Raw genomic sequence first — 72089 nt, 5'->3', positions numbered from 1 at the left:
CCCAGCTTCCAGGCCCTGTAGCTGCCTGGGAGCCACTAGGTCACCTGGGCCTGGATTCAGACATGAGATGTGAGAAGCTGCAGGATTTCTGAGAAAGAGGTGTCCTTGTGATCCCAAAGTTCCAATTTTCTAGTCCATAACTTGGAAAGCAGAACAAAAGCCGTGAACCAAAACTCCAAGGAGGTTGTGAATAGTGATGGTGCCACTGAGCCAGAGCCCAGTACAGGACGGGACTCCCAGGCCACCTTCCACTTTGAGGCGCAAAGCTGAGGCATAGGGTGTTCAGGTTGTGCACTGCACAACGTGCCTGGCCAAGGGGTTGTTCTCCTCCAGCTCTCCAAGCCTGCAAGCACGGGCTCTTTGCAGAGCTGTACTTGCCTCATGGAAGGGCGACCTTGGGACCTTGCTGTTCCGTAACTTGCCATGCTGTTGGGTCTGGGGTACATCTGCTTAGAGGGAACTCCTTTTTTAAAAATTTTACAGAGGCTATATATGTCAACTCTGATTAGGGGAAGAACAAATGATAAATGGACTGACTTTTAAAAAATGCCTTTAGAAATCATTACTTTCCATTTTAGAATTCTCATAAATTTACTGCCATCTCCTACCTTTCCTGTTGGATACTACAATGACAATAGCTCACATTTATGGGAGCCTTCTAGGTATTGGAGCTGGACTGGGCATCTGTACGTATTATTAATGAGCCTTCCCTACTTGTCTTTGCTGAGGTCCACTATGGACAGTGTAAGCCTCCTGCCCCCTCGACTTTGGCCTGGCCACTCGTTGTTTGGTTAACTAGACTGTGGGCGGAAGTAACAGTGTGCTAGTTATGAGCTAGGCTATAGAGGCATGGGAAGTTCCTGCCAGCACTCCTGAGGTCTGCCTTGTGCCATGAGAAAAGTATGTCCCCAGGTAATTGCTGCCCTTTGACCTCAAGTCAAGACCCCTGGAGCAGACCCGAACCTGACTCAAAGTTCAGGACAGATCAGCTGAGTGCCACCAAATCACAGTGCACAGACACAGGAGTGTGTCAAAGTTTCTTGGTTCAAGTCACAGAGAACTGAGGATCGATTACTATGCAGCATTAGTAGAGTCGTAGCAACGCCTACATGGCCTGCTTTTCTTAAACCATTTGTCACAAAACCTCTTGAAGGTATGTGTCTCTATTTTACATAAAGAAAAACCAAACTCTGAGAGCTTGCTTGAATTAATAACTTCTTTAGCCACTATTGACATCCAGTCTGCCTAATTCCAAAGCCTGTTCTCTTCCACCTCCTTCATATTGAGTTCAGAATATGGTGGCATCTGTCTCCTAGAGATCCTTAACTACCAAAAATGATGCTATGGTGGGTAATAAGTTTGAGTTTTACTTACTAAAGCAGTGAAAGGAACTCATGGATTTTTGTTCTTTAGGACCACAAAGTGTGTCCTGCTCAACTGTTGGTTTCCTAGGACATTCTATCCAACATGGTCCCTTCCCTTCCCCTGTACCCACTCCATGCTTCTTGTTATTGAAAGTGCTGAGGTTCTGAATATGACTCTATTTCTCTGGGCTGGGAGTACCTGGGACTGAGGCAGAGTTTGACTTGGCACCTTTTTTGTTGTCAGTGCTATAAGCCAGGACCAGATGCGGATCATTGAACTGAAGAACAGCTTTTGTCTCCTGATAGCTCTGTGGGCAGAAAAAAAGACCTTTGTCTGACACATTGTTCAGTGAAAAAAGCAAAGTGCAGAACAATGTGTGTTGTACGTTATTGTCATTTGTGTATCTAAGAAGCATACACATGTGCCAATGTTTATATTTACATGGGATGACTCCCAAAGAATACTCCAGAAATGTGATACCAGTGGCCTCTTTTATAGGAACCTGGTGGCTGATAGTGGGTGGGGATGGGAGAAAGAATTATTTTTCTTTGAATACTGCTTCAAGTTTTCTAAATTGGTGTGTGTTTTCATATTATTACTCCAAAAAAAAAAAAAGTAAACATTTTAGAGAAGGAACCGGAAGTACATCTTCTCTGACCTGCCCCCATTTACTTTAGTTGACTCTGTTTCTTAGGTTTCAAATTTCCAGGAGTTTTGAAAGGATTTGGGAGGAGGAGTTAGCATAGGAGGAGGTCCTTTCTGGAACATTCTCTTCCTCTCTGTAGCTGAAGTGCCCTATGAACATCCTCAAAGTCTCCACAGACAGCAGAGACAAAATGAAGGGATGTGAACGGCAGCCCACCCGCTTCCACAAGAGAAAGTGATTTTCTTCATTCATGAATCAAAGGCTGTAGAGTAATAAACAAGAATCGATCGACTTCTTTTTAAAGACTGAAAACATCTTCTGACTCTCCTCTGAGTTAGACAATTGCATCATGAACATTCCAAAAGTCAAAGTCCTTACATTTCCATCTGTAGCCCAAGGATGTTTTTCTATTAAGTTCTAGTCATATCACTAGAGTTCATTAATTGTTTCAAAAAACAGACATCATCCATTCATTAAAAAAAAAAAAAAAAGAAAGGGTAAATAAATCAACTTCCAAATCATGTTCTCCTGCAAACACCAGCTGCACAGGAAAAGGAAGGCCGCCTGTTAGCCGTCTCTCACCCAAGTGCAGGCTTGGGCTGCCCGTGAACAAACTCAGAGCTGGGCTGTCTGTTAATGGGTCCTGCAGCCCACAGGAAAGAACCTCAGCGGAAAGAGAGAAGGCAGAACAATTGTGTGAACTTAGCTCCCTTTCTTACTCTCCAAACATCTGGCCACTGCATGTGTCATTTCTTTGATTCAAACCCGCTCTGGGGTTCTGGAGAGGGAAGGTGTCTACCTTGGGGGCTGGGAGGGCCGACTTCATTAAACAGGAGTCAGCACAGACTCACTTTCAGTAGCCAAGGAAGGGAGCAGGTTGGTCCCCGAGCCACGTTTCTGATATTGTCCAGCTCTGTCTCTGTCAACTCCTTTTTGGAGAAAGTAAAAGCTGAAAGCAAAAGGATAGTAAGGACAGCCCTTAGGATGGGGGCTAAAGGAAAAGTTAAAAAATGCAAGACGCCATCTTGGTATTGGCTAGCCACAGGGAAAATCTCTGCTGCTTAACATAACGCATTTGTAAACACAGATGTCAGGGACAGCACGTTTATTTCTGTAGTTCCGTATCTTACATTGCCCCAACTGATTCTTTTTTTTCTTCTCTTCTACGTCAGAACAGCCAAACAGGATTCAAGTGATGTATTTGGATGGCTTGTTTCCCTGAATTGTGTCTGTGTCCATTAACAGGACAGACACTTAATTCCACCTGTGGACACTCACAGCAGTTTAATCTTCACGACTGCCCCCATTGTTCGGACCCTTACTTCATTTTACTGGGTACTTTGGACAACAACCTCCTGAGCTTATTTCTGGCAGTTAAAAATCAGTTTGGTAGTCATTTTGCCTGCAGATCAGCTATGAAGTTTATGTGCTTGTCAAATTTTAACTGTATGCTCCATTTAAAAGTAATGAGAGCCACTTAAATTTGGTTGGGTGCCAATGTTAAGATGCAGGTGAATCTCGATGGAGGAAGACTGCATGGTTGGGTGCAGGGGACTTCTTTCTCTTCTCTTTTCCACCTCTCTTGTTCACACCTACGGGACAGGACGGGTGGGTGGGGTGCAGAGAGTGAAGGGAAATGAAAGTGGTGCTGAGTCAGCATCACCAGAGAGAAACTTGACAAGGTTAAATGCAAAGTCCTATATGTAGTCTGAGAAAAAAAAAAAAAACTGATGGCACAATTTTAGATTGAGAGAGACTGGACCAGCAGCCACATATGGATGACATAAGAGCTGAGTTAATTGCAAGTTAATATCTTTTCTTTAAAAAATAAAATTCATGTAGGATTATAATGTGCTAACATACAATGTTTAAAAATGTTTTATGACTATTATCATTTTTCATTCTCACAGCAACATTATGAGGTGAATACTATCATTCTATCCAATTATCGGGTGGAAAATTGATGCATAAAGAGAATAACTTGTGTATAATTACATAGCTGGAATGTTCCAGGGTCAGAATTCAAATTCATGCAATCTGCTCCCAGGATCCAAGCCCTTAATTCTGTATCTTAACCTAAGCCAGCAGTGGTGTGTAGCCACTAGAAGATAAATATGGACTATGTTCTTGTTTTATGTCACTGACTGAAGCTCATTGCAATGAACATCATGGAGTTCAAAGTCTCAAGGAAAAGAAAAACGGATGTCCAAAGTTATGTCAATTGTTCCGAATCACAGCAAACAAAATAAAATTCTAAAAACTCAAAAATGATTCATATCATCCTACAAATTTGTTGTGACGATGTTATGCCCATAATTTTTGTGATAGTTTTGATGCAAACAATATCAACTAGAAACACAGGGTAAGTTTCAGGCTGAATTGACTTTCCTGGGTCTTTAGCCTTTCATTTTTCCAGCACATAGAATGAGCGAGATAACTTTCTAATCCTTTCACATTTTAAACTTGTAATATTTCCTCAATTGATTCTTAAGCCAAGTCATGAGTTTATTCAGTCATGCGTGGGATTGGTGGTGTTTGTTTACTTTTTTACAAGGCACTCTGCTGACAGCATAGGGGACAGTCTGTAAGAAGATAAGAAATAAGCGAAGGGAACTATAATGCAAGCTTGTACAGTGGATGCTATGGGATTTGGGGGACAGTGTGTCATTGTATTTGTAGACATATCTATCATTGTACTTGCTTTATGTAAGATAGGATTTGTTAAGGAGTTGTTAAGCCCTTATAGGATCTTTGGAAGAGGTAGGGGAATCTTTTCTGGGCTGGTAGATCTGAAGCAATGTGTAAAGCCACCCAGAGATCAGAGTGATGTCTCACACTTTCCAAAGAACTGTATGGCTCCACGAAAAAAGATGCTCCATGCCTCTCTTGTTTCTTTAACTCTCTTCCAAATCAAAGACTCTCATAGGTAAGAGGAATGAAAGAAATTGAATGGTCGTGATTGGGGGGTGGGTAAATTTTGGGGGGATTTTGTTTGGGGTAGTTAGGGCTATCAAATAGAATGAGGAAAATATCAAAATGTCCAAAGAGTGCTCAGGAGGATTTTGGCGGCTATAAATGAGAAATCTCTGCCCTTGGTAATATTTTCTTTCAGTTGAGCACTGGGCAGGCTCTTCTGTAAGAAGCGTGTTTGAGATATTCGCAGCTGAAACTTAATGCTATGATAATGGCCACAGTGACGACGATGATGGACATCATTCATGGAACACTTGCCATGTTACCCATGGTGACAGGTGCTTCACATACTGCTCTGGACATAGTATTTTAGGCCACTACATTTTTTCCTGTTAAAATTGTTGTTTTAGTTAGCCTTTTCACTGCCGTGACTTAAGGACCCAACCAGAACAATGATAGCTGAAGAAAAGTCTATTTGAAGGCTTATGGTTTCAGAGTTGTTCATCCATGGAAGGCTGGCTCCATTCCTCGGGGCTCAAGGTGAGACAGAACATTACGGCAGAAGAGTGTGACAGAGGGGAGCAGCTCACATGGTGATTAGAAAGCAGAGAAAGACTCCACTCTCCAGATACAAATATACACCCCATAGCCACGCCCACAACGAACCACCTCTTCCAGCCACACCCACCAGCCTTCACTTAGCACTCACTTAATCCCTATCAGGGGATTAATTCACTGATTGTGTTAAGGCTCTCACAACACAATCCTTTCTCCTTTGAACCTTCTTGCACTGTCTCACACATGAACTTTTGGGGGACACCTCACATCCAAACCATAACAATAGCACATTCAAATTTTATTCTAGGGACTTCCTCTCTTCCACTCTTAGAACTTGATATTTGGGTGACATTGACACACCTCCTTATCTTCAAAGGGGGGCTCACAACACAGGCTCAACCCAATTAGCATATTCCATTCCCTGGTCATAGACATAAGTTTGGGATGGGCATCTTCAACTAGTAAATACCAGGCCCAAGATTTTCATTTGAATATTGGGCTGGAACATGGGAGAATGGGATCTGGCTTTTTGTCTTCCTTTTTTTGCCAGAATGTGGATCCTTAAAAAGACCCAGAAAACAAGGAGATAGAGGAAGATCACATCCTGGTAGCTGCATGTGAGCCCTTGGATCAAGCTATTTGGAATACTCCTTGGATTTTTCCATCATCCAAATTAACAAATTCCATTTTATCCTTAAATCGCATTTTTGTGTAACGTTTGCTATGACCTATTTCCAAAGTTGACTTGAACTTCTACAAATGCATTAATTCTTAATCCTCAAAAATGCTGCATAATATTAATAACATCACAATTCACAGATGAGGACATGAAGGCTTAAAAAATGAGACATGTGCCCATGTCACATAATTTGTCTGTGTGACTTCAGAACAGATCCTTAACTCCTGGGTCATACAGGGGCACTGGAGAATGTGGAAAGGGCAGCTGTGCTGTGATTTGAGGCTCACAAAGCAGGCCCTACAGAGCAGTGGTGCACAGCCTCTGGAAGGCAGGGAAATACTTAGGTTCATGGGTATCCCCTGCCTCCTCTGTTCCATGCCCAGAAGGGCTTTCAATATGCGATTCTTCCCTGTGCTAAGAGAGGGAGCTGAAAGCCTCCAGTGTGAGAAGGAAGGAGAGTCAGATTCACAATCCCCACCTGGATGAAGGGATACCAGGCAAATGACAAGAATGAGTCTGTGTTTACCTTGGATAGAGAACTGTCTGTGTGTGTGGTTGTCTGAATTGCTGAAAGATACACAAAGTTTCAATGTCAAGCACAACCTTCAACTCACAAAGGGGATGAGGCAATGCAATACAAGGTAGCGGACACATTTACTGGAAATACTAAAGAAAGAAAAACATGATGATTCTCCCAGCATATTTGAGGTTTCCTTAGTCTCAAGAAGCTTTTTTATTCTTCCACTGAATACGTTATTCCATCTTCCCAAGTGCCCTCCCAATCCTCGTCTGTCTGACTTGTGCATTTAGCTCAAATGCTACCTCCTCTGGGAAGCCCTCACTGAGCTATTGACCTTGGCTTGATTGCTGCTTCCTCTATCTTCCTGCAGCACCTTTGTACATTCATGTTAGCTCTAGATGTTTTGTTTTAATGACTTGCTTGACTTTCCTGACTCTAAGTCAAGGATCATGTCTTATTTCTCTTTGGATTGCCTGGTCCTAGCAGAATGCCTGTTAAGTCAGCAGGCGATCTTGTGAATCTGCCAAGAATTCCTTCCTCAGCTTCTTCATCGGATATTCCCATCTGTCCTTTATGACTCAGCTTAGAAATCACCTTCTTTGGAAGCCGTCCTTCATCCCTCTAGTTGGGTTATGGTGCTTCTCCAGTGTCATCTCTAAATCATTCGGTGCCTAAGTGATGATTGCGAGAGGGGGCACCAAGTCCTGGCCAACTGAATCCCAGCTCTGACTTTTCACAGATGATCTTTTCTTTCCCTGTGTGTATGTATGTGTGTGGGGGGTGCTTACTGGGGACTTAGCCCAGGGGTACTTTACTATTGAGCCACATCACCAGCTCTTTTTATTTTAAACCAGGGTCTCCCCAAGTTGCTGAGATCCTCGCTAAATTTCTGAGGTTGCCCTTGAGCTTGCGATCCTCTTGTCTCAGCCTCCTAAATTGTTGGGATTATAGGCGTGGCCACTAGACCTAGCTTCATAGAGGTTCTTATTGTGCCTCAGTTTACTCACCTGCAAAACAGGAATAATAAAGATTTCTAAAACAAAGATAGTTTATATAAAGTATAAAAATAGGGCCTATCAAAAATTAACAATACATCTAGCCATTATAAATATTATCTACTATTAATATTGTTAATTTGTCAAACATTTGCTAAAGCACATATATGTCAGAAAGTATTCTAAAAATAGATATGCAATATAAAATTCCCATTTTCATAATCTAAATATTAAATAAATTAATGAAGAGAAAATGCAATAAGGTTAAGTGGTTTGAGCAGTTAAATTGATGCATTTTTCAATTGTCATACACTCATTGGTCAATGGCATCTGGGCTTTGCAGAGATGAGACAATGCCATCTAGGCAGAGTAAGTGACCTTCAAATTGGAATGTTCTTGAGAATGAATTCTGATACAGTTTTAAAGCCAAATGTGCTGAGACAGAGGAGGGTTCTCTAAATTCTAAAAACACAAACTTGAAAACAAATGCCCAGCCTCTACTTGCTTTGCCCCAGCTGATGCCACATACTGCACAGGAAGAGTGTCCCCATGGAGCCCTGCTTCAAGTGCAGATTCGTGAGCACAATAGTACACGACTGTCATATTACACCTTCAAAAATTTGGGGTGCTTTTTACGCTGCAATAGATAACCAAAGCACCTTGTTCACTCTGCTCTTGTTCGTTGATGAAATTTTACAACGTTTTGCTAGCAAACACAAAGCTTGGAGCTCTGAGTTCCAGAATAACCCCTGGTATGGAGTGAGCACAGGATACGATATAAAGGCATTTCCTGCCAGCGGGAAGGAGGAAGTCTTTCCAGCATAGGGAACAACTTGCCAAGGTCTCTGATCATCTGAGAGTTGATGCTGCGCTAGCCCAGTAGGAAGGCGGACAGCAGGAGAAAGACGGAGACCCAGTGACGCAGAGGGTGGGGGCAAGGGTGATTCGAGACGGAGCAGTCTCCTAAGGTCACTGTATTTCTAAAACAGAACCACAAATATCAGTTGAGGTGGCACCATGCGGGAGATGTTGTTCTAGGCACAAAGGGCCTGGCAGGAAATGAAGCAGACCAAATGCCTGTCACTGCGGGGCTTACCTTCTGTGGCCCTAACACACCATGAACAGTCCAAGTGAGTAAATCATGCAGTGTGAGAGACAGCGAGGACTGCTCTGGGGAAAGTAAAGTGGAAAGGGGGAAGCGGGAGCTCATGTGGTTTTGCCAGTTTAGGCGGGAAGGCCTTACTGAAAAGATAACCAGTGATTAACGGCCTACAGGGCCTGAGTGAGGCGGCCATGGGTGTCTATGTACTCTAGTTGGGGACAGCCAGTGCACAGACCTCGAGACATGAGCATCTGTGAGTGTTCAGGGAACACAGAGAGGGCAGAGTGGCCAAGGGAGGGAGGGAGGGTGCTGCATGGTGTGTGTGTGGGTGGGGGGGGTCCTCTGTGGCTGAGTGACAGAGTGCCACAAAACTTAATGGCTAAAACAAATAATCATCTTTTTGTCCACAAATCTTCAGTTCAGGCAGGACCTGATGGGGGCAGCTTACCTTAGTTCCACGTGACATCACCTGGGGAACCCAATTTCCATTAGGTTCACTCATGTGGCTAGCAAGTGGGTGCTGGCGGGGAGCTGAGCAGGTGGTGGGGACTGTCAGCTGGGACCTTGGTTCCTGTTCACAGGCCTGCTTCACAGACTGGGAGCCTGCTCCATCCACGATGGCTGCATTCAAAGAGTGAGTGTCCCATAAGCCGAAAAATGGGAGTTGCCATAACCTAGTGGTCAAACAGTCACAGAGGCCAGATCCGGAGGCAGGAAACAGTGACCCCTGGCCTCTCAATGGGAGGAGTGTCAAAGAATTTGAAGGCTGTGTTTTAAAACTGCCATGGAGAGGAAGAAGAAAGACATGAGGTTAGAGAGGACAGCCCAATCATGCAGAGCTTCCTGCACAGTGTAATGGGTCTGACTTTCTCTCAGAGAGCCACGAGGAGCTACGGGAGGATTTTAATAAGGGCAGGATCCTGACTTGACTAATGGTTAGCAAGATCATTCTGGTTGTTCAATTTAAGAACAGACTTTGCACAAATGAAGCAGGCAGTTAGGAGTTTGCAAGTATCCAGTCAAGGAGTCTAAGTGGCTTGTCCCAGGTATAGCAATGCAGGGGATAAAAAATGGCCAGATCAGAATATATTTTCAAGGAAGAGCCACAAGGGATCCTTCATGGATTTGGACATGGAGCATGAGAGAAAAAGAGCAATTGGTAATGGCTCTGAGGTTTTTGTACTGAGCAATTAAAAGAATGGAGTGGCCATTATCTGAGGTTGAGAAGACCAAGAAGAAGCCGATTTGGTGCTAAAAGCAAGAACTTGCTTTTTGACATGTAAAGATAGACACCTAAGTACAGATGTTGAGAAGGTAGTTAGATATATGAGACCTCAAGGGGAGGTGCCAGGGATGGAGGCATAAATTTGGAGAAAATCATCACAGACAAGGTATCTAAAACCATGAGATTCAATGGGACCACCGGCAAAGTGAGGATGGACAGAAAAGAGAAGCAGTCCAAGGACTGGGCCATGGGATTCTCCAGTATTAAAAGGGAGGGGGATGAGGAGGATGAGGAGGGACCAGAAAAGGAGGCCAAGAAAGAGAAGCAGATGAGGAAGGAAGAAAACCAGGAGAACGGAGTATCCTGGGGGCCAGATGAAGGAAGGAATCATTTCAAGGACAAGAGAGCCATCAGTCACCTTGGTGAATTTTGCTCCTGGGGCAATGAAAATGAGGGCTTATGTCTCATAGCTGGACTCAGCAAGTAGACACCATTGGGGACCTTAATGGGAAAAGTTTCATAGTGGTCAAAAACAAAAACAAAACAAAACATCAAGAGAGTCCAGTAGAATGTGTCTGTGATGGGTCGAGTGAACAGTTTAAGGGAGGAAAAAACAATGTTCTGATGCTGACGAATAAACCCAGGAGAGAGAAAAGTAATGCCTGAGAGAAGGGAGAACTTCATTAGCAATGACAATGAGTTAGCAAGAAGGGGTGGGATCTAGCGTGGAACTGGGGGTGCTGGCCTTGGCTGGGAGCATAGTCTCTTCATTCATAGCAATTGGATGGTAGAAAGAGGCATGCACTTGGCTGCTAGAAAGCTGGCGGATGTGGTGGTGGAAGTTCTCTTCGGGTTGCTTGCATTTTCTCAGTGAATTAGGGTCAGCAGTTGAGAATGAGGGTAGAGAAGGAGGTTTAAGGAGGGAGTGGACAGTAAAAGCGCACATATGATGTTAGTGACCATGGAATTAAAATGAGACCCTTCAACATGACTGCGGTTTTCTTCAGCCACATTCAGCAGCACACACCTAGGCACAGAGTAGGCAGAGAATTGAGTTTAACCAGGGTTGGGTTTTTTCAGATTAATAAAGTGAAATAAGAGAGAAAGGCAAGGAATTGAGTCTGTTTGAGGAAGTGATTGTAATTATTGACCATGGAATTTAATCTGGGTTAAAAAGGATGTGAGGATGCGAAAAAGGTGAAGGACAGTGCAAACTGGATAGACTCAGAGTACTTAAACTGTGGGTTGGCGGACTGGGGGCAATTATTAGAGGGAAAGAGCTCAAAATATAGAAGTTTTTCTTTTTTTTTTGGGGGGGGTGGTACTGGGGATTAGAACCCAGGGCCTTGTGTATGCGAGGCAAACACTCTACCAACTGAGCTATATCCCCAGCCCCAAAATATAGGAGAGAATAGTAATGGGTTGGAGGACTTGAGATGATAGATGATTTCTGTGACTGTCAATGGTAAGTTCTCAGGTATGACTATGGCAAAGAGCAGATAAGATAGATGGAGGACCATGTCACGGGAGAAGAGGTTAAGAACCTGAGAAGCCAAGGTGCAGAAAGATTCATCCCCTTGAAGGTTGAACCCACACATCATTAGCTCAGGAGTAGTGCTGGAGAGAACGCCTGTGAGCCTGACTTCAGAAGTCCCAAGGAAGGAAAGGTGCCATCCAAGGGTTGGTCCATGAACATGATGAGAAGGGGGAGTGAGTGGGGTGAGCTAAGGACAGAAGCTTTTAATTGGGTTGGCATGGGAGATGGTGATGAGGAACAGAGGAGAATGGTCCAGAACAGCAGCAAGGGGTAACACAGACACTTGGTCAGGAGAAAAGTTGAAGATGGTATCCCGTGTCTTCCCGTCTTGTGGTGGTGTGCAGCAAGTCCAGGTTTATCTGTGCACTCCAGGTGAAGTACTGAGATGCTTTGAAACTGTTGGGAGAGAGAAGGCCTTGTCAGTATGAGAAATCCAGAGGGAAGGTGTGACACATGACACCCCAAAACACCCAATGGGTACCTGGACATGCTGTCCTTGGATGCTATCCCCTGAAGGAGACAGGGGAGTAGAGAGCTACCATAACAGGTTGTTGGAGGAATACCTGGAAGTTCAGAGCCTCTCATAGCAGTATTCATTCTGCATCTTCCCAGCCCAGACCCAGACCTTCATTCCTAGCTCCATATAATTATAAAATAATAACTATCATAATTTTAGAACGTAGTTTTGATCTCAGCTTATTTTTCTCCTCCAAACTCCTCACCTGCACTCCAAAGAATAGGGCAATCAATGGGATTTAATAAGTGACAAAGTTTTCAAGAATAGGTGACTTTAAAAATACTCCTCATAGCCAGGCATGGGGGCGCATGCCCATAATCCCAGCAACTCAGCAGGGGAAGATCACAAGTTCAACTTCAGCCTCAGGAGGTTGGCAAGACCCTCAGTAACTTAGTGAGACACTGTCTCACACTGAAAAATAGAAAGGGCTGGCAATGTAACTCACTGGTAACACACCTCTGGGTTCTAACCCCAGCACCAAAAATAAAATAAAATACAACTATTCAAAAAATTAAAATTACAAATTACTTATTATAGGAAACAGAAAATAAAAATAAATAGAAAAAAGCAAATGAAACTATACATTTCCCTCCATACAGAGATAACAGTTCTCAATATTTAAGTGTATATTTTTGTATATATGCATTGCACAAAAATGGCATCATACCAGGCATGTGAGTTTTAGGACTTTCTTGAATGAATGACACACACGGTTTTCCCCGTTAATTTATATTCTTGCATATCAACTTAATGGTTCCATAAGATTTCCATTTACTTATGTACTAATGATTTGTTCAATCTATTACAGAAAATTTAAACTGTTTCCATTTTTCACTATGAGAAACAAGAGCAGGATGAACCGTTTTAGCTATATCTTTGTTTAACACCATGATTGCTTATTCCCTATGAATAAGATCCTAGATTTATCAGGTCAGGTATCACCCAGATGAATCGAAGGGTATGCAAAATTTTGAGGCTTTTAATATATTTTGCCAAGCTATCCTTCAAAAATATTTTATCCATTTACACTCCTCTTAGTGGGGTACGATAACCACCTTCTCATGTAATTTCTCTTACTATGATGATTAAGAAGATTAGAAGATCTCATGAGATTTTTCTCTTACTTAACTGGACTCATTAACCTCCTGAAGAAGGTTTGGCCCACCATTTTTAGGCCACTAGGAGGCCTGGCCATATAATAGCAGAGGGAGGTGTTAATTAGCTTTTTATTGGTGACAAAACACCTGGAAAATTGAATTAAAGGAAAGATTTATCTTGACTCATGGTTTCAAAGGTTTCAGTCCATGGGGACTTGGCCCATTTCTCTGGGCCTTTGTCAAGGAAGAACATGATGGCGTGGAGCATGGGGTGGAGCAGAGCATCTCACCCCATATGGCCAGGAAGGAGAGAGAGAGAGAGAGAGAGAGAGAGAGAGAGAGAGAGAGAGAGAGAGGGAGGGAGAGAGAGAGAGAGAGAGAGAGGAGGAGAGAGAGAGGGAGAGGGGGGAGAGAGAGAGAGAGAGAGAGAGGGAGAGAAAGGAGAAGGACAGGGGACCAAATATACCTCCGTGTGCATGTCCCCTGTGACCACCTCCTGAAGTCTCTACCACCTCCCGTAGCACTACCATCTAGGGACCAAGCCTTCCACATTCCAGATCAAAATCACAACAGGAGGAAAAATGGATTCAAGTGAAAAGGTATTGGACTGGGGGCCTTTTGTCTTGTCTTGGGACTTACTCATAACTCCCAGGCTCAAGGTATCTCATGGCCTTCCTCCCAGCTCTGAATGTCTGTGAGCCTTTATCTTTCTATTTTAGAGAACATTCTTACCAGCTCCTCTTCAGGAGGAGTCAACCCGAAGGACAGGAAGGTCAACCCAAAGTCAGATGTTTTTGTCATTCTTTCTTTGCAAATGTATACCCTTAATAGAAATGTGAGTTCTATCAGTGACTTTGTTCAGGAGGAGAGACATCTTTCAATTCACCTCAGATAATATTCACTGAGCTGCTCAGTAGCTCATGGTGACACACCAGGCATAACAGGAGCCCATGTCCATTCTTCCTTTCTGGTAAAGTCTTTTTCTTTCCTCTCTCTATGGGACTTTTGTCCACTTACCAACATTTCCTCTTTGGTCTCCTGTCTAGAGGATTCAAACAGTCGTGGCTGTCGTCATCTTCCTGCCAGGGTGGTAGCATGATTCACCAGCGGTTCTAAGGTTGATTGTTTGAGATCGCAGTGAACAGAACACTGATAACCTGGGTGCGAGGCTCCTCCTCTGACAGCTCCAGTTACATAAGATGCATTGTGTTGACCATGAGCTCACCTTGAAAACAATGGCTGTAGTTTAAAAAAAAAAGACTAGAAGAAAGGGGCAACACCTGAATAAATGAAGTGTTGTTTGGGAACTTTCTGGATGACGTGGTATTTTTAGGGAGTCCAAATGTTGAGTCATGTTTTCCTTTTTGTTCAGAGCTCATCTGGGACTCTTGTTAATGGAACTACAATGAGTTTAAGCAGAGAGTAAAAACGTTTTGACTTTCTAGCATATTTTTAGCCTTTCAGATGGGGTTGGGGGACAAAACTCTGAGACTTAATAATGGAAAACTGAGTGTGTTGCTTAATGCAACATTAGGATACAGTTGGTGGGCGGGGGGGACTGGGTATTTTTATATGCTGTTTATCCACATAGATATGCATTTGTGAACACGCTGAGCCATGCACAGATATATGCTCAAATAATGCCACATTATTTTTAAGAGAAACATATGGATATATATATATTTGAAATGTGAATTGCATCTGCAGAAGTTGCATAATCTTATCCTAAGGAGAGGAGCTTGCATGGAGTGTGGATTGTGTTGTAACTCTCTCCTCCCCTTTTGCAAAGCACAAGCTAGTAATTGTCATTAGCACTGAGCAGAGAAATCTGTGCCAAAGGGTGACAGAATAAAATGTAATCCCCCATGTCAGCTGCTGGGTGTGATGCCACGGAGATGCACGTCCCCTGTGTCTGCCAGGCTGTCTCTCTCTGCTCTGGAAAGTGGAAGCCAATGATAAATGTCAATACACTTGTGTCGCCACATGGAAGTGAGCGGTGACTGTCTGGATCACACGCAGAAGATGCAGAGCTCAAGATGTGGGTGCCAGATGGCACTTAGGAGACGGGCACATGGGACGGTGGCTGGGGGGGTGGGTTTATTAGCTGAGACAAGTGGCCTGGCACCACTAGGTGCTACCTCTGGGGCCTCCCTCCGGAGTGCATTATCCAATGTTGCTTTTAAATACCCATTAAGCACACAGCCTTCCCTCAGCCCCTTATAATGGATGTATTGGGATGGCAGGGCCCTTGGCTAAGTGGTGTCACCAAAATCTGTAAAAGGAAGGAGGTTGGTGCGGGAGCAAAGCCCCATTGCTGGGAAACAGAGCACGAGGAACATGGTGAGCTGTTGCTGTCCACGGCATTCTTTCCAAGTGTAGTCAGGCTTCAGTGGAAGGTGAGACCCTGCCTGGGTCACTTTCCTGCTGTGCTGGAAGCAGGACTTTGGGGATGTGTGTGGCAGTCCCACAGCACAACAGAGTCTCACTGTCCTTTTCTCATGGGGCAGGAGGACTAGGAATACCTTCCTGGTATTAAAACCTCTATTTGTTTGGTTAGCTCTACAGTTTACAAAATCCTTTCACATCTACTCATTTCTCTTTCCAGCCACACGGCTGTCATCTCTATTTCTCTGATACAGAAATGGACTCAAAGTGGTAGTGACCCAGTTTCTAGTGACTCTCAGAGCACCATGTCCCTGCCCCTGAGGTCCTGCCTGGACCCAAGCCTTCATCAACTACTGCTGCTTGTTCAACGTCCACTATGTGCAAGTGGCTTACACTTGTCATTCTGACCCTTTCTATTCATGTGTGGCGGAGGCCTTACTGTTGCCCCACACAGATGACAAAACAGCGGCTCAGAGGAGTCCAGTTCCTTGCTCAGTGTCAAACAGTGGTGTGTGGCTAACCTACCCCGTTCACCCTAACAATTATAATAGCTAACAATTAATAAGTGCTTGCTGGTTTACAGGCACCATTCTAGGTGCTTTCTCTGTATCAACTCATTTAATTTTTTTCTTAATGAGACTATGAAGTAGGTGTGTTAATATTCCCATTTTGCAGGTGGAGAAATCGAGGCATCAATCTGTTGAATAACTTGCCAAAGACGATATGTCTGATGATGGTTGGAGTTAGGATCTGAACTCCTACAATTTGACTCCAGAATTCACATTTTAAATCCCCACCGGGCGCTGCTCTAACTGTGCCAGCTCTCATGCTGGAATGCTTCAGGCACTAGTTGTAGCATAAGAAGCCTTTCAGGTAAACTTCATTTCTTTATGATTTTCAGAGCCATCTCACACTCTTTCTAGAGTCAATATAACTCCTGCATTAGTTCAAAACTTCCCCACTCTCCAGGGTCTACATTGGATCTGAGATGACTCGTCTCACTGGTGAAAGTAATTGCACACCAGCCACCCCTGCGTCTACTTGGCAGCTTCCTGGAAACTCAGGCTCTCAGCAGCAGAACTGCAGAATCAAAGGCTATGCCATCCGCAAGCTCCCCAGGTAACTTGTAGGTGCGTTAAAGTCTTGGAAGCGCTGGTTAAGCAGGGTGTGAAGCCTGAAAGCGTCTAGTTCTGAATCCCAGCTACACACTGCAATCTTTGGGAAGCTCTAACAAATGCCCATGCCTGGACCCCACTTCCAGAGATTCTGATTTACTGGAAACCTAGACATCTGGAAATGTCAAAGCTCTCCAGATGATTCTATATTGTAGCCAAGGTTGAGAACCACTGCCCTGGGAATACAGCACAGTCTTCAGCAGTTCCTCAGGGCTCACCTTCTATCTAGACATCCACCTCTAGGGGGGTCAGAGAAATCCCCAAAATACTGTTCACTCCACAGCTTATAGTAGCTACCATCAGTCATTACCCTCATTTCAACAGTAACTAATAGAACTGCCCCCCACAGATGAACTGGTTTGAACTGGACCCATCTTCCTGGCCCTCTCCAATTTCTCTTCCTTTTTAAAAGTCACCCGTGAAATAAGCTCTTGTTTGTTCTGAACGAAGAAGAGGCTTTGGAAGTGGAGACAATCTCCCTGACCTTCCATGTTTGGAGGCCTCCACCCAACTGAAGGCCTAAATGCTGTCCCAACTCAAGAGGCCAGGCTTGTGTGACAAAGGACTTGATGGTGAAGAAGAGCTGGAGTATGAAACAGATACTACTGGGTCCTTGATCAGCTAATCCAGTTCCCTGTGCAAGAACCTCTATTGCCCATGGACTTAGCCTTGCAATAGAACCATGCATGTAGTAAAAATATAGCAATTATATACCCTTAATAGAAATGTGAGTTCTATCAGTGACTAGGGCAGGGGTTTTATTTATGATCTTATTTTCAATCCAGAAACTCAGTTCTGAGAGGCAGGCCTGGAAACGCATCCACCACTTGGTAGGTGCTTTTGCAAACATTTGCTGACTGACAGTGGGAAGGAGCTGTCAGGTGAGAGGGTAATCATCAACACCATTGACTGAGTGCATGGAGTGTGTCAGGGACTTTATAAACATCATCTCATTTAATCCTTATGACATCCTGAAGAGGTAAATTATTTGCTTGTTAGCTTTGAATCGTTTAGAGAAGATTTCTAGTTAATCCGTTCGTGATAACTTTCTAATAAGTGGAAGAGCGTGAATTCATTCATTCCATATATTTATTGAGTGCTAGACACAATTCTAAGTGTTGGGGCTCCATCAATGATCTAAACAAAAAAGATCCCTTACCTTTATGAATTCAAGGAAGAAGAGCATATAATAACTTAAAATAAGCTAATCATAGACTACACTAAAAGGCAATAAGTGTTGTGGCCAAAAACAAATACAAATACAAAAAAAAAAGATTAATGTAGTGGGTAGGAGTGCCAGGAAGGGGTGGGACAAAGGGCAGTTAGGATGGCTGGATTTATGTTGGCTTGGCTAGGACGTGCATCCAGTTATTCATCAAACACTAACCTGGGTATTGCTATGGAGGTACTTTGTAGATGTGGTTAACATCTTACAATGAGCTGGCTCAAAGTAAAGATCATTCTTGATAATGTAGGTGGGCCTTGTCCAACCAGTTGAAGGCCTTAAGAGCAAAAGCTGAGTTTTCTGGAGAAGAAGAAATTCTGCCTTAGGACTGTAGCCCCAACTCCTGCCTGAGATCCCAGCTTCATGGGGTTGTCCTGTGATAGTGGATGTGCAAGTATCTTGCTTTCTTTTTTTTCCCTCCAACTCTAATTTTTAAAAATTTGTTCTTTTTAGTTATACGTGATAGTAGAATGTATTTTGACATCTCCTACATACATAAGTATAACTTCATACAGATTTTAGTACCAAGAACGAGGTGCTACTGTAATAAACCCCTAAAGGTGAAAGGATTTTGGAATTGAGTAATGATAAAGGCTAAAAGAATTTTTTTTAAATATTTATTTTTTAGTTATAGGTGGGCACAATACCTTTATTTTATTATTATTTTATTTCTTTATGTGGCGCTGAGGATCGAACCCAGTGCCTCATGCAGGCTGGGTGAGCGCTCTACCACTGAGCCCCAGCCCCATCCCCAAGGCTAAAAGAATTTTGAAGCACAAAATAGAAAACAAAAACAAAAACAGGCTGTTCCTTGAAGAGATTATTGATGGAAATAGGAATTTTAAAGGCGATTCTAGTTAAGATCCAGAAAGAACTGAGAACTGCAGAGAAAGCTTCTATTGTCTTAGAAAATTTATAAATAAATTCATATACGTTTACATGTTTTTTGGTACTGGGTATTGAACTCAGGGGGCACTGTGCCACTGAGCCACATCCCCAGCCCTATTTTGTATTTTATTTAGAGACAAGGACTTAATGAGTTGCTTAGCGCCTCACTTTTGCTGAGGCTGGCCTTGAGCTTGCCATCCTCCTGCCTCAGCCTCCGGAGCCGCTGGGATTACATGCATGTGCCACCGTGCCCGGCACATTTACATATATTTTTAATTTATATTGACAAACATATTATATATATTTTATCTATCACACATAACAGAACATTGCTGGAGATAGGAACATTGGAGACTTCTAGTGAGATCTCAGATGGGAATGAGCAGCACATTGCTGAGCTCTGGAGGAAAGGCATTTCCTGTTACAAAGTGGCAGAAAACTTGGCTCTATTGTTTCTACTGTAGGGTGAAGAGCAGTACTTGTAAGTGGTGAACTTGGATATTTAGCTGAGGAAATTACCAACCAAAGTGTGGAAGTTCCAGCCTGGCCTAACTTTGCTACTTAGAGTAAATTGTGAAAGAAAAGAAATGAACTGAGAAATGAACCATCAGTCAAAATGGAACCAGAACCTGTGATCTGGAATATTCTCCGTCTATCCGGAATCAATATAAGAGTGTGGCTAAACATCCATCTGCTAAGGAGATTTGTGGATCCAATCAAAAATATCTACATATAACCAAGAATAGAGATGGAATCATCCAGGAAGGATCTGTAGAAAATGCTTGTGTCCAGTGGCATGGATCCCCTCAATATCCACGGATGAGTGACAAGGTTTGGAGAATTTCATACTAGAAAAAACACAGACAGCCTAGACCAAATGGGATAGAGATGGGATGAAAAGAATGACCCTCCTGTCAGAATGACAAATATCAAGAATACAAGCAAAAAATAAACGTTGGTGAGGATGTGGGGGAAAAGGCACACTCATACATTGCTGGTGGGACTGCAAATTGGTGGAAAGCAGTATGGAGATTCCTCAGAAAACTTGGAATGGAACCACCATTTGACCCAGCTATCCCACTCCTTGGTTTACACCCAAAGGACTTAAAATCAGCATACTATAGGGATACAGCCACATGTTTATAGCAGCTTAACTCAACTAAATTGTGGAACCAACCTAAGTGCCCTTCAACAGATGAATGGGTAATGAAAATGTGGTATATATATACACAATGGGATATTACTCAGCCTTAAAGAAAAAGGAGATCATGGCATTTTCAGGCAAATGGATAGAGCTGGAGAATATCATGCTAAGTAAAATAAGCCAATCACAAAGAACAAAAAGCCTAATATTCTCTCTGATTTGGGAATGCTAATTCACAATAAGTGGAAAGGAGAGAAGAAATAGAGTTGCTGTAGATTAGGTAGAGAGTAGTAAAGGGAGGGGAGGGGTGTGGGGATAGGAAGGATAGTCAAATGAATCAGGCATTATTACCCTGGGTAGGTATATGACTACACTTCTGGTGGGATTCCACATCATGTACAACCAAAAGAATGAGAAATTATACTCCATATATGTATGATGCATCAATGTGGATTCTACTATCATGCATAACTAATTAGAACAAATACAAAAAAATCTAAAAAAAAAAAAGAATGACCTTGAGGGCAGAACCAGGGACCCAAAGAGCAATGCGTACACCAAGCGCCCAAAGGGGGTAAGCAGTAAGAGGATCGTTTTTTTTGCCCTGCTGGGTTGGGAACATGTTTCCAATTAGTTTCCCTTTGATTCCTTCTAGTTTCTTCCTTCAGAAATGGGGTGGCTTTTCTATTCCCATCTCACCCTTGTATTTTGGAAGCAGATAACTTGGGTTCTAGGTTTCGCAGTTTCACAGATGGAGAGTGATTTGCCTCAGATTGCAACATACCCAGAGCAGGGGAAACTGGCCAGGTGGTAGGGGGGAACATTCTAGGCTTAGGGAACAGCTAGGGCGAGGACCCTCTAGTGTCCCTCTAGTGGGACTCATTGCCCAACCAAAGTCTGAACACCTCCTCATAATCATAGCTGATTTAATGGTCACTGAGAACACATCAAGCACTAAGCCAAGTAAAAAACTGGGTGTGTGTGTATGTGTGTGTAAGAGACAGAGAGAAAGAGAGAGATGGGGTGGGAGACACCATGTCTACCTTCCTGTACTCATTTCCTTTTAGCCCCAAAACCATGTGGGTCCAGTCCAGGTGGTTCCTTTTAACAGGAGCCCCCCAGAGTTCCTAAGCCTTAAAGAAATGTGTGATGCCAACATCCTTGAGTGCCTTGAAACACGGAAAGCTCTGCCTCAGGAGTTGGGCCTTTATCTAACACAATCCTTGGGCTCCAACCCTGAGTCTGGTTCTGCAGGGTGCTTTTAGGAGTGTGCCAGTCAGTGAGCCTTACTGGGCACTTACCAGGCATCAGGCCACAGCTGGGAACTGGAGCCAAGAGAAGAGGAGGTGGTTTCAGGCACCGGATTTCTGTGTCAGTAATGCACCAGTAACAGATGCAGCAATACTTGAATGCGTCCAGGGGCCCTGCAGATCTCTCAATTATAGTTCCAGATGCCCCAAGGGACCTTGGAGCAGAATATTGATTCAATGTAAAATAGAACTGCTGTAAGCCCAGACCTGTGGGTTCTGTATAACAGATGCTTTTGTTCCTATAATCAATATTTCAGGAACTAAGTGAAGAAGGGATGTAGGATGGGCCAGTGATGAAGCACAAGATGGTTAAATTTTTCATGTATTAACTTGAATGGGCCATGGTGTGCCCAGATATTTGGTTAAACATTATTCATGGGGCTTCTGTGAGGGAGTTTTGTTTTGTTTTTTAATAAGATTGACATTTAAATCGGTAGTCTGAATGAAACAGATTGCCTTTCTTTTTTTTTTATAATAACTTTTTATCCTATTTATTTATTTTATGTGGTGCTGAGGATTGAACCCAGTACCTCACGTGTGCTAGGTAAGTGCTCAACCACGGAGCTACAGCCCCAGCCCCAGATTGCCTTTCTTAATGTGAGTGGGTCTTATCTAATCAGTTGAAAGTCTGAAGAGAACCCAAAAGGCTGACCCTCCTCCATGTAAGAGAGAATATTTCCTGTTCAACTGTCTTCAAAGTGGAGTATCAGCTTTTTATCCTGTCCTTGGGCTCCAACTGAAACATCAGTGCCTCCTGGGCCTTCAGCCTGCCCGCCCTCAGTCTAGAGCTCAGCCATCAGCCCTCCTGGGTCTTGAGTTGGCCAGTCGATGCTGTAGACCTCAGGACTTGCTGCCCAGATTTTCACATGAACTCATTCCTTTATGTATAAAAGAATACCCATTGGTTCTGTTTCTCTGGAGAACACTAAGACAAGCCTGTTTTCTTTCATTAGGGTCAGGCATGTTGGTGGTTTCTAATTTCCACTTCACCACTTAGTTAAGGCTTGAAGCTCTTTAAACCTGAAGTTCCCAACTATAAAATCCCTAAGAAACACTGTCCCTGGCCCAAATCCGGTGCTCAGTAAGTAGTCACAGTTCTCATTGGGGTCAATAAAGCCTATCAGACATGGGTTGGAAGATCTAAGTTTCTATACTGGCTTTCCCATGAATCAGCTATGTCACTTTGGGTGTGTTATTTGTCTGGGCCTGTTTCCTCATCTGTGTGGACTGTTACTGGTCAATGATGAGGAATCTAGAGAGAGAGAGAGGATGCATTTAGAGACATCTATATTATTTGAGACATCTATGTAACTATCTTTGACTCCAATAATAGAAAGTTTGGGTTTGATTTTGTGTGCCTCTTTTTTAAAATTTCATTATTCTAGCAATGCATTTTTGTGGCATTTTCAAAAGTGTCCGTCCATAATAGATTGGTAAACACACAACAAAAAAACACAACTAAGGGGCTGGGGCTGTAGCTCAGTGGTAGAGCGCTTGCCTAGCCCATGTGAGGCCTTGGGTTCCATCCTCAGCACCACATAAAAATAAATAGAATAAAGGTTTTGTGAAAAAAAAATTCTTAAAAAAAACCAAACACACTGACCCTTCAGCATGGGTGCTTTGAAAACTCTTTTAGGCCAGTGTTTCTCTAATTTCAGCCCCTAATAAATTAATGTGCAGATCCTGATCCAGCAGGTCTGGGGGTGGGGCCTGAGAGTCTGCAGTTCTGACTAGCTCCTGGGTATGTTGACAGTGTGGGTCCAGAGGCCACCTGGAGTGGCAAGGTCCTAGATAACTTCTGTTAGCACAGCTTGATTAATTTATACCCTGATGTCTTACAAGATGCAAGTTAGGAGAGTAAGGCCTTCTGAACCTGTCATTCTTCAAGACTTTTATATACTCACTCAGTTTTTTTAAAGCTAGGGATGGCCACCATGCGGTTTTCTGTTTTTATCTAGAATCTTTGAGTCTATATACTTTACTGGGATAACTAAGTCTTCTGTACTCGGATGTTATGAATATATATTTTATGTGGTTAGATTCAGGCCAATGGGTATGTATTTATTTATTTATTTGGTACTGGGGATTGAACCCAGGGGTGCTTAACCTCTGAGCTACATCCCCAGGCCTTTTAAATTTTTTATTTAGAGACACAGTGTTGCTAAGTGGCTTAGGGTATTGCTAAATTGCTGAGGCTGACCTCAAAGTTGAGATCCTCCTGCCTCAGGCATCTGAGTCACTGGGATTACAGATGTGCTATTGCACCTGGCCAGGCAATGGGTTTTTAGAAAAACAAAATCTCTGGACCAGATGAGCCCTCCTCCAGTTGGGACATCTGATCTTTGGGATGCAGGGGTCCATTTGAGCCATAAAGGGGCCTTGAGGTAGACTCTTAACACAATTAGCCAATTTGACCATAAAGAGGAAAATACAAGGACCCAAGGGGAAAAGATGAAAAATGACCCACAAGTGTCCTAAAGTATATATGTGTACGGTGGGAGTGGGTGAAACTGGCCTTCTTTCCTGCGGGTTCTAGTTACGGAATTTGCAGTTTAATAGAATATGACCTTGCTTAAGAGAGTGGCACTTGGAGTTTGAGCAGTGAAAGAGGGATTGCCCCATGAGAGCTCTGTCCACAGCACCTGGCCGCTGCTGGAATCCGAGCAGGGAGGAAAGTGGAGAACCTAATTACCACTGCCTTCTTTCTGCCTGCCAGTCTTCACACTAGTAGCTTTGGCCAAACCCATCTGCAGCCAGATGGCAAGGGGTCCTGAGTTATGCGTCTATAGACGTCTGGGACATAGAGCAAGGCAGTGAATGGTGGAGAACAGATTCAGAGGGGCGCTGGGCAGAAGCCAGCTCAGAGCATGTGTTCTCTAACTGACCCCTGACCCCGGGCTTCTCATGGAGATACACATACACATTGGAAATCACCACCAGACGTTTACACAGCTCGCTGTCTCGGGACCAAATAATATGGGGCACACTGGGCAGCAGAGGGGTTCGCTAGGGTTGAGTGGGTTTCATCCACGCTCTCTTTCTGGAGGGGGTGATGTTGAGGAGGGCTTATAAGGAGCTGATAGACAGGAACTGGGGAGAGGGGTGAAGAGAAGAAGGTCACTTGGATGGAGAGGACGGTATGAGTGGTCTTGTAGGTGTAGAGAGATGGAAGAAAATGACTGCTGAGCAAAGCCCTCGTTAGGTGGCCTCAGGTCCTGAGTTGGGTGCAAGAGAGGAAGCGGTGGCTCTTGAATATGGGAGGGACATAAAAAGCAATGTGTGTGACAATAAAATGTGTGAGGATAATAAAAGCAATCACAATAAACTGCATTGGCAAATTAAGGATAAAATAATGATCACATCTTCCATAGCAAAGTTTCACAGACATCATATCATTCATGCCTCGTGACATCTTTTTTTTTGAGAGTGAGAGAGAGAGAGAGAGAGAGAGAATTTTTTAAATATTTATTTTTAAGTTTTCGGCGGACACAACATCTTTGTATGTGGTGCTGAGGATCGAATCCAGGCCGCACGCATGCCAGGCGAGCGCGCTACCGCTTGAGCCACATCCCCAGCCCTCGTGACATCTTGATAGGGCTGGTACTTGAGTCATCTTCACATCTTCATCATCTCATAGAAGAAAAAACTGAGGGTCAGGGAGGATCTGTTTGCCAAGTATGGCAGGCTGCACTAATGCTCAGAAGTATTTTCTGTCTCTCCCCACGGGGCTTCTCTTTATCAGTTCCTTTCTTGTCCAGTTAACATCAAGACAGATGCCATGACTTCGTTTGGTCCGCAAAATGTGAGGGGAAGTAACATTTGCCACTCCTGAGCAGAAGCTTTAATATTCGTTACATGGCTCCCCCTCTTCATCTTCTCCTTCAAAGTGGAGACTATCCCGTCAGCCTCGGTCTTAGAGTGAAGAGGACCTGCATGGATCTGTAGCCAATAATCCACAGTGCACATGTAATAAGTGCAAAGAAAAACAAGCAAACAAACAAACAAAAAAACAACAACAACAAACCTCTGACATCATAAGCCATTGAGATGTGGAGTAATTTGTTAATGCAACGTAATGTAGCTTATCCTGACTGATAAACCAAGAATACTAGTTTTCTTCTGGTTGCTTAATTGGAAATATTTTTTTTTTTAGTTCTTATTGTGCTTGACTTCCTTTTTTGTATTTAATTCTTGCTTTAAAAATTAATTTTGGGGCTGGGGTTGTGGCTCAGTGGTAGGGTGCTCACCTAACACAAGTGAGGCACTGGGTTTGATCATCAGCACCATGTAAAATAAATAAATAAATAAAAATAAAGCCATCTTGTTCACCTACGACTAAAAAAAATATTTAAAAAAATTTTTCATTTGTAGATGTATAAAATACCATCTATCTATCTATCTTCTATTTATTTATTTACTTACTTATGGTGCTGAGGATCGAACCCAGTGCCTCATATGTGCAAGGCAAGTGCTCCACCACGGAGCTACAACCCCAGCCCTGATTTAATCCTTGATTAATTAATTAAATTAATCCTTGATTCTTCCCTTTGAATTCTGGCTCTCATGGAGTATTTGGAAATGTTTGTGTGGGCAAGGGGGCGGGGTGGGATTTGGGGGATGTTGCAATGATTAGGCAATACTCTTGGCATTTACTGGATTGCGGCCAAAAATGCCAAACATTTCTAAATGCATGTGAGTCACACACACACAAAGACTTTTCCTGTACAAATGCTACAAGCACTTCTATTAAGCAACACTGTACGAATGTCATCCTTGGATATCCAACTGCCCGAGTTAGAAACCTGAAAGTCATCCAAAATCCCTTCCTCTTCCTTTCTCCCCACCCCCAGCTAAGCTGTCACTGGCTCTCATTAATTCTGCCTCCTAAATATTTCTCAAATCAATGTTCTCTTCATTCCCAAATCTTCTTCTTGCCTCTTAACTAGGCTGCAAACTCTGGCTGACAGAAACTTTGCCTGCTGAATGTGTGCCAGGCACACAGAAGTTGCCACAAAATATTTGTTGGATGAATGCATTTTAACTTCCTCTTCTGCCATCTTTTTTTTTTTTTTCTGGTTGAACCCAGGGACACTGAGCCACATCTCCAGCCCTTTTTTAATTTTTTATTTTCAGACAAGGTCTTGCTAATTTGCTTAGGACCTCACTAAGTTGCTGAGGCTGGCTTTGAACTTGTAATCCTCCTGCCTCAGCCTCTGGAGCTGCTAGGATTACAGGTGTGTGTGCCACTGCTCCTGGCCTTCTCTCCCTTCTTTAGTTAGGATGAGTATTCAGAATGCACATAGTATCAGGCTATTCTCGTTTTTAAATCCTTCACCTGTTCCCCTCCACATATAGGAAAAATGTCAAATACTTTATTTTAGAGGGTTCTGGCCCCTTGACTCACATTCAGCATCATCTCTAACCATTCTTCCATGAGAACCCTTAGCTTCAACTTTTTCAAACTTTCACTGAGCCCTCCGACCTTTTGTGGCTTTGTGTACTCTGTTCCTTGCACCAGAAGGACCCTTTCTCCTCCTCTTTGAAAGCCTAATCCATAGCTCCAGACCTAGCCAAAGTGTCCTCTCCTTTGGAAAACCTTCCGGGGCGCCTGTTCCACCAACCACTGGACCCAGACCCTTTGCTGCATTTGCATGGCATCTCCATCACATGCTTGTATCCACTGGATGGGCCAATAGCTGTTTTCTATGCCCTCCAGCCTCATGGGACAGTGGGGAGTCAGCTTGTGGGCAGCACTGTCTTTCATTTCTCCACCTCCTATATCTTGCAGACAATCCTTAACCCATAGCCACTTTATAAGTACTTGTTTGTATGTTTGCAGAAACTGTTGAAGACCACATAGGAAGGGAGGGAGAAACTGATCTCAACCCGACCTTCAGACTCCCGAGCACCTGTTGTCTCTAGAACTTAAATATAAGGAAAATGGATGGATGCATTCATTCTAGAAAGAGGAGATGTCAGTGAAACTGGAAAAGAATGAGTAGAGTTCATTCAACATTCAAAAATATCTACTGATACTTACTATGTCCAGGAACAAAGGTAAGAAATGTTTTGATGGAAGGTGTCACAGGTCCAAGAGATGGATTTTCCTGGCTGTGGCAGATGAGGGCACATCATTAGGGAATCCCAGAGTCATATGGGAACCATCCTAAGGCCAGGCACTCAATGGGGTGAAAGCTGGCCGCCACCAGAATCAGCTCCAGGGACTCCTGCACAGATAGCTTCTCTTGTCACACTTTGGGAACTGGAGATGAGCTACCAAAGGAAAAATGTCTAGAAGGTGTAGCCAAGTTTCTTCCCATCTCGGTCATCAGCCAGGAAATGGAGCCTGAGTTCCCAGGAGGAAATCTGGTATCAGAACTTGTTGTTTATCAACAGCACCACCTGGCACATTTTTGTCACTGGTTTCTGTTAAAAATGGGAAAGGGAGATAAATACACAGCAGCTTGTCATTTCAGACACCTGGATAGTAGAGGGGCAGGGAGAGTCAGCAAGCTAGGGACCCAGGGGTCACTGAAAATCCAAGAACTGGAGTCTTGATAGTTTCTGAGTTGTGGAAACTGTATTCTCCAGGCCACGTCCCTCGGGGACTCCTTCAAGGACAAACAGCAGGCAGGAAATGGGAGCACAGAAGCCAAGACACAGAGGATACTCTGATCTGAAAACATCACAGGGCCTTCCTGCCTCCGCACTGCATTGCCACAAGTGACCTTAGCAGTTTTAAAGCCCACTGCAGGGTTTTGACAGGTGCTGGGAAATGGCAGGATAATGACAAACCCGTGTGGGTATGAAGTCCTAGTTATGAACTGGATTTAGGAAAAGAGTGGATGGTTTTGCCGGCGGTGACTAATAGTGATCACAGAACCTTGTGGAAATATGCAAAGCGAGAGTAAATGAGGGGCTGGGACGAAGCTTGAGTGTCAGAGCTCTTGCCTGCCATGCCGGGTTTTGATCCCTGCCACTAGAAAAAGAGGGGGAAAAGCCACATCAGCAAAATGTCATATCCCTATTTTAACATTCAGTTTGATTTCCTCACTAAAGTTTTACTAGGGCAACAGGGACCCACATACAATGAACTTCAGCAGAGAAAATAAGCTTCATTAGTTACTAAATGTGTTGTTTTCGAAAAGTGAGTGTTTACATAATCTTTTTTCCCTTAGTGTTTCGTGATCTCAGATCAGTTTGGTTTCTCAAATTTGGCTTTTAACAATGTTTCTTTCTTTTTTTTTTTTTTTTTTTGTGAGTGTGTGAAAAAGAAAACTGCTTATTTTACCAAACCTATAAAGTCTTTAACATAAAAAATATTTTTAATGAGTTTATGCTTTATCATTTGTTCTGTAAATTTCAAAATATTTTATTCCCAGTGGAATGAATTGGAACTCATACCTGATGCTTGGGTTCAGCTTAGTCTGGCCATGGGACATTGATTTCTATAGACTATGTGTCTGTGCACTCATGTTACAATGGGTTCAACTCCCGTGGTCAAAACCCAAGTTGCAGGCTCAGGTTGTGGCTCCGTGGTAGAGTGCATGCTTACCATGTGTGAAGCACTGGGTTCGATTCTCAGCACTGCATATAAATAAATGAATAAAATAAAGGTCCATCAAGGTGTAAATAAAATATCTACAAGCAAATTGCTGAAAGTCCTTTTCTAGAGTCATAGAGCCAGAATAAAATAAAACATAACAACAACAACAACAAAATCCCAACTTCCTTAACATAAAAGTAGGACAGGAAGGGTAGTTATTATGTAAGATCTTTAAAAGTCAGGGAACAAATGAGAGTTCAGTGGCTTTTTACTAAGAGTGTTCTTGTTCTTGTACTGTCAATAGTAAGCGAATAAGGTCTTAAGTATTCTCAAGTGGAAGCTCAATTAAAAAGACAAACTTTAGAAGAGACTTTGTGGAAGGTCAAGAGACGTAGATTCTGCCAGTCCAGGAAGGAAGAGGATTCCGAAGATAAAGGGCATCCATAGAAAACATCTTGTTTCCAACTGCCAGGAGTGCTCCATGATCAGGATTGCTGCCTCACTTCTATGTATAGAGGAGAGAGAGTGGGGGGAGAGAGGACCCCCAGAGTGACTGACTATTAGCCCCGGCCCCTGGTTGGGGAATGACTTCCCCCATGTACTGTCTAGGCATCCTGGTTTTCAATGCCCCCAGAGACAATCTGTGTTTCCCAAATGCTAAATGCACTGAAGGGTTGAGAAGCTAATATTCACCTCCCCTGTCCCCAATGCAAACTTGTTAAAACTAAGCTCAATGTCACTCTTTGTTCTAGACTCTGATATAGAAGACTATTCCTTGTGTGTATGCCAGAAAACTTAATTGCTGGTGAAATATAAACTCCAAGGTGAAGGGCCAGATCTACGGCATCTGCTTCCCGGCATGGCGGCTGTATTTGAACAGGTCTGATGACGTAATCTGAGGAATGCCTGGCAGTGAGCATGGTTTGCATGTGACCTTCGCCCCGATGTTTGCTGGAGGTACAGATGGGCTCCTGTGCCTGGACTCGCCTTGAGTGGAAAGTTGAGAAAGTTGAATACTTGAAACTGTTTATTTGGGAGCCACCTCACAAAGGAACAGGCACCGTGACCTTGGTGGTGGCAGTTGTGGTGATGATGGGGAAAAGCCTTCAACTGAGAGCCCAAACAGGAAACTTAGTAGAGATAAAGCATAGCACAAGGCTAGAAGTGTCTATTTACTTATTTTTTTAATCTTTTATTTATTTTATTTTTTTAAATACACAACTGCTGTGGAATGCATTACAATTCTTATTACACATAAGAGCACAATTTTTCATATCTCTCTATATAAAGAATGTTCATGCCAATGCCAATTTATGCCTTTATACATGTACATTGGTGTTTTTTTTTTGCATTACAATTCTCAATACATATATATTCCACAAGTTTTCATATCTCTGTTTGTATCTAAAGTATGTTGACACCCAATTCAAGTCTTCATACATGTACTTTGTGTAATGATGTCCATCACATTCCACCATCCTTGTTAATCCCCTGCCCCCTACTTATTTGTTTTTATTAGTGCATTATAGTTACACATAATTGTGAGGTTCATTTGGACATATTCATAAACGTGTGAAACACAATTTGTTCCTTTTCAAACCTCAGTACTGCCCCTTCCCTTTCCTCCCCCTCCCCCATCACCTTCCTCTATTCCATTGTTCTTCCTTCTAATAATTTAGTTTTTGAGAGTTATATATAAAAGTGGAATTCATTGTAATATACTCATACATGCACACAGCATAGTTTGTCAATTTCATTCTACATTTCCTCTCCCCTTATCCCTCTTTCTTGACTTCACTGTTCTCCCTTCTGTTTTCATGAGATTCTCCCCTATTTTAAAATCCTTATTTCCCTCTAGTTTCCACATATGAAACAAACAAACAACAACAACAACAAAATTTGTCCCTTGACTTTCTGAGCCTGGTTTATTTCACTTAGCATGATATTCTCCAGTTCCATTCATTTACCAGCAAAAGATATAATTTTATTCTTCTTTATAGCTGAGTAGATCTCCATTGTATATATAAACCACATTTCCTTTATCCATTAGTCTATTGAGGGACATCTAGCTTGGTTCCATAACTTGGCTATTATTGTGAATTGTGCTGCTATAAACTTTGGTGTGCATGTATCATTATAGTATGCTTCAAATTGAAAAGCTTCTGCACAGCAAAGGAAACCATTAAAAGTGTGAAGAGAGAACCTACAGAATGAGAGGAAATCTTTGCCAGCTGCTCCTCTGACAGGGGATTAAAATCCAGAATATATTTAATATATTTTTAATATAATACTATCAAAATACAAAATAACCCACCCAATCGATTAATGGACAAGTGAACTAAACAGACATTTCTTAAAAGAAGAAATGCCAATAGTCAACAAATAGATGAAAAAATGTTCACCATCCTTAGTATTCAGGGAAATGCAAATCCAAACCACACTAAGATTTTATCTCACTTTCATTAGAATGGCCATTATCAAGAATACAAATAAGATTAAATGCTGGCAAGGATGGGGGAAAGAAGATACTGTCGTGTATTGGAGGGACAGAAACTTAGTATAACCACTTTGAAAAGCAGTATGGAGATACCTCAAAAGACTAGGAATGGAACTACCATATGACCTAGCTACCCTGTTCCTATATATTTATCCAATAGATCTCTCTCATATAGTCTTCTGGGGTAGAATCCCAGGTATTATTTGTGTGGCTATGGACAACTTATTTAGCTTTAGTCTTCATTCTTTTTTTGTTGCTGTTCTAATTAGTTATACATGACAGTAAAGTGCACTTTGATACACCATATATAAATGGTGTATAATTTCTCACTCTTTGATTGTACGTGATATAGAATCTCACCAGTCATATAGTTACATATGTATATAGGGTAATAATGCTGATTCATTCTACTATCTTTACTACCCCCATACTCCCTCCCCTCCCTTCACTCCCCCTAGAGTAACTATTCTTCCCTAGTCGCCACCTCCCACTATTGTGAATTAGCATCCGCATATCAGAGAAAATATTCAGCCTTTGGTTTTTTGGAATTGGCTAATTTTGCTCAGCATGATATTCTTCAGCTCCTTCCACTTATTAGCAAATGCCAGAATTTCATATATATATATATATATATATATATATATATATATATATATATGACCTTTTTTAACCATTCATCTGTTGAAAGGTTCCTAGTTTGGTTCCATAGTTTAGCTATTGTGAGTTGAGCTGCTGTAAACATTGATGTGGTTGCAGCACTGTAGTATGCTGATTTTAAGTCCTTTGGGTATAAACGGAGAAGTGGGATAGCTGGATCAAATGGTGGTTCCATTCCAAATTTTCTGAGGAATCTCCATACCACTTTCCATAATGGTTGCACCAATTTGCATTCCCACCAGCAATGTATGAGTGTATCTTTTTCCCCACATCCTCGTCACATGTACTGTTGTTTGTTTCTTGATAATTGCCATTCTGACCGGGGTGAGATGAAATCTTAGAGTAGTTTTGATCCGCATTTCTCTAATTGCTAGAGATGATAAATTTTTTTTTTCAAATATTTTTTTATTAATTGTATTTCTTCTTCTGGGAAGTTATTGAGTTCCTTAGCCCATTTATTGATTGGGCTTTGGGGGTTTTGGTTTTTTTTTTTTTTTTTTTTGTGTGTGTGTGTGTGTGTTAAGTTTCTTGAGTTCCTTGTATATCCTGGAAATTAATGCTCTATCTGAGGTTCATGTGGTAAAGATATTTTCTCATTCTGCAGACTCTTAATAAGTGTGAAATGGAATGAAATAACTACCTAACTCATAAGGTTAACTAAGAATTACTGAGATAATGCACATAAAATAAATTTTTTTTGTACTGGAGATTGAAATCAGGAGCACTTCAACCACTGAGCCATATCCCCAGCCCTATTTTGTATTTTATTTAGACACAGGGTCTCACTGAGTTGCTTAGCGCTTCGCTATTGCTGAGGCTGGCTTTGAACTCACGATCCTCTTGTTTCAGCGTTCTGAGCTGCTCGGATTAGAGGCGTGTGCCACTGTGCCCAGCTTGATAGGATTTTTGTGAGGATTAAATAAGTGAATATTTGTGAAGAGCTTAGAAAAGGACCTGGCATATAGTAGACACTATATGAGTACTTACTAAGTAAACAAAACTCCCTGGAACATCTGAGAGCTTAATACAGGTTAGCTATGATCATAACCATGGTCCCCTTGAAGGAGAACTTGGTTTTGTTCTGAGCTCTTGACTAGGCTGAGGATTTGTGGAATCAGCCAGAAATAATGGTGAGAGAAAGTGGCTCTGTGGGGATGGTGGAAGGAGGTGGGAGGGGTCTAAATCATCCCTTGAAGATTGTCCCTTCTCAGTGTGATGGAAGAACACAATGTAAGCCTAAGGCAAAATTAATGAATATTACTTATAGCTACGTCTTCATCATGAATAAATGATTAATTTTTCTAGAACCATTGTAAATAAACGGGGACTCACAATATAAAATTATTGGACCCTCGAAAATGGTGGTGGTATTTCTGTAATGTTTTATCTGCTTTGATCCCTAAAATGTGTTCTTTTTTATTGGGTTTTAATGGAGCTCCTGCTGTTGATCAGGAAGCATCTAATATGAAGTTGCCTTGGACAAAATTGAGTCACTGAAGCATGTCTTTTGAAATACAAAGTTATTTTTTTTTAAATGAAGAAACCACTGGCCCATATATCAAAGGTAGAATGGCAATAGAAATGACCTTTCTTTTCTTGACTTCGCCCCAAAATCTGGAAGCCAGGGAAATGAAACCCAGAAGCAGAGGCACGGGTGGCAGTAGGATTTTTCCTCTATCTGTAGTATCCCAAACCTTCTTCCTGCTTTTTATGATCAATTTTATGATTCTCTGAAAGTGTCTCAAGAGTCAACTTTGCTTATTCCCAGTGTGGCTAAGCTGGTCTGTCTCCTGGGCTTCCAGGCCACCCTCATGAGCGACGGCACAGCCTCTGCGGGGGTTCTCAAGCCTTGTGACTCTGCAGAGACAGTGCTGTGGTTGGTGGGCAGGGGTGATGAAGTGCACATTTTATTTTGACATCCCTGTCCTAAATCCTCTGTTTAACTGAGAGGCAGGATTGCAGAGCCTTTCTGGCCATGAGGATTAGGTATATTTCTCAGAATCTCAAAGCCTCAACCTTCATCTTTAAAAAGGAGAAACAGCAACAATAATTAATACATATACCAGACTCGTTTCCAAGAGCTTTACATGTATTAATTCATTTAATCCTCACAGTTTATGAAGTGGGGCTATTGCTATGCCATCTCCAAATGAAACCGAGGCTCAAAGTAATTAATTATCCCAGCTAGGAGCAGCTCAGCTCTTCTCCTTTAGGAATATGGCTTCATCCTTGTTCTCATGGAAAAACACTCAGTCCAGGTTAACCATTTTGCTTTTATTTCCAGATTATAAGAGCTTCCGGAAAGAATGAGAGTCTTCAGAGGGAACAAACAGGAAATGGGTCAGACAGTTCTTCTACAGTCTTCAGCTGTCATATTCTATTTAATTCTTATGTCACTTTGGAAAAGGATATTAACAATTAGATGGAGTCCACAAGCAAATCTCTTCAAGGCATATTTCCTGTCCACATGGCCCCAGACAATTTGCAGAACACTTATGTGTTGTTATCACTGTCTGTTCTCATAACTGTGTGATATAGGCAGGGACCTTCATTTTTATTAGGTGACATTGTTTTATTTGGAGGCTTTTGTGTTTGTTAGAAGATGGCACAACCAATATGACAGCTGAGGTCTTTCGACTCCACACCAAAGACTCTGTCTCGAGCTCAGTGGTCCTCAAAGAATGGTCCCTGGGTCACTTGGAAAACTTGGGAAGTTGTTAGATATGAAAATTCTCTGGTCCTCTTTTAGATCCACCGAATCAGAGACTGTGAGGAGGGGGTCCAGGAGCCCATGTTGTGACAAGCCCTCCAGGTGACTCTCATGCATGCTCGAGTTAGAGGACCACGGACTTCACAGACCTGCTCAAGAGGAAAGGGTGAAGGAAGTTGCGATTATCCAGACGAAGCTGAGGTGTAGAGTAATAAAGTAGCCCAGCTAGGAAATCTGTGAGTTTTGCCATGAAAGGTTTGAAAGCTGTGAATAGAGCAGATGGAGTACTTTTGATTAATGCTGCTTCAGAGAATTTTCAATAAATTGAAGAAGAACATTCTAAGAAAGATCCATTGCAATTGAATGCTTTGGGAGATATTTCCAATCACCAGAGAGAATCAGACAGAGAGACCCAAGGCCCATCCATGCCCACAGAGTAGACAGGAGAAATTCTGATATTGGATGAATAAAGTTGGAATTTTAGGGGGCCACTGAATAGATTTCTTTCCTTCTTGTGTGTGTGACCAGTTAAGAAATGATAAAGAGGAGTTAATGGAAGGTCAGGCTTCGTTGCTGATAAAGCCTGAGGTGTGTTCAAGATTGTTTTTTTTTCTTTATAACAATCTACCCCCAAATAATGACAATACCAATCATTTATTTGCTTATGATGTGGAATTGATTGGGCTAACTGGGGAAGTTCCACTTGGGTCTTGCATAGAGTTGCAATCAAATAGTGGCTGGGAACGAGAGGGTTCTGCCACACGTCTAGCACCTGTGCAGGAAAAGACTTCAGTAGCTGAGTCCCTTCCTTAACCTCTTCCAATATGATCCCTCCATTTATGCCTCAGGGAACCTGGATGTCTTTCAAGGTGACTGAAGGGTCCCTAAATGAGAGTTCCCAGAGAAATCAACTGAAGCCACATGACTTTTGAGTGCTCCCTGAGAGACAAGTTGTACCACTGCTGCAGGATTCTATTTCTTAAGGTGGTTACAAAGTTCTTCCTAGGTTCAAGGGGAAGGGATCTAGACTACACTTCTAGATGGGAAGAGTATCAAAGAATGTACACCAGTATGCCACCACATGGGTCTCTAACCCTTTCTCCCCTGAACTGAACATATCCCCAGCCATGCAGAAGCTGACTGCACAAGAAACTTACTGAATGCCTCTGTGGTTGGGTGCTCTCCACCACAGAGCATGCTCAGTTTCTCTTTTGAATTCACCTGATAAGTTGCTCCTGAACCCTAAATAGATGATGCTTTTTTCTATATGTACAAAAATTTTAATGTCTAAGTTAGGCAAGGTTAAAAAAAGATCAATAATAAGAGCTAAATGTAAAACAGAATAATTGTAACAATATAGTGCAATAAAAGTTATATGAATTTGTTATATTTCTCAACAAATTCATTTATTTGTCATCTAATTAACTGTCATACAATTATTGTTATTCTGTAAGGTTAGTCGTAATGTCCCATTTTTCATTTCTATCCTAATAATTTGAGTCTTCTTTTTTCTTGTAAAAATCTAGCTAAAGGTTTATCTTTTTTTTTTCAAAGAACTATATTTTGGTTACATTGAGTTTTCTCTGTTGTTTTTCTATTCTTTACTTTATTCATTTCCATCATAATCTTTATTATTTCTTTCCTTCAACTCAATTTGGTTTTAGTTTACACTTGAGGCATAGGTCATTAATTTGAGATCTTTCTTCTTTTCTAATGTAGGCATTTGCCATTATGAATTTCCTAAAACTAGCTGCATTCCATAGGTTTGGTATGCTCTGCCTTTACATTTTCATTTATCTCAAAATATTTTCATTTTCACTTTTGATTTCTTTCCTAACATTGCTATTTAGAAGTGTGTTGTTTAATTTCCACATATTTGTATATTCACTAAATCTTTTTGGTATTTATTTCTGATTTCATTTCATTGTGGTTGAAGAATACATTTTGTGTCATTTCATTTCTTTTAGGTTCATTGAATTTGTTTAATGTCCTAGTGTGTAGTCTATTCTGGAGAATGTTTCATGTGCTCCTGTGAAAAATGCACATTCTGTTGTCATTGGGTGGAATGTTCTACAGATAGCTCTTAGGCCCAGTTGACTGATCAGTTTTCCACTATACTTTACCCCTTACATCTCAATGAGATTTATGATTATTATTTCCATCTTTTTATGGGATGCAGTACCATGATGGGTCTAGCTCACACCCATTATTTATGTGGCTTGACCCCTATCCCCCCATTCTCCTAGGAACAGTCTCCTGGTCAATCATTTGCACTCTCAGTCAAGTATTCAGATGAAAGTGACACTGTTGTTGACTCTAGGAGCAGACATGTGACCGATCCTGCCCAATTACAGCACTGCATCCCCAGAGAAGATACTGGATTAGAAACTAGGCTGTGAAAGAAGCCCAACCAATCAACTCCATTACAGTTCATTCTAGACTGTTTCTTATGCAAGAGTGAAGCAGGTATTTTCTCTTCCTGAAGGACTGACATTGTCAGGATATAAGCCTGAAGCTGCCTGGGGCAATAAAGAGAGTGTAATCAGCCAAAGGGAAATCAGGGAAATCGGACAAAGAGACAGAAGAGGCCGGGGCCTAAGAACATCCTTTGAAACTTTGGATCAAACTGAATCTGAAACCAACACTACACCTAGGATTTTAAGTTACTTAAGCCAAGAAATAAGAAATCATCCCCTTTATGTCTATGCTAGTATGAGTTAGTATTCCATCACGATCAGAAGAATTCTGGGACATTAATAAAACATGATTATTAAGTGGTCAAATTTGAGAGTAAATTTTTTAATTTGTAGGATAGTTTTGATTCTATAATATTTAGTATCAAGTAACAATATTAAATATAAGTAACCTCTGGTTTATTATTGCCATCTCTCCAAGAGGACATTGGTACTGCGCATTCATAGTGAAGTCACAAGAATGGCATTTTTATCATAGTTCTTTTTTCCACTTTGTTTCTCATTCTACTTTCTCTCGTTGTAGCATAGCAATCAAGCAAGCTGGAAACCTAAGCCTTTGTCTTCTTTCTCTTCTTGCCTCATTTGGTCATTGAATTTGATCAAGCCTACTTTAGAAATGTCACTCAAATCCATCTGCATCTCTCTGCTTCCACTTTTCCCCCAGTAAAATCCATTTTCCATACTGCTCTCTGGGCCACCTGACAGTGTATAACCCAGGCTCATCCCTAGTGTTTGTGGGGCTCAAAGAAGAGTGGAAATGGAGGTTTCCAGCCCATTGCTCCACCCTTTATTCTCCACATCCATCCTTCTGTCTCACTAAGGATGAGACATACACACCCATAGACATCCCAAACTGCACATCCATGATCTTTCCCAGATCCCCCCCAAAACAGCCACTTCTTGAGCTTACAAACCTGTGGAGATCTAAACAATTTACAACAGCACAAGCAGGCTTGAATTCTTTGATCAGGGAATTTTAGTTCCTGAGCACATAGACCGTGATCTAGAAGTGGGGGAGACCACAGGCCCTAGGTTAACACAACCCCTTGTCCCTGTGAACTTCTCACCTTGTGGAAACTGATGTGACCATAGGGAGCCTGATCTAGATCTTCTCGATGGTAGCTCCAGTGGAGGACGCTCTTGTCTCAGTCTGATGGTGGTACTCTGTAAAGTCTCAAGGTCCATCCTGCAGATAACTGAGTTGTGTTTAAACTCCTCAACTTGGTAGACAAGGCTTAACACAACCTCATTCCATCCTAGTCACCATCTTTTCTCATTCTTCTAGAAACTTTCAGCTCAAAGTGGTCCTCTTTGTAGTTTTACCTAAATTCCCAGGCAGAATTAGTTGCTTTCTCATGTTTTGATGACCCATAGCTTAACTCTTGAATGCACTTGAATGCTATGCATTAAAACACTGATTGCCTTGCAGTATTATATCTTGTTTGCATTTCTCCCTTCCTTATAAGATAGTAAACTCCTTGAAGTGGAGCAGCCATTCTTTCTTGGGGGAGTTGTACCACCTACTCTTTCTTTTAAGGAAACTGTCCCTTCCTCTTTCAGTCCTTGCAAATCTCCCTACTCTGCTATGAATTCAAATAGTAGTCGCCCTTCCCCTCTTCTTTCAACGATTGGCAGCATGTGACCTCTGTTGAGTCAATGAAGTTCTTCCCCATCATTTTTAAATTCACAACGTGTGGAGGAGACTTTTCCATTTGGTTGGTGAATCTGGGAAGGTAGAACCTGGGGTTCCTGGTCATTATGGCATCAACTTCATACAGAGAATTGCCAGAATAGAGAGAAGCTGAGCTGAGAGGTGGGAAGAAAACTTCTGGAAAGTGCTAAAGGTTCTGCTTCATGTCCTTGCATCTGTTTTTGCAGTTTGAACATGGGAGTCAATAAATCCCCCCACTTTATTTATATATTTATTTTTGCCTCTGCTAGTTTAAATTTTGTTCTCATGGTCTGCAACTCAATTACCCTGTAAGGTTTTCTTCCAGGACAGAAATTAATATTCATTCATTTTGTATCCCAAAGTCTAGCACAGCACAGGCATGCAACATGCTATTGCTTTGAAGCAAAATATAAATTGGTTGAATTAATATGCTGGAAAATAATGAAAAAAAAAAAGAGCAGCCAGTATTACTTAGGTAGGACAAGAGCTTGATGGCTTGTGCAAGTCAAAGAAAGAAAAACAATAAAAGTAAAATCATTCTAGAAAAAGAATATGTCTGCAGCCAACTTGGCAGGTGAACTAAAAGGAGCCACAAATATTAATTTCCTTTCCTCCTTCTCCAACTGTCTTTATCTACTGTTTACAAGATAATACAATTGTGGCCTTGCTTATTAAATATAGAAACCAGAGAGTTTAACTTCCCTCTCTGAGCCTTGCTCTATGTCATGGCTCTACTTTAGGCTTTGAAAAACAAAAGAAGAAGAGAAAGTGAGGGTGGAGACCTGTAGTGGTCTCCCCAAACTAACAAGCAGAATTACTCCAAATGATAAGAAAGGAATCTTTGTTGTACCTATGCTCAGGCACTCAGTAAAGTTAAGGCTCATTATAACAGTGTCAGAAAAATGCAACCACATCCATATCACCAAGCTGGTATGGCTGGTTTTGGTCTGTGTGTTTTGCCAACTCTAGTAATTATACCAATTACAAGGTCATGAATAGTGTCTTGGTTGTGAAAACCAAGTGCCAATCATTCCTGCACCTGAATGGAACCTTTGAGGTCCTTTGGTCCAATCATCTGCTGCCTTGTCATTTCCATAACTGCCTTTTAATTAATTTCTGAGTTCCCTCTTAAACACATTCATAAAGAGAGGCCCAGATCTCTACACAGTCATCTGTTGATATTCGGGGGAAAAATCTTTTTACACTGGATGAAAATTATTTTATAAAACTCCTGCCAAAGAATCAAATGTTCTTGCTTAAATTCTTGGAAAATAAATCTAATCCCTCTTCAAAAAACAATTCATCTTCTAAGTCCTTTAGATACTTGAGGTAGCAATGTTGTATCTCTAGGAAAAGAATCCCAAGGTCCTCAATGAGTCCCACATGGGACATTAGGATTTTCATCTCCTTTAAGGCAGTGGTGGGTCACGGGGAGCTAAATGCAAAGGGTATGTGGCAGACAGGGGCCAGCAATGGTCCCTGCTACTCTGGGTACCTTAACGTGACCACCACTTATCTACATCACTTAGCCTTTCTCAACTTCTAGCTCATCATTGATAAAAGAAACATACAGCCTCTCTGAATGTCAGTTATTTAATTTGCAAGATAGGGATAATAGTAGCTGCATTATGCATAGTCTTGAAAAATATGAGGGAATCCATATAAAATGGCTATTGCAATGCCTGAAACACAACAAGAACTTTGTTGTTGTTTTTGTATTTTATGATGTTATGCACAGAATGTTATTATATATAATATCGTAGTCATCTTGAGCCACTATAACAAAATATCATAGATTGGGTGACTTAATAAAAATTTATTTCTTTTAGTTCTGGAGGCTGGGTGTCCAAGATTAATGTATCAGCAAGGTTGGTTTCATCTGAGGGTTCTTTTCTTGGCTTGTAGGTGGCCACTATCTCTCTGTGTTCCCAATGATTTATTTGTGTGCAGTAGAGAGTGGTGGGAAGGAGAGAGAAAAAGAAACCTAGTTCTGTGGTGTCTCTTTTTATAAGAACACTAGTTCTATTGGATCAGGACTCCACCCTTCACCTTGATTATCTCCTAAAGGCCCTATGTCCAATACAATTACAATGAGGGTTAGAACTTTAACATGGATTTGGGAGGTGGGGGGTATAATTCAGTCTTTAGCAATATAATATCTCCAAACTTAAAAAAACAAAACAAAAAACACATGCATCTCATCTACAAAGGGTTTCTGGTAAGATATCGAAGATTGACCTGTGTGCCTGAGGCAGACACAGGACCAGTCACACACAATAAGGGTTTGTGTCTTTCTCCTCAGGTTGACGTGAAGACTTTGAAGGGTCTGGGGCAGGAGGATGAGGGCTATGGTTTGTGCTTTACCAGAATCATCTTTTCTGTGTGCAGAGAGTGGGTTGGAGGGGATGCGATCCTGTGAGACCCCTGCCATGCACATATTAAAAGGCTGTCCTAAGAGTGTAGAAGGGGAGAGAAGTACTAGGAATCTGGGCCCAAAGCCCCAAGGCTGGGATCTGAACTCAAACCTTAATGGTAATTATTCAGCCCTTGTAATAACTAGTAGCGCCCCCTCCTCCCTCTCCCCTAGCCCTTCTATAAACTCTGATTTTCTCTGATTGTTGTGGAAGAGTGAATTTTGGGTGCTGTTACTAATTAGCATAGTGTAAGATAAGCAGCAATTTGGTTGGAACATTTTAATAATAGTTATTTTCTCTTTTGCCTGTATTTAAAAGTTCTAATTTAATGAATAAATTATCTTCAGAGATCTAAGTTATTTCTAGTTTTGTTGTTCCATCTGATATGTTAATTTCGTCAACAGATTTATTTTAATAATGAAAGAAGAAACTTAAAAAAAAACACACACACACACACACACACACACACACACGCTTCCACCTTGAAGTCTAAAGCAACTTGCGTGTTAATACCCCAAGGAAGTCTGGTGGAGTGTTGAAGTCTACAGAGGGTTTGGCTGAGGAAATCATGCGGCATTTTTTATCCCCAGAGATGGGGTATCCTGAATCAGAGTCATCTGAACTTATTTTGAATAATTTTTTTTAAACCACTCAAGATGGGATTAATTTTCATTTGAAAGGACGGCCAGGAACTGTCACAGAAATAGTGGGGGACCAGAAACTGGGAGCCCAGGTCCCAGCTTTGGCTTCATTGTTAACTGACTCTATGTTGCATCCAAACTAGTAGCTTTCTTTGGATCTCAACTATTCTCAGAAAACAAGGAAGCAGAAGTAGATAGTTTCTAGGGCCTAAATAAGCAGGTGGCTATTATGTTCAGGCTCTGCCCAAGGAATGTGGGTGTGAATAACACAGAGACTGTCCCAGATTCCATGGATCACCCTTTTTTTGTTTGGTACTGGGGACTGAACCCAGGGACACTTAATCACTGAGCCACATTCCCAGCCCCTTTTTAAATATTTTACTTAGAGACAGAGTCTCTCTGAGTTGCTCAGGTCCTCACTAAGTTGCTGAAGCTGGCTTCGAACTCACAATCCTCCAGTCTCAGCCTCCTGAGCCACTGGGATTACAGGCGTGAGCCACCACACCCAGTGGATCACCCTTTTGCGGGAACATGATTTACAAAAGTATCATCAACACACAAATAGTATACTTTCAGATAGGGCACCTGTACCCAGAAAATGAAATGAACTATTCATAAACAGAACTATGAGTTTGTTGAGAGCAACTACGTATATAGGGTGGGTAGCCAGGCTTCTCTCATGAGCTGCCTTCTTTGCTGAGACTTGAGTGATGAGAAATAGTTACCATACAATGATCTTGGATAAGAATGTTTCAAGCAGCATTAGAGTGAGAGCAAGGCCCACAAAGAGAAGAAGCCTGGTGTGAGGGGCAAGAATCTCTGTGCAACTGGAGTGACTGAGACAGAAAATGATTGACATGAAGTGTAAGAGGTGGGCAGTGACCAGACCTTGTACATCTGCTTGGCTGTGGAGAGGGCTCTCAGTTTTAATACTCATCAACAATTTTTTGACCCATTAGACAGTATTAGGCAAGGGAGTGATGGGAACTGTTTTTGTCTTATTGGTAAGATGACGCTGGGAGCCATGTAGACATGCACAGTATGAGGTATAGGAATGAAGCAAAGACTTCAGCGAGAGCCTGCTGCGGTGATCCAGAGGAAAGATGGTAGCGAAGGAAGGGGGTGGGAAAAAGCAGAACTGAGCTGGGTCACACACAGTTGAGGTACTGGCTAAAGCATGGATGTTGAAGACTCCGATCTGTGGACCTATAAGGTTGCATTATTTTGGGCTCCTGAGTTCCCTCTATCTCCTCCCACATCTAGAAGGTGGCTGATTGGGGTGAGAGGATGGTTTGTGATACTGAGAGGGACACACACTAGCCCATAGAGAGATCAGAGAGGGTCCTTGCATTCCTGAGCATGATTCCTCATGGGAACACTGGGGAGGGGGACCAACTGCAGGAATGGCGCTGGCATTCAGACCAACCTGAGCACTCTGACAAAGCACAGTTCTGCTTCCTTTCCCTTTCAAATTTGTTCCCAAGAACTTGGTACATGCAGTTTGGCTGTAGTGAAGGCAGCTGTTTCAAATAGAATTGAATCCAATTTCCATGACATTTTGTACGCACACAGATCTTGGCATTCAGATGATTCGTGAGTGCAATTAATAAATGGCAGCATTATTTTGGAACACTTAGTGCATTATATTTTCAGGAAATGTAGTCTATCTAACCTTTAACAATTTATACTCTGCCTTAATTTTTATTTAGTCATTTCGCTGTAGTTTTTTGGATTCATATCCCTAAAACATAATTATCTTCCTTATCAAGCAGAACAGTAAGATATCACTCTCTTCTTGCCCTGACCCACCTCCTGGGAGGTGTGGATTTGAAAGGACTAACATATCAAACCTGAGATTCTAAAAATGCTATGTTCGTCCTAAACCTGTTTAGGATGTTGTTCGTGTATTTGAGATTCTGTCTTTAACTGGCTTTGTCGCTAATTTTCTTGCACAAATGACTCTTCTTGGAGGCCCATATATTGGGTACATTCATTCAGCTGATATTTGAACCTTTTACTCTGTGGTAGGTTCTGTGCTGGACACGTTGGAGGACTGCAGAACTTGATAGCTCTGCTTTTACCTAGCTGATTATCCACAGGGGAAGCCTTTGTCCACATGGTGTAGGTCATGATTAGGTGATAAATAATGGTTATAACCATGCTTCTTAAACTGTTATTCATACAGTCTCTTAGGCATCTTATCAAAAGGTACATTCTGAACTAACAAGTCTATGGATTGGGAATAAATTCCTGGTTGGTGTAATAATCCTGCTCATGATCAAATTTTGAATAGTAGAGGATTAGATCTAAGATCCTAAAGCTCTATTCTGTGGTAGCCCAGGGCACTAACGTGGATTCACAGGGGCATCATGGGATGTTTTTAAAACTTAAAACAAAGCAAAGTGATGCTCCTCATCTGCCATGGGAACCACTGGTTGGAGGCAGTTCATAGTTTTAATATTTTGTAGGGCTACATTTCTTTTGATCTTATGTTTGTGAACCTGGATTTTTGACGGTTGCTGTGATAATAATGATACAAGTACTGTGTAAAAATCCATATGGAACAGGCAATAAGCACGGTGTGTCCAATCTGATTTTGAAGTCCAAGAAATTGTGCAGTGCCCAACAGGCACACACATTCCATTAGCAGATCATTGTGTTTACATAAGAATAATATTTAAAATAGCAACTTCTTTTTAGTCTATTTGAATCACCACATGGTTGTGGAGTTGTTTGGCATAACTATAGATGGTCCTCAATTTATGATCACTCAAGTTATGATCTCTCAACTTCAGTAGAAACTATGCTTCAAATTTGAATTTTGATCATTTGGAAGGTTAACATATGCATCACAATGCTCTCTTGCCACCTAGGCAGTGGCCTCCAGCCATAGGCCCCAGTCAGTCTTGCAATCAGGAGAGCTATCAGCCACTTTCTAGGGTGGACTGTGTTGTTAAGCTAGGATGTTGGGTAGGCTAGGTGTTTTAAATGCACCTTCTAATTACAAAATTTTCAGTTTATGAATGTAACTCCAGGTGAGGAGTATTTGTGCTTAATAATGATCCCTACTAGGTGTGTCTTTTGGCCTATGCATCCCAGGACAAGAAAGGGGAGACACTTAAGTTTGGGAAACCTCGGGGTTAGACAATAGGTGTATGAATTCAGAGAGTAGGAGGCACTGAGGCCTGAAGTGGGCCAGGAAGGCAAATTTTGCTTCTATAGCTCAAATTCTTCAAGAATTTAAAGAACCAGAATGTTTTTTTCATTATCTTATGGGTATTAGTTATTATGCAAACCAGTGTTTTAATTGTCCTCTTTTTTGGATTTTGGTTTAGAAACAAATCAGTTTTTTTCTCCGTAGAATACATTCATCTATTTCTAAAAAGTGCTTAAACATGAACATGTTAACGAAGTTTGTGCCATTTTTACCATCAGTTTATTCCACAGCCCAATAGAACATTGAGTTCAGAGATGGCGGCAATGAAAGAGGAATTTGGGTTCAGAGCAGCAGGCCATGGGGAAGTGGTACAGGGCAGGGAAGCAAATGGCGTTTTAGGAAGATTATTCTTGTAGTGTCATTTAGGATGGATTTGAGGGAGGAACAGCCACAGGTGCTTTAATGTGAAGCTCTCAAATCAGGGGACAGTGGCAGGGAAAATGAAAATTGGAAAAAAAAAAGAGTTGGCTACAAAAGAATTTGATGAAATTACATTAAATGCTTGTACGATTATGCCACAATGAAACCAGCTATGCTTCATAATTATTCTACAGCAATTAAGAGAGTGGTTGTCTATGGAATGAAGCAGAAAAAGAGGCAGAAAACAGAGGTCCAGAGACATGGAGCTGGAGGAGAGTCAAAAGGGAAGAACGGATGTGGGAGTTTGGGTTTCCGACATTGAATTCCAGTCATGGTAGCCTCTACAGTTAGATTGGAGGCTAGGAAGACCAGGCGATGGAGATGTGGTTAGTTCTGGGGTAAGAGGTGAAGGACTGACCATGGATACGTCCTCGGAGGGGAAGAATGTGGACCTGCACCTTGGGGAACACCTCGTCTGCTAGGGCAGAGAACAAAACTGAGCCTACAACAAAACTGAGTTAAACAAAGAAGGAACTGTCAGAAAGCCTGGGAGAGAGCCACATGCTGAGACTACCCAAGGAGGACTGACTGGACAGTTCCCTTGAGGGCCTCAGGTGTGAAGTGTGACCTTCACATGTCACCCTCATTTTACAGGCGAGGAAACTGTCAGAAGCAGTATGGAACATGGCCAAGGTCATCCTGTTAGTGAGTGGGAGGATGGGAACTCAGGTTCTCCCTTTGAACAAGGGCTAACTTGACCTCTAAACCTTTCAAGGGTGGAAATGAAGGTGATTAAAAAACTGCTGTTAACTTTTAGAGCAAAGGGTCTTAAACTTTGGTCCTGAAGGGCTCCATGGGTAAGTTCAGAAAGTTTTTCAATCCTTAAAATTACATGAAAAAAAATTTGCATTTAAAAAAAATTTCACTTTCTTCCCTGGTGAGATGGTCTTTAACTTCCGCCAGATTCCCCAAACGACTTTGAATCCTTCCCCAAATGTAAGAATGGCAGGTCTACATGACTGTTTTAGAGCAATGAAGTTAAGGGGAGTTATGGACAGCACAGGTGAGGGGGAAGGCTGAAGTCCTGAGTGGCGTATTCTAGAAATTTGACAGTTGGTTCAGTGGTAGGCTAGGAACGTTCTCTCTCAAAACTGCTTCAGTCAGTGAATAAATACGAAAGAAGGAAAGGAGGGAGTCGAGACAACAGGCCTATAGTGTTTCTCTAGGAGAGAACTGAGGAGAAGTAGGGGAAGGAACCCAGGCTGGGAGCCACCTGCTGCTAGGGGTCAAGGTCAGTTCAGTGACAACATCTGCGTCATCCAGTAGGAGAAGGTTAGGACTCTTGGGGTCAAAATCGTCACCCAAAGCCTCAGGGATGGTCTGGGAGAAGAACCCATTCTGTCTCTCCCATACACAGCGATTTTTACACTTGGAGGGAAGGGAGTTGGTAGGTGTTTTTTTTTTGTTTTGTTTTGTTTTTTTTAATACAAAATTCTTCATCTCTTTTTATCTCCAGAGTTTCTGATGCATTTAATTATCTTTCTTAATGATGTATTCTGCCTTTAATAAAAATCTTAAAAAGCAAAACAAACTCTTCTTGATGCAGAATTAAATTTAGTGTTTTGTTTACAAGAAAGCGGAGGCGGGTACCTTGTTTGTTTCTCCATGGACTGGGCATTGTGTTTGAGGTTTGTTTCTAAACAAAAATAGAATTATTGGTGTTGTTGTTGTTGTAGTTGTTATTGTTATTATTATTATGTCATTATTGATAGATGTCCAAGGAATATCAAGAAACAGATTTAAATCATATTTGTAATGTCTGAGAACTATTAACTAACAATTGAACAGGGGATCAATAGCTACAGAAGTTTGCAATTTAAAATATGTATTCAAATAAAATATGTATTTATTCCCAGCATGATCCTTAAGGTGGCACACACCCATAATCCCTGCAACTCTGAAGGCTGAGGCAGGAGGATTGTGAGTTCAAAGCCAGCCTCGGCAATAGTGAGGAACTAAGCAATTCAGTGAAACTCTGTCTTTAAATAAAATACAAAATGGGGATGTGGCTCAGTGGCTGAGTGTTTCTGAGTTCAATTCCCGGTACAAAAAAAAATGTATTTATACACATATACACACTCATTTTGACTAAATAAATTTTTTCATTAGCATAAAATGTATATTCAGATTCTACTATGTGCTGGACATTGCATTTTCCTTGATTTCAAGGAGCTCAGCATCAAAGACACAAACAGAAAGATAAGTAATTAAGAGTTATAAATAATAATTAATATTTATTGAGCACTTACTACATGTCAGGCACATGCCTTACAAGAAATGATTCCTTTAATCCTCACAAGAAACCTGTCATAGGCACTATTACCATCTTCAGAATCTGAGGAATATGGAGTATCCCTCGAAGTTTCATGTGTTAAAGACATGGTCCCCAGAGTGGCACTACTGGGAGGTAGTGGAATATATAGAAGGTGGGACCTAGTGGAAGGTGCTTAGGTCATTGGAGACATACCTTCCAAGGGGTTTGTGGAGCCCTGGCCTCTACCTCTTTCTCTTTTGTCTCCTGGCTGGTAAGGTGAGAGCTTTTGCTTCATCATATACTCCTCCCATGATGGGCTGCTTCACCATAAGCCCAAAGTAATGGCGCCACTTGATCATGGCCCAGAACCTTCAAGACTGGGAACCCAAATAAACCTTTTCTCTCTATAAGCTAATTACCTCAGCTATTTTGTTATAGTGAAAAAAAGTTGACTAACACAAAGAATTAAATAACTCGCCCAAGGTCACAACCCATGAACGGTAGCTCAATATAGCTCACGTTCTGAACTCTAAGTCCAATTATGGAAATGTAAAGCCTGGTAGAGAGGGAGCAGGGAGGAAGGACTGATAGAGATGGAGAACACTTGCCTGTGCAGGTGACCTTTGAATCGGTTTCTTGAGGATGAAGTGAGTGGTAGATTAGGCAGAGAAGTCTGAAACAGGAGAGTGAGGTCTAAAACTCAAATGGTTTGGTGTTGCTGGCTTGTGTTGTAGGAGGGTTAAGAACTGGGTGGGAAGTGAGACAGGAGAGCCTGCCGGGAGGTTGATCATGAAGGCCTTGCCTGCTGCACCCTTAGCTGAGATTTGCCCTATGGCTTGTGAAACACTTAAAGAAGACACATGGCCAAATGTGTGGGCAAGCACCGAAGATTATTCTCTGAACTCTTCCAGATTCTTAGTTGTTTTTATTTCTATTAAAAAAGAAAAATACCCAAGGAACCACAAAGGTTTACTAAAATAATATGTGATACCAAATTTAAACTTATTGCTAACTTCATTCCTTGACTAGGAAATAACTCACCTCTTTTGTATCTCTTATATTAAGAGATGAATAAGATGGATAAATAAATTAGGTGGATCAATAAATTGATGAATAAAATTAATGAAGAATTAATGTAGAGATATAATGAAAGAACATTTATTTAAATCAGATGGTCCTACATGCACTTAGAAAAAGCATATTTTTTTGATTGCTGACATAATAATTTTCTTCATGTGCCCTTTTAATATTCTGCCCCCATATTCAATTCTAAGGCTCCCTCCAGGGCCACATTTCAATCCTGTACATTTTGTGTAATCCATATTTTTCCGCCCAGGTGCCTCTGGGCCTTCCACCTTTCTCGTGACATGCTTTCTTTTCACATATACATTAAGTAGCATGAGGCCCCATCTCATGTATTATGGAAGAACCACACCTTCCCCAAGCTTGCCAAACCTTCCCAGGAGTCCTGCATTATTAGGGTCACCTCCTGTTTTGAATTCCAGGTCTTATTGAATGATTTTCTCTTTCAAAATCATACCTACTTATTTAGTTTTTTTTTCCCCCTCCCTCAATGGAAAAGCTGCTTTTCTTCTTAAGAAAAATTTTTGCCTTCCTTCTGGGCCAGCCAGTATAAACTACAAACAGCTTTTTAAAGTAACAATGTTTTCTTTCCCGTTACAATAATACCTTACATTACTAGGTGCATTATAATTGCATAGTACATTACAGTTTTCAAAACAGTTTCACAATAGAGCAGGTATTATTGTTCTCATTTTAGAGGCGAATGAAGGAGCAACCAACATTTGCAGACTGCCTTTTATGAGCTATTCATTGTGTTCCCTGCTTTGCATGTTTGAGTTCATTAGCATATGTAATCTAATTATAAGTACATTTTCCCTTTCATTTTTCACAATAATTTTGCAAGGTAAGCATATGTACTAGCATTTATTGCCATATAATAAATTACACCAAAATATAGTAGCTTAAAACAACAATATTCATCATCTAACAATTTCTGTGGGTCAGGCATTTGGACCTGGCTTCACTGGGTACCTCTGGGCCAGGGGCCCCCAGAATGATGCTTGTCCAGCTGTTGGTCTGGGCTTGGTCTCCTCTAAAAGCCTGTCTAGGTGAAAATTTGTCTCCAAACTTACTTTCTTAGCTGAAGATGGGAGGACTCACTTCCTAACCTAGCTGAGATCTCCCTGGGTTCATTGCCAGGTGGGTCTCTCCAGAAAGCAACCCCCATCATGGAAGCTGGCGTCTCTCATAAAGAACAACCCAGAAAGCAGACATAACTCTCAGGTTGGGAGAGACAATCTGTCTGTCATCTAATATTAGTAAAACACACTGTAATATTTACCATGTTCTATTTATTAGAAGAGAATCACTAGGTTCTGCTCACACCAATGGGGAGATCACACAAGAGCATGAGTAACAGGACCGGGGATCATCAGGGGCCATCTCAGAGAGATGAGGTGACTTGATCAAGGTCTCACAGTTAGTAAATAGAAAAGTCAGCAATGAACTTCAACTGTGATGTTCTTAGTAGAAACTACACAGCTATTAGCACCAAAATTTTGCTTTTTAAGAAAAAAGAGCTAAATTATCAGGAAAAAGTCCATATCAAAAGTGTATTAAAAACAAAGAAAACTGAAAGCCCTGTCAGTGACTTCCTTGGGGCCAGCACAGATTTATTGCCATCCCTTTCTTAGTGGTTTCAATTCTGGTCTACATTTAGGACACAGTTTTGGCCATTCCTCAGCAAACTAAGAAAAACAACAATAATGTAAAAGCTTTCATAAAGATAAACATTCCATGAAAAGGGCTTTTCTGTATTCTTATTTTTCTTCTTTCTATTTTGGGGCATTAAAAGGAAGTTTCTTTTATAACATGTTGGCAACAACAGAAGAGCAGTCTTTCTGAAAAAAGTACTGTTCTTATTTGACACACTGAATAGCATGCCACACGGACAGATTCCTAGGGTTTATTTGAATTCTTACTGGTCTTTGAAATTCAAGAATGTGATGGCTTCTGCTAAACACCATAGTTTCATGGTCCTGTACAGTGGCCCTTTATGGAATGATGAGCTTGACTTTTAGAAGAGGTCCCCAAATGTTAAAAAAACTTGTCAACGATGTTTGGAGCATCTCATAAGGCAGAAAAGTGGGATTTCATTGATATGGAGTAAAATTTTTAAATTCCCTCAATTTTTTAAAAAAATTAACTTAAATTTTTTTTAAACAGTTTTAAATTTACACGCAAAGATGGTACAGAGGTTTTCCCACATTCCTTACTGGTTTCTCCTGTTGCTGGCATCTTACTTTATTTTGACACATTTGTCACAGCTAGGAAATGAACACTAGCATGTTGCTGTTTGCTAAAGCTCTACTGTTTATTCAGATTTCACTAGTTTTTCCTTACCGCCCTTTTTTCTGCTTCAGCATCTGGTCTGGAGTATCTCTGATACTCAGAATATCACATTCCTGTAACTGTCTTCTTAACCACATTGAATGACTGACAGTTTTTTTTCAGACTATCCTTGTGTGTGACCTTGACAGTTTGAGGAGTGTTGTCAGGTATTTTGTAGATTGCCTCTCAGCTTGGGTTCATCTGATGTTTGTCTCAGGGAGATTTAGAACTGCGGGAAGGTGAAATATTTGACATTGAGATCAAACACCACTTGTCAGAGAGATAAGGAATCTGAGTTCTACAGCCTTCCAGATATAGTTCTCCAAATTCCGGACTTCTGTAACAGTGACCTTTGTAAACACAAATCTTCTTGTCTCTACTCTCATACCCTGAAAGTCTTTGCATACATTCCGAGGATTGTAAGATTGACATTATGTATTCAATTATTAGCTGCCAAGGTCCATAGACGGTGTGATTTGTTAGTGACTTGGTTGCTTTGATCTCCAGGGGCTTTCAGATCTCCTGTTCCCTTTGACTTCTAAAGATATTATCTTGCTTTGGGAGTAGTTCATTCCATTTCTGATGTTAATCAATTTTCTTCCACGTCTTAGGTTCTATTTTGCTGCCCTACCCATATCTTAATTAAAACAAAAAGAATCGCAACACAATTCAGACAGCTTTGAAGAAGACTAAAGCAGAACAAGGATGGGAAAGAGGAAGAGGGAAGTTCTTAAGTTGTTAGAAATTTTTTTTTGATGCTCAAATAATTTTTATAAAGTTAAAGACAGCTATAGGATATAGGTGTCAGAAAATTGAACAGAAGATCAGCAGAAACGCACAAAACAAAGTGAACAGTTAGTTCTACCAGCGGAGGTTGGATCAGGTGCATCTGCTCTGAAGTACTATTAAGCTTTTGAAAGTTTTGAAAGATCGCTGGGTGTTTGCCTTAAGGATGATATTGCGAGTCTAACTGTGTCCCTCTAACCATATGTTCAAGTCTTAACCCCTAATCCTGGAGAATGTGATCATATTTGGAAATAGAGTCTTTGAAGATTAAATCACATTAAGATGAAGTCATACCAGATTACGGTGGGCCCAATCCAATGACAAGTGTCTTTATGAGAAAACAGAGCTCCAGACACAGGGGGAATGGCATGGAAGGGCAGAGGCTGTGATTGGAGTTAAGTGTCCACAAGTCAAAAAACATACAGGACTGCTGGCAATCACCAGAAACCAGGACAGAGGCAGGCAGCAGATTCTCCCTCTGAGCTCCTGAAAGGAACCAGCCTGCAGGCACCTTGATTTTAGACTTCTAGCCTCTAGAACTGCAAGATAATCCATTTATGCTAGTTTAAACCACCCCAATTTGTGGCAATTTGTTACAGCAGCCCTAGGAAACTAATACAGATGGAACATGGAAGCACCTATTGGTCAGAAGATTTGGAAATAGCATGGATAGCTTGAGGAAGAGCCTCAAGAACATCCCATAGGTGGGGTTTGGATCCCTGACCCTACCATGAGCAGGCTATTACCACTGTCCATTGTTCCAGGCAAGGTATGGCTTTGAGCTTTCAAAATATTAACGGCATATCTACAGCAAGAGGGAACACTGAGTGAGTGCAAGCACACTCTTGCACATTCTTGTTTGCTCTATGCAATTCTCTGAAAATGAAGAATTTGTCATTTTGTATTCCAAATTGTCACTTGTATTCCCAATATGGTAAAAGAAAGTTATAACTGGATGCCTGCCCTATGAACAGGACAACTGGAACCTTTCTCCCTGCTTCCCTTGTTAGAATATTAATAACAACTTTGTCCAAAGGCTGGTATTGAATTCCTCCGCATCTGTCGCTTGCCAAGGAACCCATATGGCTCTGGGACCCAGGATGACTGGGTTGTGGGAGGATGATCATTGACCCCCAGGGAGAAATTATAATGATGCTAGAGGGAAGATAAGCTGCCTTCTAAGAGAGTGGGCCTGATCAGGGGCTGTTTGCTTTAATGAGTAAATAAATATATGCAGAAGGGGGCACCCAGACATCTCTCTTATCCCAAGTAGGGCTCAACTATCCTTTACAAGAATTTTGAACAAATATTTCAAGAGTAGGGTTTTGTTTTGTTTTTGAAGTAGCATCTGCTTTACTGGGGGAAGGTTGGGAGTAAGTGGGCACCTATGTGTTTCCATTAGTCCTTTATGGAGCCCCGCCTGGTATAATTATAATACCAGTTAAAATAAAATGAACTCTTCCAATGTGTCAGACACTGGGCTTATTTGTGAATAAGATGAGGACTGATCTTCAAATCAGCTGTATGAGGTAGGTAATATTATTACTCCATATTATAGATAAGTAAACTATGACTTTGAGAGGCTAAGAAACTTGCCCTGGATCACATGACCACAAAGTCTGTAGCCAAGTCTTTGAATTGGTGCAACCACTTCAAAGCACTACTAGCAGTCAGTAGGTGATTCCTTCAGGGGAGTGATGGTGAAGGCAGGAAAGAAGTCTAGCATGACATCTTAGATAGCCTCAAATGTCTCACTAAGACTTTGAACTCTATAAATAAAAAGAACCCATTAAAATTTTTAAGCAGGGAGGTCAGAATGCTCAGTAGTTAGTAGGTGTTCAAGAAATATCTGTTGAGAGTGGGAGAACATCTTTACTACATGCACATCAGATAGAGCACTAATTTCCAGGATATATAAAGAACTCAGAAAACATAACACCAAAAACAAAAATAAATAAATAAATAAATAACCCAATCAATAAATGGACTAAGGAACTGAACAGACATTTCTCAGAAGATATACAATTGATCAACAAATATATGATAAAATGCTCAACATCTGAAGCAATTAGAGAAATGCAAATCAAAACTACTCTTAAGAATTCATCTCATTCCATTCAGAATGGCAATTATCAAGAATACGAGCAATAATAAGTGTTGGCAAGGATGTGGGAGTCCCACATTGCTGGTGGGACTGCAAATTAGTGCAACCACTCTGGAAAGCAGTATGGAGATTCCTTAGAAAACTTGGAATAGAACCACCATTCAACCCAGCTATCCCTCTCATCAGTCTATACCTAAAGGACTTAAAATCAGCATACTGTAGTGACACAGCCACATCAATGTTTATAGCAGCTCAATTCACAATAGCTAAACTGTGGAACCAACCTAGATGCCCTTCAATAGATGAATGAATAAAGAAACTGTGGTATATATACATAGTGAAATATTACTCAGCATTAAAAGAGAATAGAATTATGGCATTTTCAGGTAAATGGATGGAGTTGGGGAATATCATGCTAAGCTAAATAAACCAATCCCCAAAAAACAAAGGCCGAACATTCTCTCTGTTAAGTGGATGCTGATCAATAATGGGGGGAGGGGACATAGAAAAATGAAGGAACTTTGAATTGGGCAAAGGGTTGGGGTTGGGGGAGGGAAGGGGTCATGGGGGTGGGTGAGATTGTGGAATGAGATGGACATCATCACCCTAGGTACATGTATGATTGCACAAATCGTGCAACTCTGCATCGTGTACTACCAGAGAAATGACAAGTTGTGCTCCATTTGCATACAATGAAATGAAATTCATTCTGTTGTCATGTATAACTAATTAGAAAGAATTCATAAAAATGAAATACCTGTTGAATGCATACAATCAAGCTGTGATTTCTAAGCTAAGGAGAAGGATCAGAGGAGGGCAGGAACAGAAAAAGGGAAACCTGTTAGGACATTGTAAAAGAGACCAGGTGAAAGGGTTGAATGGTCTTCACATGCTGAAAGGGCCTTGAATAAGCTCTGTGCCTTCTCTTACATCAAAAAAAAAAAAAAAAGTCTTAACCACTTGAGCAAGGCTGTGCATGGACTGCCCTAGGCTCTCCTGAGTTCCACACAATGAGACCTCATCACAGCATTAGTGATATGACCCCAAAGGAAAACATTAGTGATATGACATATCACCATCAGTGATATGACACCAAAGGGAAACAAATAATGGTGAAGAATTTACAGTCTTCTCTGGAGCCATGAGAGACAGGAGCCCAGAGTTGCCTTCTCCCCTCACATCCAGTGCTTTCTGTTGGCACATTGATTGAACTCACACCCTGCAGTCACTCTGTGGCTTTGTCAGGCAAGCCCTGACCTCACTCTGCTCCGGACTTCTATTTGGCAGTCTTTATTTCCTTCCAGAACTCTTTTTTTTTTTGGGGGGGGGTGGTTACTGGGGATTGAACTCAGGGTCACTCTGCCCCTGAGCCACATCCCCAGCCCTCTTTTGTATTTTATTTAGAGACAGGGTCTCACTGAGTTGCTTGGTGCCTCACTTCTGCTGAATGAGGCTGGCTTTGGACTTCCAATGCTCCTGCCTCAGCCTCCCGAGCCACTGGGATTACAGGTGTGCGCCACTGGGATTATAGCCCTTCCAGAACTCTTGATCTTGGACTGTAACCGTCTGCATATTGGTGAACCCTGTAACCTTGCACCTGCGTCCACCAAATGTGACAGGCTGGCCCCAGATTCCTGTCTTTCCATATTCTGTTTCTTCCACCTAAAAGGCTGCCACTTATCTCCTGGATTTTCCTTTAATCTTTAAAGATCAAGTTCAGGTGTCTCTGTCCTCCCAAGCCTTCTTTTGTCCTGTTCTCTCACATTTGAAAGCTTATTGCTCATATCAACCTGTCTTTAATTACACTGCTGTATACATCTTTCTGTACCATCGGATCATTTCACTAGGTTTTAATTCAACAAGCATTGGTGGAACCCCAACCGTATGCTGGGGAATGGGTGCCTAGTGGTGCAGGACTTGGTGCTGGCTTTGCAAGAGCTCTCACCGCCACAACACACACTGTTTTGTCATGTGTATGTTTCACCTCTGTACGATGTTTTCACAAGTACTAACGACCTTACACAGCAGTCTCTGGGTTTATCTGCAATCGGGCCAATGAAAAGTCAGGAGTTCAGAAGGGAAATAAATAGTCTTTTAGTAAGTATCACTCTGGTCTAAAATGGCCCCATCATCCGACATTTTTTGCATCATAACTAAATTACAGCATTTTCATTTTAAATAATTGTATAGCTTATAAATAATTATATGTATATATAAGTACATGTATATATTTAGAGAGAGTATAGCATAATAGCTAATTATAACTATTTATAATAGCAATATGCTGATTGAAGATAACCAAGAAAATACAAGAAATATAAAGACTAATATTGAGTCACCAGTCAGCAAAACACTTAGACAAAGACCCATTCATATCCCAGTGTAATATGAAAATATTTAGATTTACATAAAATATGTATTTATGTATGCATATGCAAATCTTTACACAGTTAAGAATATTCTGCAAAAACAATTCTGCATTCTACTTTCCCCCCTTAATCTTCTATTGTAAACACTTTGCATTCCAGAAGAAAAAAATTCTTAGTAAAGCGTAGTTTTGAATGATTACAAAATCTCTTTGTATTATTATATTAGTACTGGCTTAGACAATTCTTTATTGTTCAATATTTAAGCAATTACAGTTTTAGCTATCATAAGTAATGTTATGATGCACATTTTTAAAAGAATGTTTTGAGCATTTTTTATAATAATAGCCCCAAATTGAAAATAACACAAATATCTATCCACAGATATATAAACAAATTGTTGTATGTTCATTCTATGAAATACTGTTCAACAAAATAAAAAAAACAGTGTATCAATCTATAAAGCAACACAGGTAAATGTCAAAAACATTACTTCAAGTAAAAGATACCAGATACAACAAAAGGACACTCTGTATTATTCCTCTATTTTTTTTAACATTTCAATCTGTTGATATTCTCTTTTTTAATAGATGCCATTCCAACACTTTCTTTGATTTTTTTAGACATGATTTTCCTTGAAGCTGTTTTTAATGGGTGATTTAAAGTCTTTGTCTAGTTAGTCTGACATCTGGGCTTCCTTAGGAACAGTTTCCACTGATTGCTTTTTTTCCTTACATAGGCTAAACTTTCCATTTCCGTATGTGTCATCTAATTACATTTATTAAAAAAAATAGACATTTAATATAACATAGGAACTCTGGAAATTTCATCCTTACTCTCCCTGAAGTTGCTGTTTGTCGTTGCTGCTGTTGGTTCTGTTGGATTTCTCTGTGACCATTTTGTGACATTCATGATCTAACTCTGTAAAATATGGATATAATTCTGTTATAGCCACTGACAATGTTCCTTGATTCTTGATGTTGATAGTTTATGTTCTCCCTCTCTCTCTCCCTCTTTCATCTGCCCAAGTCATGTGTATCAGGAATTATGGAAGGCATTGATCTTTCCAAAGTAGCCATTTCCTAGCCACTGTTTCACATGCCCAGTGCTGGGCTTTAGAGAAGTCCAGAATGCAACAGGGTTCCAAGGCAGTCAGGCTGGGAACTGGGCTCAGAAGGACAGTGGTGACAGTCACAACTACAGCAGAAAAGAATGGTGGCAGTGGCATCAGATTTATTATTTAATGAACTGTCATATGGCAGACACCCACGTAACCACCAGCCAGGTCTCTGGAAATATACCTTTGACAGCTACTCAAGAAGCCCTCGCAGTGGCCCCACAGCCATCCCAGTCCTCTCCTTTTCCCTAAGCAACTGGCCTTTAGGATTGCTTCCTTGCATTTCTTTATAACCTTGTCCATCTATGTTGTATTTGATGTCTTTTAATTCTCTTTATTTATAGTTATTCCTTTTTAATTATGATTTTTAAAACTTTCATGCATTTTGTGTGTGTGTTTATTTGTATTTTATTTGACAATAATAAGTAAGAACATTTTTTTAATTAAAAAAGAAACTTACTGTGAATAGTGCTGCAATAGACATGGGAGGGCAGGTGTCATTTCAACGTGTGGATTTTGTTTCCCTTGGATCTATACCTTATAGTGGAACTGCTGGATCATATGGTAGCTCTGTTTTTAATTGTTTGAGAAGCCACCATACCATTGTCCACAATGGCTGGACTAATTTACATTCCCGCCAACAGTGTGCAGGGTTCCCTTTCTCCACATCCTTCCCGGCACTTGTCTTCTTTTTTTTTTTTTGAGGGGAAGGTATCGGGGATTGAACTCAGGGACACTCAACCACTGAGCCACATCCCCAGCCCTATTTTGTGTTTTATTTAGAGACAGGATCTCACTGAGTTGCTTAGGGCCTCACTTTTGCTGAGGCTGGCTTTGATCTCATGACCCTCCTGCCTCAGCCTCCTGAGCCTCTGGGTTTACAGGCATACACCACCATACCTGGTGTCTTTTTGATAATAGTCATTCATATTGGATGAGGTGATCTCTCATTGTGGTCTTGATTTTCAGTTCCCTGATGAGTTGTGATGCTAAACCTATTTTCATGTATCTGTTGACTGTTTGTAGATAATAATGATGTATTGTACATTTAAAAAGCTAGAAGAAAGGATTTCTAAAACTTTTACCAAAAGAAATGTTTGAGGAGATAGAGGTCTATTTACCCTGATTTAAACAATATATGCAAGTATCAAAATATCACATAGAACCTCATGGATATGTATAATTTTATGTATCAGTTAAAAAACAAATGTAAATTTAAAATATTTTAAAAGGTAAGTCACCAAAAAGCAATCCTTAAACCTCTAGATAGGTGAATGAACCTAAGTTGATGTCAAGTTGATGCATAACAACACACAAAGGAGACTTATTTCAAGTGGTTTTAAAATAGTACAATATTTTGACCTCACACCCCTAGCAGAATTTCTACTAGGAATAAAAAGAACCACGATGAAACTTTTAAAAGAAAAATCTAGTGAACTGCAGTAGACTGTATGCTCACTGAGGCCTCCTGGGCAGGTGACAGGGTGATGAGACTTGATGGATGATATGGATCCAGCTCTAGCAAGAGTCTGGGGAGAATCAGGAAGAGATAGCACAGGCCAATGCACCTGTGAGAACCTAGAGAGGACCCAGGTCCCTGAGCAGGAGAGCCTCAGGGGAAGGTCACAGGACTTAGAAGGAGAAGAAAGCTTTGGGTGAGGCAAGGATATGGAGGGCAAGACAGGTTGGATTTCATTCTGTGGAAAATAAGCAACTCCCAAAGAGTATCACATCCACAAGAAGCACACTCCAATTTATGGTTTTTAATGATTATTTTGGCTACTGTAGGAAGAATGGGTTAATGGGAAACAAAGTGCAAGTAGGTGGTTCACAAGGTAGTTGAGTTTAGAAAAATGCAGTACTCGGGGTAGAGAGGGACACAAGCAAATGTCTTAAGTATGGAGAGGGGTGAGAAAAGGAGTTTGGGTTCCAGTTGCTTTCCTTCCTCAGTGGCAGAGTAGATTCCATCTCACTATGGTCAGAATGGCAATCATCAAGAAAACAAGCAACAATAAGTGTTGGCAAGGATGTGGGGAAAAGGCACACTCAATACATTGCTGGTGGGACTACAAAGTGGTGTAACCACTGTGGAAAGCAGTATGGAGACTCCTCAGGAAACTTGGAATGGAACCACATTTGACCCAGTCCTCCCACTCCTAGGTTTATACCCAAAGGACTTAAAATCAGCATACTACAGTGACACAGCCACATCAATGTTTATAGAAGTCCAATTCACAATACCTAAGCTATGAAACAACCTAGGTGCCCTTCAACAGATGAATTATTATTATTATTGTATTTATTGTATTATTACATTATTATTGTATTTTGTTTTTATATTCAACGTTAAAATTAAAGCCCACTGAAGACTTTGCTGGTGGGACTACAGTGTCTGTTCATTGTATCTTTACTGAGTAGCCAACATTAGCTAATATTTATTGAAAAGCTCTTTGAAAGAAATTCAGCAGTGTTCTTGGGGAACTCTTTATGCTTACCCATTGTGATAAAATTCAGCATTTCAGTTCACCAAATTCATAAGGAGTACCTACCATGTGTCAGGTTTAGGTTTTAGGGTAAGAAAAGAACAAATATAAGGTAGCCTTGCCTCTGAACCTACTACCAATATCATTTATCATTGGGTGATGATATTTAAATAAATAATAAAATAAATGTGGTAAGTGCCATACAGTTTTAATGAACAAACTACAACAGAAATGCAAAGAAATTCTCTGGTTTTTTTATACATTAAGACTGTATTTTTCTTATAGATATTTATATGTCTATATTCCCCTTGAAGATATCAATGAAAATTATTTTTACATCTTTTTTCTCTGAGGAGTACATCCTAATGTTAGTTTCTATTAATTCATTTTTTTTCTTGACTATGGGTCAAATGTTTCTGTTTCTTTGCATATCAAGTATCTTTCTATTTTATACTAGATATTGTGGTTAATACACTATAGACTCTGGATTCTGCTACCTTCCTTCAAGACTTATTCAAATAGGCACCTCATTAATTGACTGAATAGTTTGAGCTTGTGTAAGGATTGCTTTTACAATTGTTAGCACAGATGCCTAGAAAGAATTACATACATAAATCCCTCTAACATTGCAAGACTCAATCTCCAGAACTTGTCCCATGCTGATTTTTTGTGGGTTTGGTTTTAGGTTTTATAAGGCTGGATCTAGAGTAAGTCTCACTTGCAGGTTTCCTCAATCAGGATTCTTCATCCGACTATGTAACAAAAGGACATGATTCAAGTGATTATTTTGTCAAAAATTTCCATGGATGATACACAGCAGTATCATTAGTAGTATTATTTTAAACTAGAGTTATCAAACTAGGGTCCAAAGGCCATTCCCAGTCCATCTGTTCTTTATTTTTGCATGACCCATCAGCTAAGAATGGATTTTACACTACTGAATGGTTACATAAGGTTTACATGAGTACCTGCATAATATCCTTGCTTTTGCCTCTCGGTCTGCAAAGCGTACAAAATGTACTATCTGGCCCTTTAAGGAAAACTTTGCTGACTCTTGTTCTGGATGCTTAGGATAGAAATTAATCCATTATATTCAGCAGATTCCTTCGGGTATCAGGCCTTAATTCCCTTCTGGAACTCTGGTGGAGAGGTTGATAGGGATGGCACTTACTCCTAAGGCATGTGCTTTTTGATGTCTCAGCTGAATGCTCAGGTTGTTAAGGAGGTGTTAACAAAACAAAATCTCTTCATTGCAGCTGAGCAGAAACTCTGGTGTCCTCCAGCACCACTTGACCTTCAGTACCTCTGATCCACTCTCAAGTCTTAGGTAGCCACTCTGCCAAGTCTTGCCCTTCACACGTATATACCAGTTCTCAGTCCAGGAAGCGCTAGTGAAACCTGCAGAAATCCCTGACTTCTTCTCTGCACAACTCCCTCTCCTCTGTTGCCCTCTTTTTACAGACTGAATGTTTATATCCCCCAAAAATGCACAGAATGAAGCCTTCACCCACACTGCAATGCTGTTTAGATATAAGACCTTTGGGAGGTAATTAGGTTTACAGAAGGTCAAAAGGATAGAGCTCGTATGATAGGATTAGTGTCTATATAAGAGGAGATATCAGAGCTTTCTCTCTCTCTCTCTCTCTCTCTCTCTCTCTCTCTCTCTCTCTCTCTCTCTCTCTCTCTTTCTCTCTTTCTCTCTCCTGTGTAAAGATAAATAGTAAGAATGTGGCCATCTGCAAACCAGGAGGAGAACCCTCACTGAGGAACCACCCTAATCTTGGACTTCCAGCCCTCCAGAACTGTAAGAAAATAAAAATTATGGTTTAAGCCACCCAGGCTGTGGTATTTGGTTAGAACAGCCCAAGCTGACTAAGACTCTGCTGCAGATTTCAGACATTTAAGTCATCTCAGCTTCTGATCTCTGCTTCCTCAGCTCAGGATGATCCCTGTCCTATGTGAACTCTTTAGATGGTCCTTGCTCCCCTCTGTGGTTCTCAGTCCTCACTCCAATAATCTGGCTAAAGTACAACTCTCATCTGAATCACCTAGAATTCTAAAACTAGCACTTAATATCTTACTTTCTGAAGTGATGTGATAATGTCAGAAGACTCTTAAATAGATGAGTCAGATAGTCAAGAACAGTTGAGCTCAAATAAAGAGAAGTCAGTTGTGGCAATATTAAAACCTGACATCCATGTCCATATACAACTTTAACCTATTTGTGTGGCAGAGGAGAATTAAAAATACTATAGGTTCTTAGTGTTTTTTTTTCATATATGCACTTTTAAAGATACTTTGGGGGATCCTTATATAACCAACTTAACTCTAAGTCTCAAACATACATTTTGGAACTCCACAAATTATTCCACATTTGCTTCATCCCTAGATCCCTTCTCTGTTCTTTCCTGCCTGCCCTGCACTTCGGGAGACTAATGCACATAGAACGCAACCACTCATGGATGCACAGTTCTCTCTGCTCCCTGGTGGAGATCAGAGGGCCTGACATCTCTTCCCTAGGATCCTTCCCCAGATTCTGATTTTGACATGGAAATTCCATCTATGGCCATGTCAAATGGTGATTTGCTGTTGCTGGATTGTTACATTTTCAGACATTTTGTGAGTCAGTTGTAAATGCAGCCAGCCTTTTTTTAAAAAAAAAGGATATAAACTTATCATTACACGATTATACTAAAATGATACGTATTGGAAATCTATCCGTTTTTAATTTTTTTACCATTATCTATGTTTTTGAGGTTACTTGCACTTATTGTGTCTGTATGACGGAGATATACAATGGCATGTTACTCTGCATCTCTTCCGAAACCCAAGTTCATCAACTTCACATTAGTAACTTGAAACTAGCCGTGGTGGAAATATTTACTTCATAAAAATCAGCAAATATTACAAGTAGGACATTTTTCTCCCTGAAATATTGTTAACCATTTTCCAGGAAGCACACCACAGGAAGCTATAGCCACTGTGTATGGCCCCTCTTCTGCCACCCCAGCTCCCACTAGGCTCTGGGACACTGTATCCTCCATTGGATCTTAAGGTCCAGGGCAAATGAGGTTTCTTTTTCTTTTCTTATTTTTTAAATTGATTTTTAAATCAGCAGAATGCATTACAATTCTCATTACACATATACAGCTCAATTTTTCATATCTCTGGTTGTATATAAAGTAGGTTGACACCAATTCGTGTCTTCATACATGTACTTTGGATGATGATGTCTATCACATTCCACCATCCTTGCTAATCCCCTGCCCCCTCCCTTTCCCTCCCACCCCTCTGTCCTATCTAGAATTCATCTATTCCTCCCATGCTCCCCTTCCCTACCCCACTATCTGGATTCTTGTTGGTTCTCTGAACCTCTAGCTGCACCTCTCCGAGTGGCCCTTTTGTGACATTCTTCAGTGAAACCCTTTTGAAGGCCCCATCTGCTTCTTCCTATGTGCCTGAGGGACACAGAACCATCATTTGTTTCCAGAAGTACAAATGGAAGAAGACAAATGCAGTGAAACATAGATGATTTCTACATGGAAGAGCATTCCCTGGTCAAATGAGTTTAGGAAAGACTAAGTCTAAATAGAATTATTTCTTTACTATAGGACATCTCAAAGACTTTAATGTAGATAATATGTATGTTGAATCTACCTTAGGCTTTCTTGGACACCTTTTCCTTAAAGCATTGATTGCAATCAAGTTCCCAAGAAACACTGCCATGGAGTTAATTTAGAAATAAGTTTTGGTCCTACCTTGAAATTGACCTAAAATGGAAGATTCTTCAATAATCTGCAACATATGCTTATATATTTTTTTGACTGATGGAACGGATAGTTGCCACCAGTTTTATAAGAACATACTAATATCTCTTCTCTCCACTGACATTGAAGAAGGAGTCTTCTGTATATAGGTAAAAAAATTAAATAAATGTCTAAAGATTACCCATATGAGCAGTGAAAAATCAATTTAAATCATTTAGATGGGAGTATTTTTAAACATAGGATGACTTCCTGACTTCTGTGGATGAGTACTTGAAACAGTATATTTCGCGGTATGATCTGAGAGTTAGAAACTGTTGATTCACCCCTAGATTTAATGACTCCAAATTGCTGGTTTTGTGTTTTCATGTGTACACTTCAGATATTTCTTAGTTTTTCTCTCTCTGTCAGGTTGTCAGCTTTCATTGCTTACAGTTGTCAATGTGTCTAATTCGAGTTTTCTTTTTGCCTCACATCTTCTCTTACATGGGAAGCCAGATATTCTCACTGGTGTGAGAATTGTGTATACAGTAAATGATGGAGGCTTATTCTTGGTATTTTAGGTTGATAAGGTTATCAGATAGCTGGTTTCCACATAGGAGACCCTGTACCACACGTTCAGCCCGAACTTAAGCTAAACAGAGCCACATTGAGTCTGTTTGTCATAAATATGTATAATGTAAATCTGAAATGTCAAGTAATAAACCCCCATAAACAGAATACATTTTGTAGAAATTAACCCTGTGACCTACAGTTTTCATTTTCATAAGAAATTTTTAGAAATAAAGACCATTCTTGGGGTTTTGGGTGACACTAAGTTATTTTCTTGACATTCAATTTGTGGGTTTTGTGTCGGACAAATTAATTCTGAAGGGAAAAATAAATGTTCCCTTTCTGCCTTTTTATTGTTTGGCTCTTCAATCCAGGATTGAAATCATCTCTGTAGGATGACAACTCAGAAAACCCAAACATCTGAAGGAGGAAGAACACAAAAATCACACGAGAAACCCCAAGGAGCTCCGGAAAGGCGCTTGCCTGAGGCAACGCACACTTACAGAAGCCTCCATAATGCATGAAGCTCGGGAGGATCTGTGCAATGGCTCATGGGAGGCCTATTTACATGGATTCTGTTACAGATGCTAACCACATTTTGAGTCAGACAGAGTGGTGTCTGATGTTAAATAAATAAAAAATTTGTCCTCATGCAAAAGCATTTCATCCAGGCTGGAGCAGTCATGGGGTGACTCAGAACCTTGAAGCTGCCTTTGGATTTGATAGAGGTTGGTCCTTAGTCCATCTAAGGCGCTTATCAATCAGGCATGGTCTGACTTCTAGAGAGGTGTCCCTTTTTTGCTCAAAGCTGAGAATGTGCAGTCGTGCCATACACACACACACACACACACACACTTTCGCTTTGTTTTGTTTTATATATTAAGGAAAGAATTTTGAAAATACTTCAATTTGCTTCTTTAGCTGGGTGATGTGGCACATGCCTATAATCTCAGTGGCTCGGGAGGCTGAGGCAGGAGGATCGTGAGTTCAAAGCCAGCCTCAGCAACAGTGAGGTGCTAAGCAACTCAGTGAGACCCTGTCTCTAAATAAAATACAAAACAGGGCTGGGGATGTGGCTCAGTAGCCAAGTGCCCTGAATTCAATTACTGCTACCCCTCCCCCAAAAAAAGATTGCTTCTTTAAAGGTTCATGCTCACCTACTGTGTGACAGAAACCTAATTTAGACTAACCCCAAAGAAACTTGAGTTAGGGATGGCTCAAATGGTAGGACCAATTATAATGACTGCTAATACCATGATCAGGTTTCTAATATCAGCAGTCCTAATATCCAGGTCCTTCATATTCTTCATTATTCATAATCCTCAATGCAACCCTGCATCAGCCCCATTTTATAGATGAGTGAACTAACAGAGAAGTCCATCAATTTATCCAAGTTGACAAATCAGCAAACTTGTAGAGCTGGACTTAAAACGTCAGGACCCTTATTTGACTCAGTTGCTCCTTTGAAGGACTTCATTGGCCCCTCTGTGTGGGTCACACTCTGGCCACGTGACTTCAAGAACTGAACACCTCAGGTCTGGGTTACAGTCAGGGTCTCTTACCTGGCTCTTCCCATCTAAGATCTGATGGTTGTATTGTGGCTATTTCCAGCCCCTGAAGCTGAATTCATGTTCATTAAGATCCCAGGATGAAGCCTGGCAATAAGACTTCTGGGACTGAGCTCCGCTACCTTTCTGTCTTTAACACCTCTTTCCACATTCCTGCGCTTTGGCCACCCTGCAGCACTTGACCTCTCTGTGTCCACCTCAGATTCACCCTATCTGAGGTGCCATTTTCTCTGCCTGCAATGTCTCCCTCCAAGTCCACTTATGTACGTTTTACCTGCCTATCATGGTCCACATGCAGAGCCTCTCTTCCTGAAACCCCACCAAGGGAAATGACCTTTTCCTCCTTGGAATGCCTATCAGTCTCCACAGACATTTCTCGTGGGCTTTATCACCCGCTACCTGGGGCACTAATTTTTACTGACCATTTCTCATCTTCACATATGATAGGGGACTGTGGGAACATGTCTGTCTTACATGCCTCAGAACTCTTATGCTCATATTAACCTACTGTATAGTAGGCATTTAATAAATAACTATTCCATGAATATAGAGATTGATTTTTTTTACTGTTAATAGAGCTTATCTTTTATTAAATATAATAGACAAAAGAAAATCACGCCTAGCACAATGAATTATCACAAAGTAAACATATCCACTAAACCCTAACCCAGGTCAAGAAATTGGACATCAAATGCACCTTCAGGAGCCCTCTCTCATTGCTCCCCTAATTATTCCCTCCACTCCCCCAGAGTTAGGCACTATTTTAACTTCTAATGACAAGGATTAGTTTTGCCTGTTTTGTTACTTTATACAGTATAATCATACACCTGTGTTCTTTGGTGTGTGGCTTTTTTAGCTCCATATGTATTTTTATAAGATTTATCCAAGTTGTTGAATGTGAATGTATGAACATTCCAGTCTGGGGACTATTACAAATATCTTGAACCGGACACTCTTCTACAGTGTTTGCATTTCAGTAATGATGATGGTGTTAAGTTGAACACAGTCCAAATTTATTTTAGGGCAAATTGTAACACATATGAGTAATTAAAATGTGTCCACTTCTGTGTAACCAATTAATGCTATTAGTATAAGTCAAAGGGTCATTGAATTAGAAATCCGCTGTCCGACTGGTTTGCACACCAGGGCATCTGGGAGTTAGTGAGGGTATGCAGGTGAATATGGAAGTCCCCAAGATGCCTGATAGCTATGCTGTGCAGCAAACCACGCTGTAGGCCATTCAGGGAACTTACCCAACTGACCGCTGTTGAAGCAAGATATGTGCTGTTTTGACTTCATTGGTGAGCAAGAGGTTCCTGACCAAGAGTTATGGAAATGGCCAAATACAGAACACCCAGCGGTGCAGATGAGATCTACGGGACTCAGTAAGCACAAGTGAGCATGTCCTGGGGGAGCGCTGCACACCCTGCAGAGCCACACGGGGACCGAGTTTTGGAACAAATGTCCAGGGGCTGAGGTGGGCTTCGTGGTATCAGGAGGGTGGAGTGGACCCCCACTTCCCACAGGAGGATGGGATTGGCTTGCTGAAGTAATTCAGTAGGGTGGAAGGGAAACCAAACCCACGACTCAGGATAAGAAGGAATTGTGCAAGGAGGGTTTGGGGGAGAGAGAACCTTATTGGAAGGGAGGGAACTTGAAGCTAGGCTACCTGAAGCCCTCCGAGTTCCCTAGATGCCAAGGCAGCAAATAATATTGGGCTTGATATTAGGCCTTACATCTCACATGGACATGGAGAGCAAGGGGGTCCATCAAAGCAGAGAGTAGGATCCAAGAGGTGAGCAAATTCAGTTGCAACAGGCTGCAGAAGAGAACATTTCCGGACCCAGAGAAGAGGTTTCTGAGTGCAATTTTAATTTTCAAAAATTTCCAGTGATTTTCATTCTTGCCTTTCAAAGTCTATGTCAAGGATTTGTCTCCTCCCTCCTGTCCCGTAGTCAAAAGAGTCTGGGTAAGTTCTGTAAGCATTAAATATAACTAATTTCAAGTTCTAAGAATGGTGTCTGTCCCTGTGTGTGTCTCTGTGTGTGTTTGTGTGTCTGTGTATGTATGTGATAATGAATTTCAAATATATTTTTTCAGTTGAATACCGTGGATTTGACAACATATCTTAATGCCCTTGTTCCAGGAACTTTCTCACATTATCATAATACTGCTCTTTTCTCTCCTTGGTTTTGGTCTCAGACATGGTCTGTAAGCTCCTGGAAGGCAGAGGTCAAATATTACTCATCTGGATACTTTCCCAGGACCTAGAGGAGTGTTCTGGTTTGAAAATGAGTCTCACTTCAGTATCTAGGCCAGAGGATATTGCTTGTCCCATAAGAACAATGACAGTACCACTGTGTTACCCAAGGTGTGGTCCTTGGACTGGTAGGATCGGCACCCTCTGGGTGCTATTAGAAATGCAGACCTTCCTGAGCTGTCCCTGACCTACTGACTCAGAAGACCCTCAGGTGATTCATATTCTCATTAAAGTTTAGACCCACTGATATGGTAGTTCCCCTCCGCATGTGAAATGTCCCTGTCACCAGGATTGCTTCCAGAATGTCTTGGGAAGTTTACTGAAAACAAGAGAGAGTGCTGAGAGAGCTGACCAGTCTTCCTTTCACCCCATCTACCCCACTCCAGTGCAATTGGAACTAATTGACCAAGACCCACAAATTTCATCAGAGTACACATTTAATTTCTCCCTTTAAACAAGAAAGAAGGAGAAAATGGCTTGGGAAAGGGAAACAGGAAAAGAAGGAGACATGAAGAAACATTCTTGGTCCTTGCGTACTGGTATGCAATCCTGCCCTACGATGTCCCCACGTGTGGGATTTGATCCTCATAAAGGGAGGAAATCTCAACGGACTTGCTTCTCATTTCCATTTACATTCTTCTTCATGCCTCACTTTTATGGTTTTGTTTTGATATCGTAGGGTTTGGCTTTACTATGTTCAGTGTTTAACCAGAAAACTTGCTGGTGGGACATAATTAGAGGAGGGGAGAAGTAAGAAAACAAAGAGGTTGGGGTCTTTTCCTTTGGGGTAGAGGGGAGGTGCTCAGGCAGCTACTCACAAGCTGGCTTTTCTTTTGCCTAAATCCCAATCTTCTAAAGCAAAAGTGCAACATTTGCCATTTATTGCCATTCCAGTCAGTGACTGATGGTATATACAGTGGTGGTTTCATAAGATTTTATTGTCTGGTAACATTGTAGCTGTCTTAGATTGTGTAAGTACACACTATGACGTTCACCCAGTGATAAAATTACTTAATGACACGTTTCTCAGGACTGTATCCCTATCATTAAGTGACACGTTACTGTGTATCTAAGACTCGTTTTGTTCATGATAAGGTCATTCCTTAAAAAAGCAACAGACCATAGCAAGAAGATCCCGAGAGCCCTAAAACAACTCTGAAATATGGATATTGTTGTGCTCAGGCTATTGATATTAAAATTGAGGTCATGAGCTACTAAGTTATTTGTGAGTCCCGATGCTAATAAGGGCCAAAATTAGCACTCTTTTAAAATTAGTATTTGAACTTAGCTCAAAGATGAGCTAATTTTGGATGCTCCAAGTTTTCAGGTGCTCAGGTTTTCAGTCATTTCCCCCACTGAGGGACCTCAGAGAAGTCCTAATCGTGGCTGTGGTTCATATACTTGAATGAGACTTAAAGTCACTGTTTTCATTCTTTTGATTTATTTCCATTTGCCATGGGAACCTTTGTATGTATGTCATATGGAATTTCAAATAACACATGTTGGAAATCTCCATGTATCCTAGGCCTCATCATAAGGCAGATGGTTACACGGACTGGTTGCAACTCCCCCTGACCCCTACCATATTCTTGAGAATATTTCAATTACAGGATAATTATTTGGTATGTGTTTTAGTAAGCTTTTGTTTTCTTCTATGACCAAAAGATCTGACAAGAATGATTTTAGGAGATGAATGATTATTTGGGGATCATGGTTTCAGAGGTCTCCGTCTGTAGACAGCTGCCTCCATCGCTTTGAGCTCAAGATGAGGCAGAAGAATGTGGCAGAGGAAAGCAGTTCAGGACATGGCCACCAAGAAGCAAAGAGAGTTCCACTCAACAAAGGCACATCCCTGAGACCTACCTTCTACAGCCACACCTTACAGCTAACACCCATATCTACAGCTACAACCCAGTTAATCCCCTTCAGCAGATTATCGCACTGATTAGGTTAAGACTCTCATAACCTAATCATTTCACTTCTGAAATTTTCTTGCATTATCTCATATATAAACTTTGGGGGGACACCTTATATCTAAACCATAGCCGTATGATAATAGAAAGACTGGTAAGCATGAATAACTGTGTAACATTTATATGAAAAAGAATTGTTTCAAATGCATGCAGAGTCTGAGAACCCTTAGGTGAATAATCATAACCAAACTATTTCACTTACAATTTTTATTTTTTTGGTGAATAGCTCAATCATAGACCTGTTCCTTTCCTACCATTCATTGGGCTGAGTTTGTGAATTAGCCACAAAAGAAAATCATCTTGGGACCCCTCAACTGTATCTCTTTATCTTTGCTGGTCCAGGCCTACCTCTGTTGGTATAGATTTTCATTCTGAGAACACTAGGCCCATCAGAAGATGTGATCTACCTACCCACCATCAGCCCAAGGCACTGTTGTTATTAAAACTGTTTAATATCATTAGAAATCTGTATATTAAGTTTTTCTGGTGATAACATGCTAATCTGAGGGATTTCTATACAGAGGAGAGTCACATACTCACCCCATGTTTCCTCTTTTACTTAGATAACAGTCCACGTTTGCTGTCTGCCATCTTAGTCCTGTAACCTCTGGCCCAATCTATAGCAAGATCAGACATGAGGAGTTAAGAATTGCACTTCAATAGTCTGGACAAGAAATGCTGAGGTACTGAACAGAAATAGGATGGAAGTAGCAGGCATTTGAGAAATGAGAAGGTGCAGAGTTGGCAAGATTTAACGAGCATGTGAACCTAAGGGTGAGAGAGAATGCTAAGAATGGTGGAACCTCTCCAAGAAACAAAACCAAATGAAGAGGTGCGGGGGAGGGGTGGGGAATAAGACCCTAGGAGAAAATACTGTTGAATTTTGAATGTGCTCTTTGAAGTACTTTTGTGCAGTGTGCATTTAAGTGGAGATTTCAATAAGCAATTGGGTACATGAGTCAAAATCTGGTCAGAGGTCATGACTTAAGATACAAATATGGAAACCAGTAGTTCATAGGGGATCATTAATATTATGAAAGTGGTTGGGATTATCCAGGGGAATGAGGCAGAGTGGAGATGGCCAGAGAATGAGGAGAGAGCCCTGGTGAGCCAAAATGTCCCTGGGGAAATGCAGAGGACAAAGGTTTGTAAAAGACTAAAAAAGAAGCCCAGAAAATGAAAAGGAGACTCAAGATAATTTGTATAAAGGTCAGATATTATATAATAATATTCCTTTTAATTGATAGGATTGCTATGCCTAAAATGGAAAAGTGGTTTATAAACTGTAAAGGACTCCTAAAGGTGTAGGATGATATTGTAAGTTCATAATTTGCTTTTATGCATGCAGTGTTTTGTAAGTGGACACACTCATATATGTGCATATACATAAACATACATACACACTTAGATGATAGTAATATATGTATAATGATTCAAAAGCACTGGAGATTGAACAAAAATGGGCAAACTTTAGAGGACATTTAATCCTTGAAAGAAGGAACCTCAGCAGGTGAGATCTGTGTGTATTTGGCTGTTCCTTGGGGCACACTGCATTCTACAAAGTGTAAAGTAGCTGGAATTGAAGCAGGAAGCTACAGTGTTATTGGTTTAAGGCATTAGAGGATGCAGTTTGGGGCTAAAAGAATAAATGGGAAATTCTGAAAAGGAGGCACATACAAAGGGGGAAGCCCCCAGATCAGTTGGCAAACTCTTTTTAAATATGTGGATGACCTGGAGGCGTGAAGGAGGTGCCAGTTTTCTTAGTAGGACACAGCACTTATAAATCTGAAAAAGCTGGGCAGAATTTTAGCAGTTGTCTAACACAGGCGTAACAGACTTCGGAGATTATATCCTACCAGATTGGTGGCTCTAGTAGGACATAAGCAGGTTTTTTTTTTTCGTGCTTTCTTTTATACCTT

The sequence above is a fragment of the Marmota flaviventris genome, chromosome 7 (genome assembly GCF_047511675.1).
Source record: "Marmota flaviventris isolate mMarFla1 chromosome 7, mMarFla1.hap1, whole genome shotgun sequence".
NCBI classification, from domain to species: Eukaryota; Metazoa; Chordata; class Mammalia; order Rodentia; family Sciuridae; genus Marmota; species Marmota flaviventris.
The sequence above is the reverse complement of the archived record's forward strand: the minus strand, read 5'-3'. Positions refer to the sequence as shown.